We start from the raw sequence: 72,089 nt of genomic DNA on the forward strand, positions 1-72,089 counted from the left end.
TTTGGTTGATCTGATTCATCGCAAGTTGTGTGAAATAGTCCAATCAAGGATGGATATTCTAAAAACACTCGATGCGCTGGACTATCCAAAGAGATCCATCTGGTATCATTATCCTTGAGAAGCTTGTTCCAATCAGTTTTTCCATCAACAAAGTGTTGAAATTTCATAAATTGCTTGGGACTTCGACAGAAGTGTGAGTAGAGCTCTCTAATTAAAATTTCAATTTTTTTAACCGAAGGAAACTTGCTCACAATTCCAAAAGCTAGATTCATTCTGTGAGCTATGCAGTGAATTGTAGTAATCTATGGTGCAAATGAAGTTTCAATCTTTGTACAAAGACCATTCCTGTGACCTTGCATTACTGAAGTTCCATTTGCTCCAACACAAACTAATTTTTTGGCTACCATCATGTCATCCATACCTCCATATTCAATTAAACTTCTCTTTACTAGTTGAAATAAATTTTTCGTTGTCGCACTCTCCTTCATTTTAGCAACAGATAGTAGATGAGGTTGGCATGTATGATTTTCTACAGTATAAACATGCATGCATACCCATGAAGTATTGTCTACTACTGTAACTTTGTCTAAAGAAAATGCAATCAAGTTTGACTCTCTTATTTTTTCCTTTACATCTTCTTTTTCAACCTCAGCAAGACAACTTGCCCATTCCCATCCACTGTTTACTAACCAGTGTCTATTAGGATAGTTAGGAACTTTCAAAAAGTGTAATAAACCACTAATTGATGGGAAATCTGTCATAGCACGTCCTCTGCTCAAAATATAAAAAACTACACTTAACTGAACAACTTTTCCCTGTTGTTCTATTTGCATTGCTTTTCCAAAAATAGATTCATTAGAACCTTTAACTTCAGCAGGCTTCGTCTATATTTTCTCATGAAAATAATACTCTTCGGCATTCCTCACATGCTTACATTCCTCCTTTGTTTTCCATCTTATCACTAATTTTTCAACCCCGTCTATCATTTGTTTTTCATAAACTTTACCCATATGCTTTTCTATGGTGTCAAATTTTAGCTACAACCTAATTTCCTTGTTATGTTTCCAAGTGTGAATCTTACACCTGCATTCTATTGGAGGCTCACCTTCGATTGGATTCTCCACTGGTTCAATGAATGGATACTTTGATGCCCAATTAATTTGAAAATTCTTCGCTGACATATCCCACTCCCAATCCTTTTTTGATTGTGGTTCACCCTTTTTTGATATGGCTTTTCTTTCCCCTTCCGTGCATTATCATCAATGGCACTATCACCCAAGTTGATCATATCATTCTAGCTAACTTGGGTATCTACCAGATAATCTTCTTCAAGATCATCCTGATCTAAGATATCAGGTTCGCCGTCGTCTTCAACATGCGGTGCAGGTGGCAAATTTTGTACTTGTACTTGTGATGATGTACCTTCCTGATTTTCACCATAATCTTTTCCAATGCCAAAGTACGAAGACAACATTCTATTTTTTGTTGGCCTCTCCTGGCCTTCCCCACATTCAGGTTTCCTACCCCTCTTCATGTTCGACATCTCCAACGAAATAAAGGCTGCCAAAAAAATATCAATTTGTTGAAGAAGCAATAATAGACTATAATGTATAATATACTACTTCAAAAATATGATCGCTCACCTTTAGGTTTTAGGTCACTAGCAGTCGCCAATGCAGTCAACAACAATGATTTTCCTTGGTCTGAAACTTCGCTATTGATTAGAATTCAGAGCCTAGAACCCACTAGATTGTGTTGAGATAGATCTAATCTTTGCATGTATTTATACCAATCCTTATATGGCAAATTTCGCGGGAATTTTATATGGTATACAAATATTTGGTGAATCTCGCATAACTATAACATGACTTTTTTATTTTTTGAGGCGATTATAAGTCGTCCAAATATGACTTATGTAATTTTTGAGGCGATTATAGGTCATCCAAATAATAGGTGAATATAATATAGTTGGTGAAAGTTGGGGTGAATGGAGACACGCGTCAGCAAGATGTCGAGCGAATTGGGTCCCCCTAGCTAACAAATCTTCACATGCCTGTAGGCAAATTAAGGTCATCTATTAAGGCAAGCTCGGAGAGTGTAGGCGAAAAAATTAAATTTACCGTGTGTCCACCATATATTGTATTGGCGAAATCATCGCATAGAAACATTTAATTGCATAAAACATATGGTGATCGGGTCGTGACTTTGACAAAAATTGATAATGTTTTGGCGACATGGCCACCCCCAGTTGGTACAAAATATTCGCCATTTCCGACATGACCGATGTGAAAAATTCACCATTGGCGAATATTCACCACTGGCGAATATTCACCACTAAAGTAAACTCTGTTTAGTATCTAATGATACTATAAATTTTTCTTGGGCTTGAGATAAAAACAATTTAAAAAAAAGTTACAAATTGAATCTTATATTAGTTTGTAAATGAATTGAGATGACAATTGTATGTTTGCATTTTTCATATTGATGAACAAGAGAATAATTATATGTTGCATCTTCTTCTTTCAAAATTAAGGATAACATGTATTGTATTTCTAAGAGATAAGTGGCAAAAGAAAAGGAATGTAGAAGGATAGGTAAAAAATAACATATGCAACTAATAGAGAAAGGGCAAAATTGCATCCATAGTTAAGTTTTTACTGAATAGAACAAAGGGTATATGGTGTATGCATCATTTGCACACTCATTATAAATACCAATATACTATAGGTAGTACGCAATTCTCACTATCAAAGTATGACTTTTCTCTCTTAGAAGTTTTCTAGAATAATCATGTTTTTAATTTTTCTCTTCCTCTCTAGGCTAACTATTAGTTTTAAATTTTGTAGCATACTAAAAATTATTAGTTTTGTGATTTCTACATGCATAGAAACTTTGAGAAAATGTGGATCACATATTAGCTTATAAAACTATATGATGAAATAGGATCATACCCAATATCTAATCCAAAGTTAGTTTTCAAACACCAATCACTTGAATTTACTAATTTCTTTCTAAATTATAATTTTAGGAATAGATAAAAGAGTCGAACATTTTAGCCTAATTGTTCATTCCAATGCCCAATCTCATGGACACATAAAATAAATGTGATGAGGAGAGATACATTTTACAATTGTAGAACACTTTCATGGGATCTTCTTTGATTAAGCATAAAAGATATATCAAGGCATAGAAATTCAACATCCAAATCTTGTATCTATCATTGTAGATTTTTCTTTGATAACATTTTTATAATCCTTAAAGAAGAATTATTTTATAGAAAAAATTTTAAAAAGTGAAGGATGCTCCTTGGAACAAACACTAGACCTTTAGATGGTCCATCTAAAAACCATTGAAAATTGTTTAAAACTTATCATCTATAATTCTTCATTCAATTTTTTTTTTTGGGAAGCTTTGGATAAAGAATACCTCTCTATTTTCCCTTACCAACAATTAAAGTCCTTGCAATATTCCAAACTTCCCTACTAAAATAAAAACTAACCAATAAATAAGAAAGACATTCTTCATGATCTTTGTATGGATGAAAAATATTGGGACCAACCTAAGATTATTTTGTAGAAAATCCCAAGATAAAATGATTTTTTGATATAGCCAACCAAAAGAAAAATTTAGCCTTCAATGTTTTCATTAGTTTCCCTATTTTCTTTGATTGTAAATCATGTACCACTTCAATAGCTCTCATAATTCTTGCACCGTTATCTTTTACTTGTAGCATTTGTTGCATCACAAGTATGCTAGCTATTAGAGTTGATACATACGTAGAGATATCATAAATTGGAAATTTTCTAATTTAATATTTTGTAATATAATATCTTTTTTAATAAGGGAGTTGTGATGTGGATCAATCATAAAAATTATAATAAATATACAAAGACATGAAATTTTGTGTGAAATAGAGGAATTCAAAATTTGGAATCTTAACTAAAAAAGTATATTTAACATCTAGTGATTGTAGAAATTCCTTATAGATTGAAAGAATTATCTTATTATAAGAAAGCTATAGATAAAGGCCTATATTTGTTTATAAAAGATATAGGAAGATAATTATATATGTTGTGACTTTTCATATTGATGGATGAAAAAATAATTTTATATTTTATCTTTTTTTAGAAGTAAGGATAACAAGAATACCTTGTATTTATAACAAATGATGAAAGAAAACTAACTTGGAAGGATGGGAAAAAAGAGATATGTAGCTAGTGGAGAAAGAGGAAAATAACATCCAGAGCCAAGGTTTTACTAGATAGAACAAGGGGTAGATTATATGCAGATCATATGCATATCATTGTATATGTCAATACACTACATAATATAGGTAGAAGGAGATTCTCACTATTATAGCATGGTATTTCTCTATTCAAAGGTTCTCTAGAATTAATATGGTTGCCTTTAATCTTTCTCTTCTTCTCTTGACAATCTATTCATCTCTAATTAGGTAGCATAGTACAAATTCTTGGGTTTATGATTTCTACAAAAATAGGTTTTAAGGAATTACCTATCACATAGTTGAAGACGTGCAAATGTGAGAAGGGATAAAATGGTTAGATAAAACAAGAAACAAGCATAGCACATAAATTATCAAAACCAAGTATACCTTCTCAAGCTTGACACCTTCCTCAGATTGAGCCTTGGATGAAGTGAAGGTGTCCCTTTGATGCTCCACTTTATTTTCTCTTGGATTGTATGTGATTGGCTCTCCAAAATATGCACAAGATGGTTGAACGGAGGATGAAATGGATGGATAAATGGCTAAGTAGTGGATGAGCATGGATATGGCTATAGCTTGGATGCTTAGATGATGATTTGAACTCAAATGGGCAGCATGAACTTACTTGATTTGGAGATGGAAAATGAAGGAGTGGAGTCTCCAATTTATAGAAGAAGGAGAGAGGAAATGGAGGGCTAAGATTGATTGAAGATGGAGGGTCAAGATTGCATGTGATCCCACACATGGATCAAGAGGAGTTGACAAGACAAGTGTGGAGTCCAAGAGATATGTCATAAAGTCATTTCTTTTCTCCACACAACTCAAGGTTCATTGGGAAGGCTTCCCAATGCACCTTAGGAAGATAAATGGAATAAAAATATTCCTTGGGTGAAGGGATACCTAGAGGAATGTGAGATTTTGAAAATCTCACATTCACCTAGGAAAAGAGCATTTAAGGAAGGTGGGAAAGTGAGGGGACAAGGAGTTGACTTTGTGGCTAATCATGAGGATTAGCCACTAGCAACTCATTAGAGGAGAGATTATAAGAATGATTCGGTGATATTAGGGCAAGTGAGATTTGTAGGAGGATTTAAATAGGAGAGAGAATGAGTGGAGGCAATTAAAAATTAAGAAATAACGTTAAGTGGGATTAGGAGGACTTCTAGAAGAACTGATTAGGTTAATGATAGATTAGGAAAAGGTGATTTGTAGGAATCACCTGGGTTAATTAATTAAAGGGGAGATAAAGGAAAAATTAATTTTGGATACCTTAGAAGAATGGGGGAGAATTGATTTATTAAATAAATCAATATCGACAGATTAAATAATTCAGAATAAATTTAGAGATTTGTTTACCAGTGGTGAAGGTAATAGGAATAGCGTCCACCCACTTGGTGAAGTATTCAATGGCAGTGATGATGAATTAATGACCATTGTTAGATGCAATGACAGTCCCAAAGACACTAAGAGGGGGGGTGAATCAGTGTCTAACCAGTTAATGGAATATTTGAATTTATTTATAACTTTGCAACCCAAATTAATGTATCGGTAAACAAGTAATAATGTAGCAAAGAGAAATAATAGAGACAACATAAATGCACACCATAACACAAAATATTTGGCGAGGAAACCCAGTAAGGGAAAAACCTCGGTGAGATTTGTGACCCACAATATTTACTCACTGGCCAATATGAATAAATATTACTTACAATAGGGCCCTGCACATGCAGGAAGGCTAACAGCCTAGAGCTCACTGCTCAATGAAAGAGTCTCACTGACTACAAAATGGATAATTAAATCCAAGACAATGTACTATTCAAAATAGCATCTGCAATGCTTGATTCAGTACCAGTTTAAGCTCTATCAGAAACCTTAACCAAAAACCTGTCGGTGAATGATATTCACTCACATAGCCTATCTGCCTTGTTACAAAATCTTTTTGCTATCTTGTACATAATACCATTACATATTTTCCTCTCCATGCTATATCAAAAATGACCTATAAGATCTCATACATATATGAGTCTTTACAATACATCATGTTAGCTTGCAAATAATTATATTACAATAAAATAAACAAAACTTGTGTCATGTCGGCCTGGATGGCGGTATGCTTCGTTGCCAGTGTAAACTAGATGTTGGTGAATGAACTTGTTGTGCTTGTCGGTGCCGGTGAATGATGTATGTGTTGTCGATGAACTTGTAGAATCATGTTACCGGTTGGTTGTCATCAATGACAACATCAACCATTCTCATGTGAGTGTAGAATGCCAACAATCTCCCCCTTTGACATTGATGGCAACACTCATGAGAAAAATCCAAAAACTGTTGTCCAAAAAAAAAGTGTGCTCCCCCTGAGCAAGTGATTTCTTCTGTGCATTTTCTTCCATACATTTTTCATACAGTTTTCTCCATACTACTCCCTCTTTGACATCAATGACAAAGGATGTCAAAAAGAATCAAAGAATACAAAAATTCTACCTCATATCCTGTAACAGGTTGTTTACAATTTGAAAGATATCTACCAATATTAGATTTAGGCTCTGCATGAATTTATTACTATCAGAGATAATGGTTTTTGTTTGCTAGATCATGCCGGTCAGATAATGCATATGTTGCTTCGGTGATCATTCTCCTTGAATTAATGCTTTAGATAGCTCAACCCGTTGAGTTATAAGACTGTCCAATTTTGGACCAAGTTTTTTTTTCAGCTCCCGGGCCTTCAACCTTATCCTTGCTTTTTCCTGCTCCAATTTCTCTATCTTTTCTTCAAAACGGCCATTTTCTGATCAAGAACTGAGGTAAGTTTCGAAGAACCTATCACATTATCTGCTATGTTATCTATCTCCTTTTGTGTTTCCTTAATCTTTTCATCAATGTCTTCAGTCAGGTGGTGAGGCTTGCAGGCTTCCTTATATAATTCTTTGTATTCCAAAATTGTGGAATTAACTACCAGTAATAAGGAATCAATACGCTTACTATAGTCCTTGATAGTCTTCTCAAAGAATTCACCTTTTTCTTTATTTATCCTTCTCTTAATGGTTTTTTCATTGATCTTATCTATAGTTAGAACATTTGAAGCAATAAATTGGACAATGCATCCAATTTACTCAAAGAACCATCAATATGATCTAAACTACATGTCGGTGCAATCATTTTCAAAATAGACAATGTATCATCAATGGCCTTGTATGCTAAGGTGTTTCACTCAGTGATCCTCTTAATTGAATCCAAAAGAACATCTATTACATTTGTAGGTCTGAAATATGTAGTGGATGTGCTTGGTTCTGCAATAACTTTCTTTTCCATAGATACTTGACCAATTACCTTAACAATTGCTTCCTTGTTACCATCATTTGTTTCCTCTTTATTTATAGTTGTTGTCGGTTTCTCACTCTATGTTATTACCTCTGCTTCTGTTGTTTTCTCAGTGTGTGTATGAACCTCTGCATCTGTCGGTTTCTCAATGTCAAGCTTCTTAGCTTCTGTCGGTATTTCGATGTCCTGAGAGTCAGTAGTGTTAATCGGTGACTTAGAGATCTCAATATTTGTAGCATCAGTTGTCTTAACCTCTGCAGTCTCTTTATCCATAACAATATTAACATCTTGTGTATCTATATTCATAGTAAAGAGAATTTTAGAATCTGGATTAGTATCATCATGTGTTATTTCTTCAGCCTCCTTATCTGGTTGACTTTTGGTATGTATCAGTGTTCCTAAAGTTATTGGTGGGGTGTCCCGTGCTAGTGGAGAAAGGTTATCTATGACCTTTATAACAGATACACTACCAAATTTTATTTTACCTTTGTCCTTTTAATATACCTCCACAAAATATTTATCCAATTTTCATCTCTCCCTTTCCTCTTTCTTTTCTTTTTTCAACAAAAAATATGTCCCATTTGTTTGTAGTTTCATTAGCTATCTCTTTCACTCTTCCAGCCATTAGGCTGACCTGCCGGTGACCACTCATAAAAAATGACCGGTTGGCTTCAACAATCAGTTCATCAATCTCCTCCCTAGAATTAACAGGATGAACAGCCAACAATGCTTCAACCTTTAACTTTTTATCCAATTCTATCACTGACATATTTTTAGCCTCTAATTTTATGTATAAGTCGTTAGGCAGATCATCTACAATCTCAATCAAAACTTTCTTGTAGATGTCAAGATGCAAAATGATGCTCTCCTTTATTGTGTCCTTATCAGAATCCTTGAATGAATGATAAAGTTTATTTACATTGCAAAGTTTACCATCTTGAGTGATTTCATTTACCAGTTCCTCTGGTGTAAGGGTATCTGGTGCCTTAGGTTGTTTCTTCTTAGGACTTAATTTCTTCTTAGGCTCCCTTATAGCATGTTGCTTCTTCCTTAATGTCCTTGCCTTTTTAGGAGAAGGAGAAGGTACCGGTGAGGGTTTCCTCTTCCTCCTTTCAACTCTTTTGAACTCTGCTACCTTACCACTATCTGTATCAGAAGAAGTGACAACTGGTGAAACATGAGCTACCAGTTCTAGTCCTTCCAGTCCACTAGCAGAAATACCAATCAAGTTCATCACATTTTCCTTAACTTCTTTAGCCATTTTGGATGCATCTTTGATGAATTTTTCTCTTCTTTTTCTCTTCTTTTGCATCAAAACAACACTCTCAATAGTCTCAGCACTACCAAAAATTTCTTCTGAAGGTTCCCTTGGTGCATCAAGAAGTGTCTTAGCATAAGCCTCAAGAATATTTTGGTCAACTTCATATCCCATCTCTGTTATCCAAATAGTTCTAGGACTAACAGCTTCCATCCATGTTTCATCTCTTTTGATTACAAAACAAATTTGCTTATCATACTGATCCACAATGTTCCGCGGTATCCTTTCTCTAGCCTTCATTTTGGTTTGGAAGTTTTCAAAATAGGCTTTTACCATGTCACGACTATTAGCACCTATGCCGGTAATAGCTTCCATGATCTATCTTCCTATCAAAATGTCATATGCAAATTCCTTGTGACCAATGTCGGGTATCTCCTTTGTGATCTAAAGCATTAAACACACAAGTAGATTCCCAAAATGAAATGTCCCCTTCTTGTCACCCTTAATCTTCTTTAAGTTATCTAGCAATTCATCCTTAAGCCACTCACAAATATCAATATAAGCATTTTTCTTAACCATCTCATATGCACTATGAATACACAAACTAGAAACAAAATTTAACCTATTTGCATGTTTAACCCTGTATCCAAATACCATGCTCACATATTTCACATTTGCATCAATAATATCATTAACCCTAAGAGATTTGTTGTCAAATGTAGCTCTGGTTAGGTCCATAACACCCTTGTTTGGTATCTTCTTCTTTTTGTCGGGCCTAGTACCGGTTGAGGGTAAACCAGTAACTGCCTTAATTGCTTCCTTAGTGATTTTAAAAATAGAGTCTAGCCACATAAACTCCCCATGAACTCTGCTCAGTACAAGATGAACTATCTTATCTGGAAATTAAGGAATGTTCAGAATTTCAACAAATCCTAAATCCTTAACAATCTTATGCTCTGGTTTGACTAAACCTTGTTCATCAGTTATAACATTTATGTACATGTTCTTTAAGTCATCAGACCCTAAATTATTTATGTTGCAGTGAATATAAATCCTCGGGTCTTCGGCAAAAGAAACTCCCTTCGGAATCTTAGAAAAGGCTCCGATGGAATCATCTTGCTTAGAAATATTAGGGATGATTTTAAACATAGGTCTAGGGCACTTAATGTTTTCTACCACAGTAGGGTTTGCAATAAATTCAGGTGTAGAAGATGAAGATGCCATTTTGGAAGATAAATACCTTTTGAATTGTGAAATCCTTGAATGCCTGAAAAATCTTGCTGCTTCGCCTTAGGATGCCTTTGCTCTCTCTCTGTGCACTCTTTGAATGCTTGGATTCTTGGTGAATTGAAATGAGGGTTTTTTTGGTGTTTTATAACCAAAAGTTTCTTCAAAAACCGCATTAAATGCTTGTCGGTTAAGTGAAATATTAACATATATGTTGGTGAAAAAGAAATATAACTTCTTACCATCAACCGAGGGTACAATGCATGATTTTCAATTTTCTGCCATATCCTCTAAGGATTATTCCTTACTTAGATGAAGAATCTCCTATCGGTGGAGGGTTACTCTATTCTACCGGTATAGAGACAAATTCATCAACTCTCTAATCTCTCTTCTTAATCCATTGTTTTGAAAATTCTTGCTTTATTTCGTTTACTTTTTCCTTTCCTTTCTCATTAGATCCTTTATTGTTTGCCGGTATAGTCTTGCTTCTACAATTTTTTGCAATATGCCCAATGTTGTTACATGCATAACAAGTTACATTATTCCTCTGAATATCCTTGACCAGATTGTGTTTTGCATTGATTAGATAAATGTCCAAATCTACCATAAACATAACATTTCACATTCATTATGCAATTTTATGAGTTATGACCAACTTTATTGCATTTGGAACATTGACCAGTGGGTAAATTTGTATTCTGATTATTTCTAAATCTGCACTTATTTTCTCTATGACCAAATTTGTTGCAATTAAAACATTTCCCATTAAATTTATAAGCATTAGGTTGTCTTACCGGTTTGTTGTGATCTTGATTATTTGCAGTCTCAGAACTTTCTCCATGTTCAAATCCAAGTCCAATTGTATCTCCATCAGGTTTCTGTCTTTTCAACATGTCATCAAGCCTTTCTGAACTTTTCTTGAATTTGTCTTTGTGTTCATTTGTAGTGATCAACTCATTTTCCACAATGCCCATTTGTCTCCTAAGCTCCTCTTTATCATGTTGCATGTGAATCGGATCTATTTTTAGCATATCATTCTCATGACAAAGTCTCAGATTTTCATTTGCTCCATCATTAAGTCTCCTAGTCAAGTCTTCTTCATTCTTCTTCCTATCTTCAATATCCTAACATAGCCTCATGGTTAAATCTTGCATTTCATTCCTCATGTTAGTGTTCTCTTGCCTCAACTTATTTGCAATATCTCTAAGAGTTTCCTTTTCATCATCATGTTTCTGCATTTGCTCATGAAGTTCCTTCCTCTTGTTTTGTGCTATAACCAGGTTCTCTTGAAATCCTTTAATGAATTATTGGGCAGTCCTCAGATCATCTTCAGGTTTGATATTCTTCAATTTTTCTGCATCAAAATTAGTATGAGCTCCTTCCAACTATTTTCTCAAACTCTCCATTAGTACGAGTTTCAGAATCTTCCTCAAGTTGTTAGGCTTTTGCAAATAGAGGACCAAGCTCTGATACCAATTGTTAGATGCAATGACAGTCCCAAAGACACTGAGAGGGGGGGTGAATCAGTGTCTAACTGGTTAATGAAATATTTGAACTTATTTATAACTTTGCAACCCAAATTAATGTACCGGTAAACAAGTAATAATGCGGCAAAGAGAAATAATAGAGACATCATAAATGCACACCATAACACAAGATATTTGGTGAGGAAACCCAGTAAGGGAAAAACCTCGGTGGGATTTTTGACCCACAATATTTACTCACTGGCCAATATGAATAAATATTGCTTACAATAGGGGCCTGCACATGCAGGAATGCCAACAACCTAGAGCTCATTACTCAATGAAAGAGTCTCATTGACTACAAAATAGATAATTAAATCCAAGACAATGTACTACTCAAAATAGCATCTACAATGCTTGATTCAGTACCGGTTTAAGCTCTATCAGAAACCTTAACCAAAAACCTGTCGGTGAATGAAATTCACTCACATAACCTATCTGCCTTATTACAAAATCTTTTCGCTATCTTCTACATAATACTATTACATATTTTCCTCTCCATGCTATATCAAAAATGACCTATAAGATCTCATACATATATGAGTCTTTACAATACATCATGTCGGCTTACAAATAATTACATTACATTACGATAAACAAAACTTGTCTCATGTCGGCCTGGATGCTGGTATGCTTCTTTGTTGGTGTAAACTAGATGCTGGTGAATGAACTTGTTGTGCCTGTCGGTGCCGGTGAATGATGTGTGTGTTGTCGGTGAACCTATAGAATCCTGTTACCGGTTGGTTGACATCAATGACAACATCAACCATTCTCATGTGAGTGTAGAATGCCAACAACCACTGGAGGATGGAGGGTGAATTTTCCCAATGAGATCAAGCCCCCACTGTGAGAAGGTCCAGGGTGTAATAAAAGGCTGCAGATCTTGTGATGGAGTGTGGATATTGGCACCATGTTTCTAACAAGGGATACATTTCTTGACATAATTGTATGCATCCACTTCCATTGTAGGCTAGTAGTATCCCGTTCACAAGAGCTTCTTATCCAAAGTGAGACCACTTGAGTGTGCCCCACAGATATGTTCGTGCACTTCATGTAGTTCCCATTCAGCCTCTTGTTTGTCTAAACACCTTAGGAGGTAACCATTGAAATGCCTTTTGAATAGGGTGTCTCCAAGGATAGTATAACGAGCACATCATCAAACAAAGGTTTTTTGTTGGGTTTCGGTGAGGTGTGGGGGAATGGTGTTATCTCTTAGGTAAGTGAAGGTATCTTGATACCAGGGGGATTCAAGACCAACGAGTACGCACACAATTTCAGACTCTGGTAAATCATATGCCGGTATGAAGAGTTACTCAGCCAAAAATTTGCATTTTTTACTATGTGATGGCATCTGAAGGAGGGAACCAATAGTGGCCATTACATCTGCAACTCTATTGTTGGTACGTGGAATCTGATCAAACTTGATTGATGTGAAATTATGCTTGAGATCTTCAACCATACTGCGATAAGGAAGAATCTTGTTATCTTTTGTTTGATACTCATCATTGAGTTGTTTAATGACAACTTGGGAATCAGCATAGGCATGCAATTCCAATATCTTCCATTGGATAGCCAGGTGTAGGCCAATGATTAGTGTCTCATATTCTGCGATGTTGTTGGTGCATGCAAAGGCTATTTTGTATGATTTGGGGATGTAATCTCCCTGGGGTGTGATCAATAGTATTCCTACCCGCGATCCATTTTGGGTGCAAGAACCTTCAAAGTATAACTGCCATGTAGAGGATGCAGTGACAACTTCATTATGAATTCATCCAGAAATTCTGTGTGGATCGGGTGATCACATGGAAGTGGGGCATCAACCAGCTGATCTGCGATTACCTATCCTTTGATTGCTTTTCTATCCACATATTCGATGTCAAATTCACTTAACAACATGACCCATTTAGCAGTTCTGTCAGTGAGAGAAGCCTTTGACAAGAGGTACTTGAGAGGGTCGATCTTAGCAATCAATTTTATTTTATTGTTAAGCATCTAGTGTCGAAGCTTTTGTGTGCTAAAGACAAGTGCTAAGAATGCTCTTTTAATAGGGGTATAATTAAGCTCATACCCTACTAACGTGCATCTGATATATAGTATATATGCTCCTTTCCCTGATCATCTGTATGTGCCAATAATGCCCCCAAGGCCACTATAGTAGTAGATATGTACAAAAGAAGTGACTTCCCTGGAATAGGAGGCACAAGAAGCAGAGGTGATGCAAGATATTCTTTAAGTTTGTCAAAAGCCTTTTGACATAGGCAGTCCTATTTGAATTTGGTATCCTTGCGTAACAGGTGAGCAAATGGGTGATATTTGTCTACAAGTTGTGAGATGAAGCGTAATAGATTGGAACTTTCCTTGGAGACTGTGCAGTTGTCTAAGGGCCTTTGGGGGAGGCATTTCTATGATAGCTTTCACCTTTGTAGGATCAACCTCTATGCCTTTGTGTGAAACAATGAAGCCTAACCATTTCCCTGATGTGACACTAAAGATGCATTACTTGGGATTGAGGCGCAGTTTGTATTTTTCAAATCTCTCAAAGATTTTCCTTAGGATAGGGATGTGCCCATTTCTTGTCTTGGATTTTCCTAGAAGATCATCTATATAATCCTTCATGATTTTGTGCAAAAGGTCATAGAAAATTGTTGTCATTGCTTGTTGATATGTAGGTTCGACATTCTTGAGACCAAAAGGAATGAACCAGTAACAAAAGGCGCCCCATGGTGTTGTGAATGTTGTTTTGTGTTGGTCGTCCTCTATGATCTTGATCTGATTGTATCCAGAAAATTCATCCATAAGTGATAACATTTCATGTCTTGTTGTAAGGTCTTCAATCATGTCTATGTTCGGGAGCGAGAAATCATCCTTAGGGTAGGCTTTATTCAAATCCCAAAAATCTATGCAAATGCAGATGCCCCCAATAGCTTTGTCGATAGGTACAACATTGGATACCCACTCAGGATAGTCTATTGGTTTTATGAATCCAACATCCAACATCTTTTGAAGTTCTACTTTTACGAGGAGTGCAATGTGTGGATGCATCTTGCGTAACTTTTGCTTTACTAGTTTTGCATCTGCATGAACAACAAGATTGTGAACTACCAAGTTAGGATCTAGTCCTGACATATCAGCATATGACCAGGTGAAATTGATCTTTGTTTCTGTGTGAAAATGATAAAGTCTTGTCTCTCTTGATCCGTCAAGGACCTGGAAATGAGCACGTTCTTTGAAGTGTCTTTGGTGCCCATATTGATACTATTTGTTTCCTCTATCAGTAAAGTTGACCTGTCCTGCTAAGGAGGATCAATGGTAGGGAGGTCAAGTTCCTCATCTTCAAGTGGCTGATCCAGGTTTTCACTTTCGGATACGCCCTTTGTTTTTACTCTTTTCTCATCCAAAGGTGCCTCAGAGAGGTTTTCACCTAGGGAATCATGGTTTTTCTTTTTATTATCTTTTTTGCGACTAAGGGCACTAACCTGACTACCAAAGTATCCTTTTTCATGTAATTGAATCCCATGAACTCTGTTGCAGTCTTCTAAATTGTGCATAGTTAAGAGATTCATGAGAACATTGTCATCGGTGCAGATGTCTAAAGCAAGATTTTATCGTTGGTCCCAATCTATAAGCTCAGGGTGAACGAGTTGTAGTTCGTGCAGGGTGGAAGGGGTTATGGGGGTGATGTTGTTGACGTGGGTGTCAAAGAAGATGTTTGCTTCATATTAAAAAGGCATTTCATGGAACTCCTCTTCGTCAGAGTCTTCGACATCCAAAGAAGGATTTGAAGGGGCACCAGTGATAGTGATCTTAGGCATTGGAGTATAACCCAAGCCCTTGTTATACTTGTATGAGATGGGATTTATTGGTGCTTTGATTCCTTTCTCTTCCGGCCCTAAGTCATGTCCTTTATAACCCATCTTCTCCACTATGGCTGATGCTTTTGGATACATCTTCTTAGTTATTTTTCCTGGATCTTCATCTTCTTCCCAATAAAACCACGAAGAAACATTTGTCTCTAGACTTTCCTCATCAAGTGGACCCCATTATTTGAAGGTAGTGTCCTTGCATTGTACAACAGGTTCCTAATCTCTTTTAATTTCTTTGGGTTTACCAAATGATTTGGGAGACAAGGGGAGATTGCCTATTAATAAGACATCCTTGAGTTTGTATTCTCCATAGCCATTGTCCAGGATCTTGACTTTGGGCTTTGTTTGAGATGAGGTGGAGGAAACTTTAGATGCATTAGATGGGGAATTGGAGAGGGTCTATTTAATGGGAAATGATATGGATGTTTCCCCTCTAAGATCTTGTAATATTAAAAGGGTTGTGGATCACCTTTGATAGTGATCTCTCTACTGCATTGATGATAAGTGGAAGGAACGGCTTGAAGGGAATGAATCAACGGGCGTCTGAGGAGGATGTTATAAGGGAGATCAAGATCCAAGACTTGGCAAGGCGTCTCAATTGTAACAGGGCCCACTTGAAGAGGAAAAATGATCATTCCTTTATAAACCCTTTTTGTATCATCATAGGCTTTGATTGTGATTCTTCCTGACGTATCAACGAGGTCCTCAAAAAGCCCCGATTCCTTTATTAACTTGTATGTACAAACATTGAGCCCAGATCCAATATCTATTAAGATGTCTTTAACCTTGTGTTTCTGGATAAGGGCTTCAATATACAATGGTTTGTTATGGTCCTCATCTACGGGAGCGTCATTGGAAGTGAAAACAAGGTGTTGCTGGGCAGCGAGATTTCCAATGAGGGCTTGGAATTGGGAAGCATTGATGTTGTCGAGGAAACATGACTCAAAGAGGGCTTGTTCCAAAATCCCCTTGTGAACAGGGGAGGTCTTGAGGAGCTCTAGGATGGAGATCTATGCGAGGGTCTTCCCAAGACAATCAAGGAGATCATATCGGCGGGTGGATGACATAGGGGGTGGGTTCGGCGGAGGAGGGACTCCTTGGACAGTTACTCTCCCTTGACGGGTAGTTACATTGCAGTCATTCCGAAAGTGGGAAGCAGAAGGTGTGGTGCCTTTAATGACTATCTTGGTAGGGTTAGTCCTTCTTGCTAGTTGAGACGGGGCATGATCACCTTGGACAGTGATCCTAGGTCTTCTTTGGGAAGGGGGAGGGTTAGCTCCTTGGATAGTGATGACATTGACATGATTATCTGTAGGCTCAATGCGACCCACTAAAAAGTCAAAGCTCGTTATATGATTGGTCTAATCATAGTTCACGACATTAGATGTTGCACCCTTGCCTTTGTTGTGCTTCGAGAAAGGTTCTTGGTACATCTTGAGTTTGTCATTGTTATTACCAAGTTTTGTTGTCACTACTTCGATATCACTCTTATCAATGAGGTCTTGTATGTAGATCTTCAACTTCATACACTTTCATGTATCATGCCCATTGATACGATGATATTCACAATACTCATTCTCATTGTACCACCTAGGTTTGGGTTGATTAGGATCAAATGGGCGAGTTATTGGAAAAACCACCGCACCTGCTTGGACAAGCTTTTGGAACACAACCTCAATGGGCTTGGCAAGAGGATTATACTCTCTTGGAGTCCTATTGTTGGATCGGGGTGGTCTCCCCTGAACTGAAACATTGTTGGGAGGCCTTTGAGATTGATTTTGATTGTTTTGATTAGTATTGAATTGGTTATTGGTGGTGGTAGGCTTTGGAGGAGTAGCCACGGTTTGAACCCACTTTGCATCAGTAACACCATCATTGACTACGTTCTTATTCTTAGACCAAAATTTTGGTTTGTCATTGTGGTAAGAGGAGAAATTATGACTTGATTTTTGATAATGCTTTAGGGTACCATCCTCTAACAAGACATGTTCAAGGGGTAGGCCCTTATCAGTCAACTTCTGGAAAGACTTTATGCATTGAGATGTCAAGGCTTTTTATAGTTTGGGTACCATAATTTTGTGAAATAATTCAATTTGATGTTGTTTTGGCATATCCCACTGGAATTTACTGATAAGGTGTTGCCACCTTTGTAAGAAGTTAGCGAAATTTTCTCCAAGCCTTTGTTTCATGTTACAAAGATCCATCATAGAAACATCATTGACAATGTTATAAGCATAGTAGGCCACGAAATTTTCTACTAAGTCTGGGAAGGACGTGATAGAACCTTGAGGCAAGGACGATAACCATGCAAGAGAATCTCTCGTGAGGCTCTTAGGGAAGAGCCTACGAAGATATAAATTGCTATAGGAGACCTCTTGACATAAGATATGAAACTAACAGACATCTAGTCTCGGGGGTCCCCTTGGCCCTCATACTTTGTGAACTTAGGCATCTCAAACCATGATGGGTAAGGTGTGATGGATATCGACGGGTCATAATGTAGTACCCCTGCCCTAATCAATTTCTAATCTTGGTTAGTTTATCTTAATACAATGATTATAGTCAGATGTTTGATTTAATGCATAGCTGTTGATGTGGTTTTCACACTAGTTGTATGCAAGTTGTTTAGTGTTCCTATTTCATGGTATTAATATCGGGCTAACGCTTTCATTAAGTTTATATATATATGCATGTATGACTCTTGGTTGCAGGAGATTTCAGGTACAATGCCGCATGAGTGCGAGGTTCGTCTTCACCTGGATTTGCAGGTTTGAGTGTACCTCTTTAATCCTTAGAGTTGGATTAGGTGGTCGTAAGACCCTAGTTGACCTTAGTCGTGCTCAAGTGAGCATCGTCAGTCATTGTCGGTAATCCCTTTTTGTTCAGGTTTGCAAGTCGTCTGTTTGATTGACCTTCTCGATTTGCGTGCTTGGTGTGTATGGTTAAATTGATTAATTAGTCCTTAGTAATTATTTTGATTAAATATGTATTTGTGCATTAGAGATTAATGGACTAGATTAATCAAGATTTCGTTATGCGATTTTCGTTTATATTGGATTGCTCGTTTTAAATTGGGAGCAAGTTCAATTAAATAGCTGATTTTGAATATTAAATGCATTTTGTATATGCTGTTGGAAAAGAAAGTTTTGTATTTAATTGCAGTAGATTTAATTGTATTCTGTTGGCTTTTGAAATTAGAAAGGTTAAATTGAATTAAATGAGGAAATCAATTTGGAATTGAAAAGCAAGTCAATTTTCTGAGATAGTTAGAAAAGAATTAATTTTGAGAATTATTTTTAAATAAAAATTTTAATTCCAAAAAAATGGAATTTTGGTCAACTCTTCCTTATAACCTAAAATTTTGGGAAATGTTGAGGATGGATATTTTTGGAAAACATTTGGTGGGAAAGGGATTTTTGGGGGATGAAATTTGGGGATTCTGGAAGGAGGAGGAATTCTTGAGCTTGCAGGTTGGGGCTCTTCAGTAAATCTCTACCAGGATTGCGTATGAAGGTAGGATTCTAAATTGTTTTCTTGTTGCCAAAAGAATTTACTGTTCTGGTTGAAAGAAATGAAATTGTTATTGAAAAAAATCGGTTTGATTGATTAATAGAGTAGAATGGAAATAAGATCTTGATTTATCCCTCCTTGATTTCATTCTTTGTTTTCAAATCAATTTCTGGTTTGCTAAGAATGATTTAAAATAAATAAAATTGAAATTTAGTTGGGGGTTTGGCAGATTAGATGTTAAATTTGTGAAGATCAATCTTATTTGGCCAATATGCTGTTGGTTTTGGAGAAATTTTTCCCCTTTCCTGACCTGGGTATTTTACAATTGCTTATGAAAGAATAAAAACCAAAAAAAAAAATTATTTATTTCAGTCTCTGTGAGACTGTTTTTTTTTTCTTGCTGTGTATGAATTTTCTTTTAACAGCAAATTTAAAAAAAATATATATATAAAATTAAGCGAAATTTTAACGCGTTGCGTTGTTTTGGTTATGGCGGATTTGGGGTTACGGCAGGTGCCAAGGCCCTCGACCCATGTTTGGGGACAACCAAGGCTTCCCTAAACTTGGGGAGAGGCCTGCGGGAGGCCATGTCGTGCTCTCCACGCAGCCTAGGCTGGGTGGAGACCACGTCATGGTCTCCCCAGCCCTTCCTGTGGGGAAAGGGAGGCCTGCATGGGAGAAGCCCACGTGGCCCCCACGTGGGTCTGCCCTTGGAGTTTTTTAAATAAGTTTTTCATGTTTTTTTTATTATTTTTTTTTATAAAAAAATAAAAATAAATAAATTTGTTATATTAAAAGTTTTTTTTTAAATAAAGTTTTCAATTATTTATTAATGATTATTATATATATTATTAATGGAAATTAATATATATATATATAAACTAATCGATATTTAATTTGAAATTTGTGCAATGCATTAATTATTAGTAAGATATATTTTATTAATAAAGATTAATAATTATATATTAACTAATAATTAACTGGGTTATTGTGCACTTTTAGTCGTTAATTGTGTATATTTTATTTATCGTGGAATAATAAATATACTCTTTAATTAACAGTTAATTTTGGATTCCCTTATATATTTATATTTCCGTGATCCGTATAGAGCAACTGGGCTTGGAAATATGATGCTGTAGAGGTTGGTTTTGAACCAGTATGTCAATGATGTTTTAATTGGAGATTAAATATCTTATTTAATTGATTAATGGTTGTCTGAGTTTTATTAATATGAATTTGGTTTAAGAACTCATTATGGCTTAATATGTTTGTTCGATGCTTTGAACCTTAGAGAGTTAGAAAACCAAGAACAATCTATTCCTAGATGAGGTAGATAACTGTAATCTGATATAGATCTTGTAGAAAACTTGATCGACTTTTAATGTTTAGATCAATTCGGAAAGATTGTATCTGTTGAATATTACCTATGCGAGTTTAATTTTTGTATTCGCTTTTGCTTATGTAATGGCAAGTCATGCTTTGTTTGTTAGGACCCTGTCGTATGGAATGATTTGGGGTACCTGTATCAGTCCTCGGTCCCAAGTTGACTGTTGTTTTGTGGTGGTGTCGTATTTGGTCATATCCTTTGTGTAGGTGTCGAATGATGATTCGTGTTTGACCAAATGAGGGATGTTTCCTTCTTGAACTTCGTTCGTCTGACCATGTCTATTCCTTGGGTTTTGAGTTCGTCTGAGTGTAGTCTAGTGTCGTATGGGAAAGTGGCTTTCGATTGGGGGCCGCACCCAAAGTGGCTGCTGGGTAACCCATCGAAAGTGAGTCTAATAAGTGATAACCTAATAGTAGATTAGAATGTAATCTCTAAGTAAGATAATGTGCCTCACACATAGGACGAGTGCTAACACAGACCTGACATGCTGTGAGAAGGCCTGAAATGGCAAACCATCATCCTTGTCTTCACGAGAGGATGTGTGGGTCCACATGAGGCTTGGATGGGCTGGAAGCTCAGATTAGGTTGCCAGGGTAACCCAGTGTATGGGGTCGGGACCTATGAAGACTTGCCATGGTAACCATACCAGGTTGTGTGATGACACTTGTCCCTACGTTCGCTAGTGTGTTGTCGTTTTGTCCTGTTAGGAGTACCTTTGTGGGTCGTCCTTTTTGTCTCTGCCCTTGTGAGTATCATTTTCATGTTAGACCTTGGGTGGTGAAGACTCAGTCTTATGGATGCTCTTCTGGACCTTTGTTTTAGCTTTGATTAAGTTCTGCTGGATCCTTTTCTTTTCAGGGATCGTTTATGTATTAATTGACCGATGCGGTCGCTTGTATATTGTTATATTTCGCCTTGATGGCCGGATTGTAATGGTGTAACCTCATGTATTCTTAACTTTATTAATTATCAGAGGGGTCTTGCAATTGAGCAGACCCGGAGATGTAGCCCTTTAGGGGTGAACTCCGAGATCATTTTGGTGTTATGTGATGTTATTCTCTTATGTTTCCTTTATTCAGTCCTTTCTTGAATGCCATTTTGATCAAATGCATAAGTGGTTTAGATGAGATTTATCGTAGATGCATGTATGCAATCATCTTTTAAATGCAATAAATTGGAATATGAAGGAATATAACTTAGAGTAATGGAATATATTCAGTTGTTGTTAAAGAAATTAAGTATGCTTGAAAAGATCTCATATGTTTATGATGAAATTCTAGTGTGTTAGAATATTAGATGTATGGCTTGTATTTCTTATGAAAAGCTTGAATGAAGATTATGAATAGATCTTAATGGATGAATCTTTGCTTGTGATTTATATTTCCATCTTCTGAAAGAAATTATCCTGATTAAGAATTATCTCGTTATTAAGATAATCAGCTTATTGGATTAATTGTGTAAGTTAAGTGAATTGCGAAATTTAAGTAATCTCGTTGGGAAACTCTTTAGGTGTTAGTTGATGTCTTCCACTTTGTAATCTGAATCTTTGATATCTTGTTGTATCTTATGTGGTGCTTTTTAAAAATAAAAAAAAATAAAAATTATTGCACTCTATTCTTGTGTTTTGGCTTATCCCTTCGGGGTTTCCTGGCGGGGCATTACACATAAGGACAAAGACAAAATTCCTCAAGCGAATAAGCTTTTCTCTTGTTAGTGCCTTCCTTCATGTTCTTGATGATGTTTTTCATGTCCTAGATTTTCTTGATGATATGTTGTTGCGGATTTTGGACCTGATGGATCGTTCTTGCCCCTAATATCAGGTGATTCATGGAAGGTGCACCACCACCACTAATCTATTGATATGATGAAGAAGAGGGGATGTGAGATGTGATGATCGATGTCACGAGGACTTGAGTAACAATTGGTTGCGACCCATGAATTGTTGTGATAGGAGGAAGCGAAGCATGGATGAAATTAGTGGCATTGTTGAGAGGAATGAAGGATTGTGGAAGAGACATATGGTTGGGTAGAAGAAGATGACATAGAAGCATGTTGGATAATAGATGAGATTGGATTAGATATTGGCATGGATGATAGAAAGGAAGAAGGTGGGATGGAGACCATAGGGACGGATACCGTGGGTGCTATTGATTGGGATTGAATGATAGGTGGGGTGTGATTGGTGGAGCTTGAATAATAGGTGTGACGATGTGAGAAGGAACAAGGTCTCCTTGTGGTTGTTGATCAAGAATGGATCTATCAAAATCAGGGGGAAGGCGAGCTCCATTTTCAATAAGAGTCTTTAGGAGACCACTAGGATTATGTCAAATGAATTTCTCCATCATTTCTTGATTGTAAGAGTCTTCTAGGAATGTTTGCACTTCCAGAGATAGGTCATCTTGATCAACCATGTTAGGGTCCCCTTGTGGTTGGGTATCTTGGATATCAAGTTGCACACTTTGTGTAGGATCTTGGGCAGAGTCTTGATAAAGGACACTAATGTCTGCCATGCCATATTGTTGTTTGGCCATCTTTTTCTTTTGGGATCGAGTTATAACCATATAAGAATAACCTTAGAAATATTGATTCGAAGAAAAAGACTTGATAAAAGGACTTAGCGAAAACTTTGGATTTTGGATTTGATTTGGATTTGATGAAATCAAATAGATTGATTGATGGGGTCCTTGGATTAGGACACAAGTTTGCTCAGGATCGCACCTTAGTCCTTGGATTAGAATTTTAGGTGGGAGATGTTGATGAAACCATAAGAAAGGTAATGACCAAGTTGGGTAAAATTTAGACCTTAGGTTAATGATCAATGTCTCTTTTCTACTAAGGATTGACCAATGACCCAAAGCAAAATAAAGACATAGGATAAGAGTCTTGATCGACTCAAAGGACGAGGCAACGATACTTAGGGGGGATTCTTTCCCAAGTACAAAGGCCAAATGATTAATTGATTAAGGATGAGGTCTAAATAGAACTTCACAAGGCATAAAACCTTAGCATGAGGTTGATTTGATTGAAGGATGATTGATTAAGGCAATTGATTGAGGATTGATTTGATCAAAGATGATTGATTAAAGATTGATTGGTGTGTTAAGTCCTTAGAAAAGGTTGGTGATGAAAGATCAAAGAAATGTGATAGTGATGATTAGAAGAATTTGATGACTAGATTATCCTTGATATGGAAGTGACTCAATACTTAATAGATTCGGATGGCTAATTGTATGAAGGTATGCAACCTCCCTGATTTTGATGATAGTTGGTATTGAAAGACAAGTCAGATTCTTGGTGTAAAGCTCAGACTCTTAGTTCATGACTAGCATCAAACTCATTGCTATGACCATGGGTATAATCGTGATATCGGTGCAAAAAGGTCCTATGCTTGAGCAAGAGTTTGCGGTTGGTATACAAAAACTTTCAACGTCTAACGAGTTGTGCTTGTGTGCTTCTTCTTCTTGATTGGACGATGGATTGACTTATAAGGATGTTGGTACAACTTCGGCTTATGAAACATGAGGCGGGCGAAGTTCCGACATAGTTTGACTTGTTGGAAAATTTGGACTTAAAGTGTGACTTGAACTTGATTAAGTTTGGTTCACAATTTTGGACTAGGATATGACTGAGACCAAACTAGGACATGACTTGAGTATGACTAGGACATGATGTGGGGATGACTAGGGACTATGACTTGGACTAGACTTGACTTGGATTATGATGCGATAAAAGGTTGACTTGGGCTTGGACTATGATGGTTAGGATATTGACTTGAATACACTAATTCTACTCTTGGCAAGAAGACATAGCAAACACTAATTCTAGTCTATTGATATTGAATACACTAATTCTACTCTATCATTTGTTTTTCATAAACTTTACCCATATGCTTTTCTATAGTGTCAAATTTTAGCTCCAACCTAATTTCCTTTTTATGTTTCCAAGTGCAAATCTTACACCTGCATTCTATTGGAGGCTCGCCTTCGATTGGATTCTTCACTGGTTCAATGAATGGATACTTTAATTCCCAATTAATTTGAAAATTCCTTACTGACATATCCCACTCCCGACCCTTTTTTGATTGTGGTTCACCCTTTTTTGATATGGCTTTTCTTTTCCCCTTTCGTGCATTATCATCAATGGCATTATCACCCAAGTCGATTACATCATTCTGGCTAACTTGGGTATCTACCAGATAATCTTCTTCAAGATCATCCTGATCTGGGATATCAGGTTCACCACCGTCTTCAACATGCCATGCAGGTGGCGAATTTTGTACTTGTACTTGTGATGATGTACCTTCCTGATTTTCACCACAACATTTTTCCAATGCCAAAGTACGAAGACAACGTTCTACTTTTTGTTGGCCTCTCCTGGCCTTCCCCACATTCAAGTTTCCTACCCCTCTTCCTGTTCGACATCTACAACGAAATAAAGGCTGCCAAAAAAATATCAATTTGTTGAAGAAGCAATAATAGACTATAATGTATAATATACCACTTCAAAAATATGATCGCTCACCTTTAGGCTTTAGGTCACTAGTAGTCACCAATGCAATCAACAACAATGATTTTCCTTGGTCTGAAACTTCGCTATTGATTAGAATTCAGAGCCTAGAACCCACTAGATTGTGTAGAGATAGATCTAATCTTTGCATGTATTTATACCAATCCTTATATGGCGAATTCCATGGGAATTTTATATGGTATACAAATATTTGGTGAATCCCGCGTAACTATAACACAACTTATGTAATTTTCGAGGCAATTATAGGTCGTCCAAATACGACATGTAATTTTCGAGGTGATTATAGGTCATCCAAATAATAGGCGAATACAATATAGTTGGTGAAAGTTGGGGTGAATGGAGACATGCGTTAGCAAGATGTGGGGGGAATTGGGTCCCCCTGGCTAACAAATCTTCACATGCCTATACGCGAATTAAGGTCATCTATTAAGGCAACCTCGGAGAGTGTAGGCAAAAAAATTAAATTTACCGTGTGTCGACCATATATTGTATTGGCGAAATCATCACATCGAAACATTTAATTGCATAAAACATATGGCGATCAAGCCGTGACTTTGACGAAAATTGATAATGTTCTAGCGACATGGCCACCCCTAGTCGGTACAAAATATTTGCCATTTCCAACATGGCCGACATGAAAAATTCGCCATTGGCGAATATTCACCACTAAAGTAAACTCTGATTGACACCAAATGGACAATCACCACTACTACTCCTTGCACCAACAAGTGTTGCAACATTCAACGTACAAGCATCAATAATTCATTCTGCCCTTCAAATTCCAATCAAAGAAATGGTCCCTCTTCAAGGACAAACATTGGCAAACTTCCAAGAAAGCATGTACTTGATTCATTATATTCTAATAGATGAAATGAGCTTCATTGGTCGAAGGTTGATACAATACATTGATATGAGGTTACGTGAGGCATTCCCTACCCATAACCAAATCCCATTTGGAGGACACTAAATCATACTATTTGGTGACTTGAGCCAACTACCACCTGTGAAGGACATTCCAATGTATGCTCCAACTTCTTATGGAGGAACACTATGGCGTAGCTTCACAACAATTATAACATTAGATAAAATATTTCGTAAATTGGAGAGCAACCTGCACAAATTGCTTTTCATGCACTCCTCTCAAATTTCTGGAATGTAGACTGGCAACTTCTAATGTCTCGGTCAAGTTCATCACTCACCTCTGTAGAACAATCTATTTTCTTACCATCAAACACATCTATTTGCAACAAATGAAATGGTGTCGTTGCATAATAAACACATGTTATTGTCTTTAGAAAAGCCTATTGCCCTATTTACTACAGAACAATTGAAGGGATTGACATGCTCAAATTCAGATGATGAACAACTATAATCTAAGATTTTCCTATGTATTGGCCAAGAGGTTATGTTGTCTACAAATCTATGGGTGGAAACAAGACTTGTCAATGGTACACTTAGACAAGTCAAAGAAATTGTATACAATGATGGTGAAAACCCATCTCAACTGCCCTTATTTGTTGTTGTTCAATTGCAAAATTACACAGGCCCGCCTTGGGATCACCACAACCCAACAAATATCCCTATAGCACCAATAAGTCATGGTTTTCGACGTCAGATACCACTAAAAATGCCATGGGTCTTAACAATACACAAATCACAAGGACTCACACTTCAAAGATGAACAATTGACATTGGTAACATTGATCGCCGAGGGTTGACATTCACAACTATTTCAAGAGTTCGTGAACTTACAAGTCTTCGCATTCACCCTGCCTTCACATTCCAAAGGTATGCACACATGCAACAAAGTCCACACGTTACTCGACTCAAAGAAGAGGAGGCACAATTGAAAACATTATCAGATGCACAAAAAATGAAGCAATCTACTATCAATCCAATCATATGAGCTTTGTTCCTTCTATTCTTAGTTCAATACTTATATTATGCTTACTATTCAAACTTACCACATTGCTCAAATTAAACTACTCTATTTGACAAATTTCAGGTGTTTTCTAAAAGTGTCAGACATGTTCAAAACAATGGTTCTAATTTTGATCTCTACATGGTAAATTATTAAACTCATTCAACTTATACAAATTCAAATTGACAATTTTTGTTTTGCACAATATTCTTCTATATACTTTGATTCAATTAAACTACTCTATTTGACAAATTTCAGGTGTTTTCTAAAAGTGTGAAACATGTGCAAAACAATGGTTTTGATTTTCACCTCTATACGATAAATTATTAAACACATTCAACTCATACAAATTCAAATTGTCAATTATTGTCTTGCCCACTATTCTTCTATATAATTTGATATCAACTATGGAACTATGTATCCTATTATAGGGATTGTAATACAATTAAACCTATAAATCAAGAAGTTATGCAAATATTTTTAGGAAATCCTCTTTCAACATTTAAAGTGTGTTTTCTTTACACGTTCCAACTAATTTTCAAATGTAAATCATATGTTCAATTCCATAATATTTCAAATTAAATTCTCCACTTTGAAAATATTTTTTCAAAACCCTATTAATCAATTCTAAAATTATTTTGTATATAATACAAAAACTAACATTTTAGTATTCCGTTCCTTCACTCCAATTATCTGATTTTACTACTAGAAAAATTATTTCTATATGATAAATTGTTCAACTTCTAAAACTTATAAACAAAACAGAAATACTCAATCTACCACCTAAATCCCCTCTTTATTATTTTTTCCAATATTTTCCTATTCTGCCTATCCATTGAACACCAAAGTGCAATTGCTAGTTGTATATTATTTTTTCCAATATTTTCCTATTCTGCCTATCCATTGAACACCAAAGTGCAATTGCTAGTTGTATAACATAAAGTTAAACCTAGGGGTTGCAAGAGGAATTCTGCATCCTTGGTCACTGTATAAATCGCGGGATGCCGATGAAAATGGCGTGGAGTTAAATTGGTGGGCAATAGAGATTGTAGAGAGGAAGAATGGCATTGGCAAGGAAGGTGGTGGAGAAGTTAATATGGAGGAGCAACGTATCGTATCGCCAATGTTCAAGCTCTGCATCATCATATTGGGGAACCTGGGAGCCCACAAACAATCCTCGCGTTGCCCAGGCCAGATTGGTAAAGATTCGAAAGGATTATAAAATGCAGGTGAGCGAACTGCGCAAGCAATATTACAATGAATTACAGGCCCAGAAATTGGAGGAAGATGCCATGGCCAAGCTCCGAAGATCCCGTGTTTTGGCTGCCAAGGAGAAAAGGAATGCGGCCAAGAAGGAACAGGCACGACTCTCTGCACTTGAGCGCCTACAACAACAAGCAGAGTTTACACAACTGCTGGTAAGCATTTATATTCTTTTTCATATTTGTAGGGTGTAAAATTGTCTAAAACCCTAAATCGTAATGTCCAAAAGCTATATGTTTAAATTCTCAGACCCTAAATCCTAACGGTCAAATCCCAATTTTTAACAACTATGCCCAAGTGACTTAATGCTTAATTTTTTAATTGTTAATATTGGTTTAATAATTTTAAAGGGGACATTTTTTGTCCTGTTAACAATAGCAATAGTGACTGAACCGTAATCTCTTCAAATGACGGTTTGGAACAATAAAAATATTGGAGCAAATGAGTGCAGATTAAACTCACGCTGGAGTTAAGTGTTAAAATGCATTATTACATCCGAGGGAGCGATACACAATATGTACTCCTTGTTAATGAAGAATGCGAACAAACAACGTGCAGAAAATAATAGAAATCAGAAGACAAATAAGAAACGCATAACACAGATTTTAACGTGGTTAACCATGATAGGCTACATCCACTATGAAGCAGGGGAATTCTCATATTGATCTCTGTTTATCAGTCATACATATTACATCAGAATATATCCATCAACAATATTACATTGATATTACATTGACGGAAATTGATAATGTTCTGGCGATATGGCCACCCCCAGTCGGTACAAAATATTTGCCATTTCGGTACAAATTATCATAGAATATTCCCAAGGTATTTTGTATGATCAATAATCGGAACCTCTTCTTCAAATCCTTTTGAGATTGTTATGCCTTATCTTAACTTGCAGCACTCAGTATGTGCTCTGTCTACAGTTAGAGCTAGAAGACTAATTCTATCAGCAGTTAGAATAAAGCTAGTTAGGACTAGAGTTACTTTCAGTCAGGATCAGTTAAATAAGGGAGTGAACTTGCCTGTTAAATGCCATTGATTGAGGGAGCGACTTGTTAGTTAACTGCCATAGATTGAGAAATAATTGCCTACAATTGATGAAGCATGAATATAAGTGGATGCTGGGAGGGAATAGCAGACACTTTAGAAAATTGAAAACAAAATCATTTCTTTGACATTGTATTTCAGCAGCCATGGGTTGGAGATATAAACCTGTGGGTACAGAGATCAGGCTTTTTGAGTATGAAAACCCTTAAGCAGCAGATTGGCATTCAGACTGACATCTGGAATACCAGTAATGCCCACTTCTGTATGTGGACATGTCTAATAAGTTGTATTAGTTTGATGAAATTAAATTTGCTTGTACTGTTTGAAGAAATATAAAAAAAATACTTAAATATCTGTTAGTTAGAATTGTTCAGGGTTTGTCCCTTGGCTGCAATTGTTTTTGTTATTTTCTGTATGTTATTAGTAGAGGTCATCATAGAAATCTGCTTGTGCAGGGGGCCTTCTACTCAGCTTTCTCCGTCTTTACACTGTCACTTTTTACATTCTTTTTGAGTTCTTATTTGGTCTCTTTTACTGTGCCTCACCTGTTTTATTTGGTCAGTTTCCCAACTTGTGGGAGGGTGTCCTTTAGCTTAGATGCCATGACCAAGGGATAATATGTCTTCTGTTACGTAGGATGTGCACTTTCCTTTGTCCTTTGGGGCAAGTGACACCCAGAATTTGATGTGGTTGTTTACTTGATTCAACATTTAACATCTGTATATTTAAAGCATGTAACATGTCTACTGGGAATTCAAACATGGTTCTTTGTAATGAAAGCCTCAATGATTCACAACTTGAGCTCATTTCATTTGACAACTGTTCCTCTTCTTATGCTGGTCATGTTTGGCTTCTTTAAGACCTATTACAAACATAAGAAATAATTCTTTTTTGAAGGACTGAAAGGGGGTGTGAAGAACTTTATGGTAGCATGTGAAACTTGCCAAATGAATTAGAGAAAAAGCTGTTGAAAGTCTGGGTCTGTTGCAGGCGCAGCCCATGCTCATAACCAACCAAAAATTAGAATCCATATGCATGGTGTTCATTGAAGCCTTTCCACAGGTGGAAGGATAAAACACAAAAAAGTTGCTGGTTGTTAATGGAACATCTCAACAGGTTGCATGGTATTTCAATTGAGATTTAACATGTACTAGTAATTTTTGGAATGAATTGTTGAAATGTGTTGGGATTACATTTCAACAATTCTGTTTTTTCAAGTACCTTAATAGATATTTGAGAACAAATATCTATAAAGGTACTTGAAAAAATTTGTTGCATATCAGCAAGCCAAAATGGACGCATCATTGAATTGGTATAGTACAATTTATCATGCAGCTATAAAATATTTCTATTGAAGGATTTGTACGTTTATGACCCTCATGTCATGATTAAATGGCTAATTAAAATGCTCAAATGTCAATGGTCATCGTCTTCCTTGAAAACAATTGTCAAATTTTTGAAAAAATTAAAGAAGACTTTTAAAGTGGGCCCAATATAGGATGAAATGTCAGCAATGCCAGCCTTAGAGAAAGAATTTGAGGTTAGTGTTTGGGTTTAGATGAAGTCATAACCTTGATAACTAGAACTCTCATGGAGGAAATGAACAAGGAAACTCGATCCTTACAAGATATTAGCATAAGTGGGGAAGGTTGCATATGCACTTGATTTGCCAAGATGAAATCAAATGCACATTACATTCCATGTCTCATGCTTGAAGAAGGTAGTATAGATAAATGCTATAACTTAGGATGCCTTGTCAACTCTAAATGATGAGAGCTATATTATCATGATCTCTACATGATGATAGTCATATTATCACGATTCTAGAAAACATGGAATAAGGTATTATTAGAGTACGTCCTCCAATGGCAGAATCTCTCTGTGCACAGTTCCAGCAGGTGGAAAAATTTGTGATAGTCAAACTTATGGATCAATGTTATGGTGCTACTTTGGTACAAGAATGTGATTTACAAAGATTTTTTTTTTTCCATTCATGGCTTAGTAGGAATCTGGCTAAACATTTTTTTAACGATCCTTCCCTCCATCTTCTATTGTTCCTCCGGGTTCAGTGTTATAGAAATTTATATATTGGACAAACTCTGCAAGATGCATCATAAACTAATTGTTTCTGTTTGTATATGCATCAATTCATGGAAACATGTTTTTCTGGATTTCTATGCCTTGGGCACCGTAAGTTTTGATAACTACTGTATTAAAATTGCTGATTAAACAGCAGCAGCAGCAACAACAATAACAATGGGTTGACTGTAATATCAGAAGGATGGAGAGTACCAAACTAGTATGACAAGGTTTGAAAGGAGGGCAAGGAAGATGATTTAGATGGGCACAAAAAGGAAAATCTAGAAGATTTGACAACATTTGACATTATTTTGATGCAGAGGTTGGAAACTATAACACCGTGGTTCATGCAGGTTTTTCCTAAACAACCATAGCTTCATGGTTCATGTAAACCTTCATGAAGGATTTCCTAGAGTTGGCAACATTGTTGCAATTAAGATGATAAGAAGTCCTTGATACTGGATGTAGGGAGATAATGCTGACCTCAATTGGAGGTGATCTTTGTTGGAAAAGAAGTAGTACTTAACAACTTTTTGGAAGTTTTTGGAAGTTGTTGAACAATAGACAGAGATAGGAAAAGAGGGGCAGATGCTGAAATGCATTATTATGATCCAACAATGTAGTGATTGAGGGGTCAAGCATGAGGTATGCTTGCCTCCCTTGACTAAGGGAAACAAGAAATTTTGGAGGACACAAACCTTTGTATCACGGTGCACCATTTTTAGTGAAGATCATCAATGTTTATGATCAAAATCACTCTTGGAGTAAAGAGAATTTAGGCTTTTTGCCTTTTGAACTTATTAACAATTATCAAGAGGTGAAATTTCTTTTGTGGGGAAATTTCAATGCAATCCGCTTCTTGTTGGAGGAGAGGAGATACTAAAACTAAAGAATCTCAATCATACAAGTGCTTGATGGATTTCGTTTCTCAAAACAATCTTTGAGACTATTGCTTCAAAAGACGGAAAATATAGTTGGACTTGTTCTTGGATAGATTGCTCGTGTTTGAGCTTTGTCTTGAGGAAGATTGGATCTTACAATCACGGTCCTCAAAGTGTGAGCTTTAGAATATATGCAATCCAGCTAGAGTTGATAGCTGACCAAGCCCCTATTAGTTCATTCAAATTCAAATAAATGGAGCTCAAGTACCTTGATATCGAGGAAAGCTTGTGGAACTAGTCAAATCAATGCTTCTTGATTGTTCATTTCCATTTAGAATTTGAAATACGTCAATAGTTGTTTGAAAGAATAGAATATCTCCTAATTTAAGAAAATCTCTAATATTTTCTAGGAGAAAGAAGCTTTAGATGGGATTTGGAGAAAATCAATGATAAGAATTAGAGAACACGATTGATTGATGAAATCTTTAGAAATGAATAGAAACTATGGTGACATCTGAAGAGATTTATGATTGAGAAGAGCTGTTTTGGAAACATAAATTAAGAGTCATGTCTACATGATGGTGACAAAACATTCTTTCAATGTGCTACTATGGCCCATAAATAGTCTAATAGAATTTGCATAATCGGAGAATTCTATTGAACTTTGGTTAAGTTGTTGGTTCTTGTATGCAGGTATGATATGGGGTTTTGGTACACTGGTATGAGAAGTATTTTCCTTGGTTATGGTATGTCTAGGTACGGCTATAATATGCTAGATATATATTTTAAGATATAATATTATATAATGTATCAAATGTATTTGCAATTTTGTATACTTTTTGAATTTTTTGGGCACACATAAATTGCAAATACATTTGATATATCATATAATATCATATTTCATAATAATAATGACATTTGAATCTTTGATTGTATGATACTTCAGTATTGATCAATGATATTATGATAGCTAATAAGATAATTGTCTAAGTTGACAAGTTTGGTCTCCACTCTTAGACCTCATTGTAATCAATTTTCTTACGTGACTAGAGATCCCAATAAGTAGTGGGGAGTTGGAAGTGGAGACCCTAGTGGGGTTGAGGGGTGACACTCCTCATTGGGGTCCCCCTAACAAGTTCATGGGGTAGCACCCCTTCTGGGGTTTGGGGCTAGGGAAACCACAAAACCCTTCTCGGCGCATGCCATTTTCATACTTTTATCACCTAATGATGAAATTAGGTATTTGGCACTTTTTTGTTTATATATATATTTTTTTATAAAAATGATTTTTATTTTTAATTTTTTGTTTGGGTAGCCCTTGGATTTGCCAAAGAGTATCTTGAGTTTGCCTATGGTCTCGCTTAGGCACCCTATGCTCGATGTGGGACTTGTACTCACACTTGATTGGTATGAGGCTGAGAGCCTAGAGGGGTATACCCAATAAATTAAATCTTGTCACAATTGGATAGAATTGGTTGATACAAACCTATGATGCATTTGCTATTTGTTGTGGGGGGTACTTAGCCATTGCAACAAATGCCCATTTTTTTGGATTGGCACTCTAGTTGTTGTGGTGATTTCCATCTCCAAAAACTAGTAACAAGAGGCAAGAGGCAACCAAAAAGCCACAAATGGTTTCTAAAATCATGGGCTTAAATGATGAGCCCCAATCTGTGGGTCCAATTGACCTAAATGGACTCACATGCCCGGCCTCATGAATGCATATCCTAGAGATGATCTTGATCCCTACAATCAATGGGGACAACTAGTCAACCCAAGCGCTCCATTTCACAACACTGGTTGCTCTTATACACTTTTACACATGACCATATTTAATTGGAACAAGATGCCCCACCTATTCTTGTTGTAACTCCTAATATCAATGCTCTCTTACACTCATCATACAAGAAATCTTCAGATTTGTTTATGGTGGCACCCCATTCCATGAGGGGCCAATTTACATGACATTAGATTTACACAATTTTGCAAGGTGTGCAACACATCTAGTCTAACAACTTCCATTATGGCTTCTCAAGGTTCTTTAGGGAGTTTTGCGCTCCAATAAGGGTTGTCATCAAAAGGGCAAAATAATGTCATAGTGATTATTTTTATGGTGGTGAGTTTTGAGAGGCATATGTGGCTATTTTGAAATAATAAGGCTTTCCTTTGTTAGCACCATAATTATATAGAATGGTGTTGCTCTCCGGTCTCCCTTCTCACAATTTCTCCCACTCCTCAGCATTTCTTTTTTGAGTGTTGGTGGTTGCCCTTTTCAATCTGTTTCCTTTATGGCTTTTGAGGGCTTTTTTCTAGGTGTTGTGCTCCACAAGGAGGTCTCTTTGGTGGCCTTGTTTCAAACTGGCAGCTCAAAATTTTGTTTCCAGTAATTGGGTGCAGTAGTTGGTCACTATTAAGAATATTCTTGGTCTTGAGAGTATGGATGATTGTCTAGGAGTGAAATACATTAATTTAGGAGGGGTTGATGACCTCTCAAGGAAACTAGTGGCCATGTTCTTTGATTCAACTGTGTATTGCTAGTTAGAAGATTGTTTTTGTCAAGAAGGCTTTTCTCCTAAGAGGGAGTTGAAGCTCCTTTGGGATGTTAACTGCAATATTGATCCTCCCTTTATTCTCCATTTCGAGTTTCAGTCTTTAGAACGTAGATTTGAATCCTTATGCTTCCACTATCCTGAATTCCTCAAGTTTGATGCTAGCAGGAAAGTTGTGGTGGATGAGGGAGGTCGCCTGATAAGTGACTTCTTTCACCATCTTCTGCCAGCTCTGTTCTTTAAAGGCCTCCCTTGGGAAGTGGAATATTGTTAGTGCTAGAGGAGAAGGAAGTAGGCAGATTTCCCACAAATGTGCAGGAACTTCTAAATGGCACATACAAGCCCCTCAATAAATGTATAAGGACCCTGAAGGAAGGATGGCTGCCAAAAAAAATTATGCTTTATTTGACTGAACAGACTTGACCTAGTGGAACAAATGAATGGTGATGCTTTTAGCTTCAAAATCAGTGAGGCAGGTTTCTATGGTGTTGCTTTCTTCCGTAGGAGCTCATGAACATGGGATTTGTGGTCAGGGATGAGGTTAACGCAGAACTAGACCTGGTGCCTCTGTTGGCCGTAACCTGGATTTAGGTGCAATGGTTGGGTATTACCATGTAATGGTTGGATATTACTATGCAATTGATGTAGTTGGCTCTTTTAACCATCATTCTGGTTGCCTATGGTTATGATGCTGTGTTAATTCTTGGGTTCTTTTCTTCTTGTTGGGTTGTAGAATAAGGTGCTTTTCTTGTAGTTAAGATCTTTTAGTCATGTTGCAACTTTTTGCTGCGGTCAATGATTTGGTCCATAGGGACATTGCGTAAACCTTTTTCTTATTTCAGGTGGGGCTGTCTGATAAAATCATTCAGTTTATCTGTCATTTTTGTTTTGCCATTTAAGCTAAATAAATAGACTGAAATCCCATCTTTTGGAGCTGTGGATTGCTTTTAGCTGTTCTTTAGTTCTATTGTTGTACCTCTTGAAGTTCTCCAAAATCCAAATGAATAGATTCAAAACCTCCTTGGAATTTATTGCCTCTAGGGGGAGTCTTAACCATCCATCTTTAAAGCATATTTGAAGTTGCTACTAAGAGCTGAGATCAATACTTGTGCCTCTTTCTTTAGCTTGTTTGCTGGGGGTCTACCTCTAAGCTTGATGTAAGTATCTAGCTGTGATTTTCTTGCCTCATTGATGCTAAAGTATTTTTGTCTTTTTGGGCCTGAAAATCTCGATACTGAAGTTAATGAATGCCCCTTCTGGATCTCATCATTTTTATGGAACTTCACAGTGGGTTTTTTCCAGATAATCGACTCAAAATCCTTTTGTGTTGTTTGAAGAATCCTTCGGAACTTTGGCAAAGTTGGGCCAAAAAGAGGAAGTGGGTTCTCTTCAGATTCGTTTTTGAGGATATTTTTAATATTTTCTAAGCATCTGCCAGAAACAAGATCCTTGGAATTTTTCCCATTTCCAGCCGTATGAAGGAGAGTGGTGTTAGTCTCTGTTTTTAAATTCTCAATTTGGTGGACATAATATTGTCCTTTTTGAATCCCTCATCACTCTTGAGGTGGTTTATGGTTTTAAACCACAATGGATATTTAGTACATTGCTTCTTCAAATGACTGGTGAGGTGGAAAGCATGACACTTAGACAATAAGCCATCACAATCAATCTTTATAAAATTATAATCAATAGTCTTTCTGCAAATCTAAATCTAAAATTTCCAATAATAGGTTCTTGAGATCTACTTTATGAAAAATCCTTGCATGTGTACCCAGATTTGCCTAGACTTAACAGAATCTCCTAAGTAGGTGCCCTTACTTTTCAGCATATAATAATTGCAAAATTTGTCTTGGAGGTTGTCCAGTCTAATCAATAATAGAATAGATAAAATAGACTCAGTTTTAGGATTGAACAATGGACTCCAGGGACACAGACAGAGACCTGACTTATAAACAAAGATACAGGATTCTTCTGTTTTAGCCCAGGTCCTGGTACGGGTACGGTTTGGGTACAGCTTGGGTTCTTCCTGGGTGCTTGGGTTCTCTGTGGGTTCTTATGTGAAGGACCCACAAAGAACCCAAGCACCCAGGATGTACCAAGGGCCGTACCCAAGCTTAATTTCATAAATTAAAACCTTAGTTTAACTCTCATAACTTTGTGACAGCATTTTTATCAGAATATGCCAGCAAGCAAGCAATTAAATATCATTTTAGTTGCATTTGTGAGCTATATCTGTGAACACGGGGTTAGGAAACTTTATATCAGCATTACTGACATTGATTTCATTTGATTTACATTATGCATTTGTAGCAGCTGTTTGCTTATGTTTTGTGAAATCACTTTCCTTACGTTGTTAATGATTTGGCATTTTGTCAAATGTTTGAAAAATGAAATTGAACCAGCTTCTACACTTGGCACAGCTAGTAGTAATGGCAATCCAATTGATTGTGATTGACCTTGATGCTTCTGCTGAAGAAAATGAATATTAAAATTGATAATAATTTGAATTTGCATTGTGTAATGACATTTTGAGACTTGAGTATTTTCATTTTTGCAAATTATGAATGAGCTATCGAAATATTCTATTTATTGGCAATTATGGATTTATGAGTATCACTCTTCTTATAGTTCTACAGTGATACAGTTTATACTTTTTAATTTTGATGTTTGAACACACACACATATATACGGACGTACCTGTACCCGTACCCATACCCGAATCAGTAACTTAGGTTATAAAAGACCTAGGGTTTCTTTATGTAGATTCTACCCTTTCTTCTAAGGTACAAAAGATAAAAATAAATGAAACTTTAGCTCTTTAAAGTGAAGCACCATTTCACCTTGGACCTTCCATTTTGTCTTGATCTACATATACACAGATTCATAAAGGCAAGCTTCCCTATGTGATTTGATGTGGGATCATGTTGAAAACTGTTCACAAAATAAATGCTTTTACTTTTTGGATCCACTTTTTGATTGTGTAAACAACCGCCTTTTTTTTTTTCTAATTTGGTAAATGGGACTTACAAGGTAACGACAACTTTGATGACACAATCCATTAACATCTCTTCCGTCAAAGTAAATTTGTCCGTTGGGGTATGTCATGCCTAACAAGTTGGATGGAATATTTTATCTTGCATCGATAATTTTCATGTTTCTTGGGGATTTGAACCATGGTTTCCCCAATAAAAGCTCCAGAGTTATTACTGCTTGAGGCCATACCATTGGACAAATTTGTTTTGTTTATTATACGTTCTGATAGTAGAATTGTGTTCTTATAGTCATCTCAGAGAGGTGTTATCCTCAATATAAAAGGGATAGATGCCTAATAAGATTGAGATAATGCAAGTAACATTACATAGAAACTGCTCAAATGAGAGTATGAACTGAGGATTTTTATTTTAAATAGAAAGCTGCTTCTAAATATTTTGTTTGCATGTGACTTTGGGAATCTAGTTTTTTGCGTTATCGTCTTGTTATTCGAATTGGAAAATTCAGTGTTGCAATTTTTTTAATTCTTTTCTTTCCTGGTTTGGGTTGGCATCAACATACGTGAAGTTTCTATGAAATTGATATCTGCTCTTCTATCCTCTTTTCCTGAAAGATGTAGCCCTGGAATGCTGTAATTTTTTGTACTTTGTAGCATCTAAAATATATTGTTCGACATATAGAGGTTGATAATGCGATTGAAGGGCATGTTTTCCAATTACTACGGATTAAAATGGGAAAAACTATGGAAAAATAATTTTTTTTAAAAAAATAGATTACATTAAAAATTAGAAATTTCAGAAACTCGGATTTCGTTATTCTTATCCATTTTTAAATTATGCACTGCTTAAAATACGTCTTTTATTAACTGCTAGTTTGTCTTTTATTGTTTTTGAATTTTTAACGGCCATCCTATTTAGCATGTCTAAATGGCATGAGAAACATCGCGACTACATGTTATAACACATATTTTGTTGCTATAGTCCAAATGGAATCCGATGAATTCATGGTTAACTTATTTTTCCTCAAGGACATGCAAATGCAGATATATTTTTTTATAAAGTATGGTCTTTCAGGTTTATGTCCCAACAGGCTAGAGTGAATCTCCTTGTTTACTTGTGCTTTATAATGAATGTATCTCTAATGTGTCTGAAAATTAAATCTGGTCAAAAGAGTGTAAGATAAAACTTACACACATAATGCAGGATATTGCTTTTTAGAAACAATCAGTGTGTAACTGTTCCTGTTATACATATTTGCTTATCGAGGAGGTTAAATGGACTTTGTTCAGACTTTTCTAGCTGAGAGGAACTGTGTAAAATATGCTTTTTATTAACTGCTCGTTTGTCTTTTATTGTTTTTGAATTTTTGACGGCCATCCTATTTAGCATTTCTAAATGGCTTGAGAAAAATGACGAGTACATGTTATATCACATATTTTGCTGCTATGGTACGAATGGATTTCATTAATGGTTAAATTATTTTTTCTCAAGGACATGCAAATGCAGATATAATTTTTTGTGTAAGTATACTCTTTCAGTTTTATGTCCCAACAGATTAGAGTGAATCTCCTTGTTTACTCGTGCTTTACTAATGGCTGAATCTTTAATGTATCTGAAAAATAAATTTGGTCAAAAGACTAAGATAAAACTTAGACCCTTAATGCAGGATATTGCTTTTTAGAAACAATCACCGTGTACCTATTCCTGTTATACATATTTGCTTATCAAGTAGGTGAAATGGACTTTGTTCACACTTTTCTAGCTGGGGAGGATCATAGGGGCTAACCAGGACTTTGATCATGTGAGAATTTCATCGATGGGTATTATGTTTTGATGTCATTTATGGACAGTTGATGTTTTACTTTCTTTGTACTCTTGCAGCTCAAAGAGAAAGCTGAGAAGGCTGAAAGGCAGATGAGGAAATTACGGCAGATTGAGAAAAGGAGAGATAAGGACAAGGAACTTATACGGCAGAAAAGTTCTCAATGGATTGACGAGAAAGAGCTGGATAGGAGAATAGTTGAAGCTTTTGTGGATACCACTCAACTGTAGAGTTGATCTGCTTTATCATTAGTATGCAATGAGTTGCATAGAACATGGTATTTTTGTTTCGTGGTTTCTTATAGATCTATCGTGATTCTTAGGTGGACTATTAGGACAATTCTGCATCTGTCACGAAAATTGTAACTCATAGTTGTGTAATCTTGTGTTTTTGATACGTGAAAGAGATTTTGAAGAACCTGGATTGAGATGGTTTGTACTAAATTTGGAATAACTTGTGAAGATTGCGTTGCAAAGTATTTTGTACCCCATACAGTTAAAACGAAAAAGAGATTATTAAGAAAATTTCTGTGTAAAACGAAATGTTAAGATCGATCCTTGGGGTATACTTATGTCTGTCTCATTGCTTAACCCGTCAACTCTAACACACGCATTGGAGGAGCACAAATATCAACGAAGAAAGAAGATTTAAAGACTTATAAAGAGAATGTCACGACCTTTACAAATTTAGTTGCTTAACCTATAAACTCGTAGCACATTAAATTCATTGGAATAGAAATGTTAGACAAGAAGGGTTACAAAGAATATATGCCATGGCACGCCTCATCTTTAAACGTTTCTTCTTCTTCTTCCCCTTTTCTTTCTTTCTTCTTTTCTGTTTTTTTAGGAATATATTTTTTCCCCTTTTCTTTCTTCTTCTTTTCTGTTTTTTTGAGGAATATATTTTTTCATGTACTATAAGTATATGTATAACTATATCAGCATCATCACCTGTTGTCCCCCTCCTCCTCCATCCCCTGCCGTCCCCAAATTTAGGCCCTTTGTCCTTTCGTCCCAGTGGCCATGAAACACTGAATGAAACGAGTCAATTGAACAAGTGTGATCTTTTTGGAAAAAAACAATTTAGAAGAAAAAAATAAAAATTGAAAGACAACCTTAAAGAATAATGGATTTGATGCATTTAAGCATTTTGTTTCTAGTTTTACTTTATGTACAATGGTGAATTTTTCATACTCGTACCATTTTTATTTAGTATTGGACCCATTTTTTTAATGTGTCTTTTTACATATGATGTAATTGTATGTAAGTTTCCATGTTCCACACTATTTACCTTTCCATTACGCATATTCTCATACCACTTTCTTAATTCATGTTTTTAACACATCACAATGCATTTGCCTTAATATCTTAATTTTTGTTTTTAACACATCGCAATACATTTGTCCTATTTGCTCTTTTACTACACTTGTATTTTCATACGTGTAACCACTTTGGTTGTGCCCCTTTAGGACAATTTCATAGTCATAGGGATGTCTCTAATGTCCATGACATTTATTTAAATTGTTTTTTTAGGTATAAAAAATAAATAAAATATTCACACGATGATTTAATATTAATTAATTTAATTAATAATAAAATATTATTATAAGATCATTTTATATAATTAAGTTTTCTAGATGTTTTTTTCCGAGGGCTTTATAAGGAGGTCCTAGGGTTGTAGCAAGTGCATGCTCTTGATTTGACAAATGACTTATGATTTCTGGAAACAAAAACTTTTAAGAGATGACATAAGGGTTGAATGGAAATCTAACTCTTCATGGGAGTGGATTCACAATAGAATTCATAACTGGGCCAAATTTGTGAAGTCTTATTTAGAGACAATTTGTAGCAATAAGATATTTGTAGATATTAAGTCATTAACGGAAATCTGACTCTTCTCGGGAGTGGATTCACAATATAATTCATAACTGGGCCAAATTTGTGAAGTCTCATTTAGAGACAATTTGTAGCAATAAGATATTTGTAGATATTAAGTCATTATTGTTTTATGATGAATTTCTTTCATCTTAAATAAAGGGATAGTTTAATATTATTGAGAGCGGGTTGTGTGTGCTTGACCAATTTATAAACTCAATATTAGTCTGTCGTTTCTTTAATATTATTGTGGGAGCCTTGGAAGTGATTGTCTTCAAAGAAATAATTGGATTCTTCATTGAAATCCGATTTATTGACATCGTGACTAAGCGGGTTGGCTTAAACATCACACACTAAGCTCTGACTGAGCTTAGGTGGCTGTGGGCCCAATACTTTCATCTAACCATACATTTTCGTCAATTCCGTCCAAATGAACAACGTCTTTAACATTCGAATTTGAATTGTTCTCGCGCACAAGTCTTATCATATGGAGCCAATGGGTTTCCATCCACATCGATGTTTATTTTCAATGTACTCCCTGCTTGTGCCAAAATGGGAGCTTTTGGACAAGGTAATCCAGGAAACCATAACAGAAGGGCTTATCATAGTTGAACATGCTCTGGGAAAGTTTATTATAGTCGGAAATGCTCTAATAGACATTTATGTGAAATGTGGAAGCATCGATGAGGTACGCAAACTGTTTGAATGAATGCCTCCAATCAATGTTGGCTTATGGAATGCTATGATTGCAGGATATGCACAAAATGAGTTTAATAAAAAGCGTTCAGATGCTTTCAACCAAACGCGATTAGCAACTATAAAGCTCTGTCAACATCCTCCAACTAGTAAGAAAATGGGAGCTTTGGAATAGGGTGTGGACGTCCATCACAAGATCAGTTGGTGTAGCTGCAATGGCCTTGGTAGACATGTATGCAAAATGTGTATACAAGGCACGTGAACTGTTTGAGATAATGCCTTAGAGAAATATGCTCCCACAGAACGCATGATTACAGGATATGTACAAAATGGGTTTGTGCTAAAGGTTTTAGAGACTTTCAATCAAATGCAATTGTCAGGTCTAAAGCTTTGCCAACATCCTCCCAGCTTGTGCTAAATTGGAAGTTTTGGAAAAAAGTATGAACATCTATCATAGGATAAATAATAGAGGAATTTTGTCACATGTAGCTACAACTGCCATGGTACACATTTTTAATAAGTTTTATATCATAAGTAATTGTAGTTAAAATTCACTGTGCCAATTATTGAAGAATATCTGAGATGAAGAAGGTTTATTAAGATGATGAAATGTGCTTAGGTTGAAATTGATGAAATTTTTATTTTGTCAATGAGATTTGTGATATTATTAAAATGCAATGATTTATGTTCAAGCTAAAGTTATCATTTTAAAGTTAGATAATTTTTACTCATTTAAATACTATAATGTTTTCTTATATCATTCCTCTTGTCATCTTATGACAACTCTTCATTTATAGAATGATTTTCCTTCTACTACCATTCCATTCCCTCTTACTTCTCACCCTCTTTAAACATCCTCTATTCTTCCCATGCTTCTCATATCACATCCAAACCTTCAATACACTAATGAAGTAGTTTGATCAGCTTAAGAAAAAACAGGATACTATGTTTGTAGCTCTAATTCTATTATATTAAACATATGTTTCTTATGGACATAGAGATTGAATTTATTAATTAAACTAAAATAATATATGGCAAAGAACCAATAAAAAATTTATTTAAAAAAAAAAAAAGAATAGGTGAAACCCTCTCCATTGCCTCATGATGCTCTTAAGTGCAAAAACCCAACTTCTAACTCTTGTTATCTATCAATAATGTAAGAGAGAGGATTTTCCCTCCATATATATGAAATCAAGGAATTTTTCATCTTTATGCTCCAAAAATGATTAAAAGAGCAACTTTCAAGAATCCTAATGCCATCATATTTGAAGATAACTTACTTTCACATGGGTTGCAAAGAAAAATCAAAATATTTTTGAGTTGAGGTATTAGAAATAGTTAATTAATCTTGGTCTAGTAAAATAGTGTTGTAATAACATATTACATATTAAAGAATCTTCCTACATTTATGTAATATGCATGGGTACATTGTTGAATTCACATAATGTGGTGGTTTTTGACTATTCTATCTTATTATTGGTAATAACCTATGACATGGTATTTTGGTGCAATTTATATTTTTATTCTTTGGGTGGTATATAGTGTAATAATCACCATGACAATCAAGCATCATTATTAGAAGGGATCTCTTAAGAATAAATCAACTCATGGATACAAGATTGATTTAAACCTTCACTTCTAATGAAATAGTTGCCTTGATGTTCGTTAAGTTAGTTTTGGGTAATTTAGTAGTTTTGTTAATCATGTCCCCTACATTAGAAGGCCTACATACAAGATGATTTCATATTGATTCCAGTAGTATATATCCCTAGTGTAGCTTAGAGTGTAGAGATTATATGTTTTTTATATCCTACACATCTAAAGATGTGCATATATTAAAGTTTAAGGAAGAAGTGGTGATAAATATGGAAGAAAATTATTAGTGATGATGTGAAGAGAATTCATTCAAATCCTTTAGGATTTTTAACTATAAACAATGAATAATTGAAAGTAGTGCATTGTAAGTTGCTATCTCTTCATAATTTTTGTGTAGATGTATGGTAGGTGTTGACAACTTTCATGGTGATTCATAGTAAGTGGCAAGTAGATGTCTCTAGCATCTTCACAATTCTATTATTTTTTAGATATAAGATCCATAGAGCTTCGCATATAGGAAGGATTTATTTCATGAAATAGATTCCATTACTTGATCCCATAGTTGGTAGTGTCTTGACAAATGTAATGTAGAACCCTAATGCAATAGAGGTTGAATACCTAGTGGATTGTAATGTGGTATAGTGAATTAGAGATTTTGGCATTATTGAGTTTTTTCTATCCCTTGCTATTTATGATTTTGTTGGTTATGTTTGTGGTGTTTGTAGGGAGACATTCATAAATTTATATCAATTTTCACTATTTTTTGGTTTATTGGTTTGTAATGGTAATCTAATGTTCCTTCATATTTTTGTATAGATACTTTATAATAGACTATTATGGTGATTTTTTCTCTTATGGATGTAATCTTTATATCATATTCATTTCATGGGAAATGCTCCTAATAGAATCCCTAATTAATTAATCTAGAGAAAGATAATACTAAAGAAAGAAATATAATCATTTCCTCTATTTTTAATTGAAAAAATTGAGATAAAAGAACAATTAGGGAGAATTAAGACATGAGATTTTATCATGCAATGTAGGATATATTAATGATAGCAAATAACAACTAAGCTAGTTTGAGATCTTGAATAAATGTTCTAATTAGGAGGTTCTTATCTTCAAACCCATCACTATATGAAAAAACTAATAAAGGATTTATGATTAGGTAAAATTCTATATTTCTATCACACTTTATAATAGGTTTTTAAAAAAATGTAAAATTATTCATCATTGTAACACATTGTTTATGTGACTTAACTACTTCCAACCAAAAAGGTCACACTAGAATGTTTTAAATTAGTCTAAAGACTAGGTAAATCAAGAGAGGATCCAAACCCTTATATAACAACCAACTAGGCAGAAAGAGGATCTCACAAGCAATGAGACAACCAAAACCAAAAAAGGGAAAACCCTTTTTTGAAAGAGATGCTTTTGATAGGAGCATCAAACCGTCAGGAAAAAGCTTATGGAACCTACATTAGATTAAGATTTTCTGGATCGAAGGGTTTTAGGTAAGAACCCCGAACCAAATTAAAAAAAAAAAAAATTAAGCTAAGACAAAAGCAGCTAAGGGAATAGACAACAACCAATGGGTTTTGAAAGGCTCCCTAAAACCTTTTCCCTATAGGACCACCTTGAACAAATAATCTCTCATATAAGAAAAGGGACCACCAAGATTTAAAAACAAAATGGGTTTGGAATGCACCTAGAATCCTTGAAACAATACAATCACCTAGCCATTCCTAGAAAACAAGCAAAATGAAAAGTGTAGTCAAGGAATGAACTAGAACATGAATGACGAAAGGATTTTGAAAGGCACCCCTAAACCTATTACTAGCATGAACCCCTGCAAACACAACAATTGGGTACATAGGAGCAAGGAAAACCCCACAACCCACCCAAATAGGACCAGGATCACCATAATTGGTAGAAGCCACCACAATAGGATCTACAAAACTAGCCTCAATAACAGGAACCAAAAGCCTTGTAGGAGAAAACACAAGGGAGGATGCCCCCTCTAGTAATCTAGATCTTAAAAAACCCCCTCCCGATCAACATTGAAAGGGAAACCCACAAACCAAGAAGAAAAAGATTGTAGCAATGAAACCCACAACCTAGGCAATCACAAGGAAGAAGTCAAACTAGAATGTTATTGGAAATAATTTTAAAACTTTCAAGACACGTTCTAAGTACACATAATAAATTATGCAATAAATTGAACCAAAATTTTTCTATCTAAAACAGATATAGCCAAAACATTTTGGAAAGAGCTACTAATAAAAATGTGTAGTAGTGCTTGATGACAAGTTATAAACTTTAAGAAATTATTTGAAAATGTAGAATTATCTCCACTTTAATTCATATTAATAAAAAAATTAAGAAGCAAAGAATAAACTTTAATAGATCTAAAAGCAAAGTTTCTAAAAATATCAAGTTTTATTTTTTTAATTAATCTTGGTAAGGAGGTTTCTGGAATCAGATTGTGTGCGGGTTTTTTTATCAATGTTTCAGATCACACTTCGTGATCCATCATCATTTTTTCTTCTTGTCCTCTCAATCATCCCGATGATGGATCACAAAGTGTGATCCAAAACATTGATCAAAAAACTCGCACACAATCTAATTCCTAAAACCAGCTTACCAAGACTACTATGGATTGTGGAAATCTTATTTCATTATTTTAATTAATGTTAATATTTTTTTATTTCTCTACAAGTGACTCATTAGTGCCCAAACACAAGGTTGATTTCTTTCTCAAATAGAAATAATATTTTTGTTTCATATACACAATAAGGATGAATTATAGATAAGCAAATCAAGCTACCCATATAATGCAAATATGAGAATCAACCAAATTGAAAATACTATGGTCTATGACTCGTCTTCAAACATACAGTATAAAGATTTAAAAATAGAATTTCCATAATGATCATAATGTTGTTTTCATGTATCCTTTCATTAATTGTTAAAGTTTGTGCCCCGTTTGAGTATTTTCAAATGAATGACTCATTTACTCACTCTACAACTCCACATGGTAAACAATTATGGGAAGCTAGCTTTTTAATCTATTTTTTATCAGAAGTTATTATAATTAGGATTTGATTAACTCTATATTATTACTACAACTTATCTCTAAATCAATATTTAATGTGAATGACATTTATTTTTTTACTCACCTCATTTGGTTGATCACTGACACATTTTTACTTATGGTCTCTTACTATTTAAATTGTCATCTTACTCCTCTTCTTCTCTAAATACTATTAGAATGGGCGAGATGGAAATAAATATAAGGATTTACATATGATTCCACAAAAATTATAACCACTTATTTTAGGTCAAATTGACTCAACCTTACTAGCATACAATTTCTCCATGTATTGGCCCCTTGTTCAAAGGGCATTTCAAAGTTATTTTAGATGATGTTATATTGTTATTCAAGGTGACACCAATACACTTTAATGATTTAATATCATCTTTGATTTCCACTCTAATTATATGAACTCAGTGTATGATATAGACTCTCAAAATATAATTTCTTATGGGTATATTAAAGATTTTTCACTATCATCAATTGCCTATAACCAAGTTATCATTTCCTATGATCTCTCTCTCTCTCTCTCTCTCTCTCTCTCACACACACACACACACACACACACACACACACACGGTTGTCTACCTACTACATTTAACTATAAATTCTTATTTTCTACTTTTAGTATTATATATTTATTATTGATGATCTCTCACTTATTATTTTTAAATTGTATTGAAAAATGTGATGCCCTAATGAGAGAACATTTATTGAGATAGTATCATTTTTTGAACATTTTTCAATGATTTCAAAAAATAGCCTAATATTTTATATTTGAAATTCAAATAAAAATATAAAACACATTAAAAATTCTATATTTGGTTTTAACACCATTTCAATATTTAAAATATATATGCCACTTTCACACCATAGTCTAACATGACTCATTTCCTTTATTATAGTGTGTCATGGTACTCAAATTTCACTTAAGAGAATGTCTTTGATTTTAAATAATTTTTTAGTTCATATAACTCTAGGAAACTAGAATGGGAGACTTGTCCAAACCCCTATAAAATATAATTGAACTAGAATCTAATCTAGGAAACTAAATTAATTGATAAAAATTGAGGTTGATCCAATCTTTTGTAAGCATTATAAATTAGAAAGCCATTATGCACACAAAAATATCGATAGAATATCCCACAAATTATTAGGAAATGAATTTGAAAAGCATTAGTTGAGCCTAAGAAATTCTGAAAGAAAAAACCACTACAACGTAAAATATTATAGGAAATGAGGAGATTATAACTACCATACCAAAATTAGTTGACCCATTTCCTTCAAGATGACTTGCTCTTCTAGTTTGGTGGAAATTAAGGAAATTCCTCTTGAACTATAAATTAGATCATTAGAAAAAATTATAGATGTTATTTATATTTAGTTTGGAACAAAGAAAGGTATGTGAAGAGTTAAGGGAAGAAGTTGAGAGGTAGAATGGAAGTAGCGTGAGATTGTGAGGTCTTAAATAAAATTTGTGAGCAGAGAACAAGGACTATGAAGTGGAGTGCAATCTAAAGGGATATAATAATGTAACCTAGTGGAGGTAATTAGACTAATGTATAATTAAGAATTTATATTATAATATAATCTATGTTTGAATTGTCATAATAAGCGTAATTAAATGACTATGAACTAGCATATAAGAGAGCATATTGAAAAAAGAGAGAAGTTTTAATCATTATTATAATCATGTAAGCTTAAATAAAAAAAAATGTATTATTTTTTTGAGGTCTTTGTGTTGTGTGTATTAATCATTGAACTATAATCATAATCATGTAAACTTAAATAAACAAATCAATTATGTTCATTTCTTGTAATCAAGCGTTCTTGAGACCATATTTCTGCAAGACATTCTGTCAAACAGTTTACGTGCCTTGTCTAGGCTTACAATACATTTCTAACAGGGCGATTGCAACTACACCAACTAACAAAATTCCTCCTATGTTTTTCTTGTGATGCTCCCATTTTCGCACAGGCTGGAGGATGTTGACAGACCATTTGGTTGAAAGCATATGAACCTTTTCATTATACTCATTTTGTGCATATGAATCATAGCATTCCACGAGCCGACATTTCTTGGAGGCATTCGGTCAAACAGTTCACGTACCTCATCGATGCTTCCATATTTTGCATAAATGTCTATCAGAGCATTTCTGACTATAGTAAGAACTCCCGGAGCATTTCTGACTGTAATATAAACTCCTAGAGCATTTTTGACTGTAATATGCCCTTCTGTTATGCTTTGATGAATGTCTACCCTGTTCAGAAGCTCCCATTTTGGCATAGGCATGTTCACCATCCGAAAACGGGTAATCCTATCTGTATTGAGTCTGTCTGTATTGTGTCTGGTCCATCAAATTAGTTTTTTCAGTATTTTTGGGTTTATAACAACTCTGTATGAGGGATTAGTGAGACATGTCTGCAACTGGCCATATATACATTGGGTGATAAAATTTGGAGAGATATTTTCAATCCTTTCAAATCATGGTGTGCTTGTTTAAGTATTGTTCAAGGATTGGGTATTTTACAATGGTATTAGGGTTGATCACAGAAATGGAAGAAAGGGATAATGAAATTGCGGTCTCTAAAATTGTTGGATGGTATAATCAATATCATAAATTTAAGAATCTATTAGTATTTCAAGAATATCCAAGTCTGACAGGAAATATTGAGGAGATTATTAGAGTGTTCGATGAATCCAAGGATGTCAAACCAACCAAATCTTTTGATAGGTACTACATAAGAAAAAGGAAAGAAGAAATGGACATTGAATCAAAATCTCAACCAAAAATGAATGGACGTCAAAATGTGTCTAGTCGAGAGGGAATTGATGTTTGTGCAGACGGAGAGGTTGAAAGGCTTAAGGAGTTTGCTAATGACATAGGTTCCAAGTATGATGAATTAGAGCATTGCCTTAAAGACAGGTTAGATGGAGGTTGAAATGAATGAGAAGAGTGAAGAGCCTGAAGAAATATTTAAGGAAGAAGAAAACTCAAAAGTTACTATTTGTGACTCGCAACATACTTACATGTCTTGAAGTTTGGACTTTGTGAGATTATGCTTGAAGCAATCAAGATCAAAGAGATCAAAAGATAGCACAATTAAGAGAGAATAAAATATGACAAGAATAATCTGTATTCCTATCAAGATGCAAAGGAGATCAACTGGATCATCAAGAATTACATACAATGTAGATGGGGTTGCTTATAAAGGCAAGGCTAATAGACAAGAGAGCACACAATGATGACATGTGGCTCAATGAGATGCAAGGGTAGGTAGGGGTAGGTAGGAGAAATAGTAAAATATTCCACATGAGGTGGATCACCCACCGAAGGTGGAATTATCATCCCACAATAAGTGGATATGATAAAGTAACAACAAGATCACACCATAAAAGGTGAAAATTTTCCTACATACATATTTCCAATGTATGCACATCTCCCTAAGTGTCTCATATGTAAACTACAATGTTACACATGTATCTAAGTAAACTTAAGTAAAGTGTAATTATATCCAAGATGAATAAATAATTACACCAACACCCCCCCTTAAGTGCAACTAAGGGGAATGCACTTAAGTCTACAATGCAACTAAGCAATGCAAGATGGGTTCCGGCTACAAGGCCATGTTAGGTATCCATGTACAAATGCAAATGCATTACTCCATGCATCAATTTTTCAAGAGGCATAATTATGTGGAGTTAAGAGAGGAAACTTAGGAGAACCCATAACAACAAAATGAAAGAACACAAGAGACACCTCCCCAAATTCACTCAATCAAAGTACCCCCCCCCCCCCAACAATGATGATTTTGACACTTTATATGTTGTGCGTGTACAATAGGCCACTTGCAAACAATGACAAAGTTGACTTCTAATTTTGTTTCACAACTTCCCCAATAGGATTAGAACTACAATGCAAAAGACCAAAAAGATAGATGTATGCAATACAAGTGCCAAATTGGTCAAAAAAGACCATATGCTAAAATACAACTTCCACTCAAAATCACCACAAAATGATAGCTGATTATGAAAGTAGACGAAAAATCATGCACTTTAGAAAAAAAGGGCACCCAAAAAGGAGTTCGTATGAGTCCGAATAGAGTCCTGGAAGTTGCAGAAACGAGGATTGGATAGGTACAGTCACCAAAAACTGAATTTTTTGAAAAATTTGTCCACTCGAATCAAAAAATAAGACCACCACGTGAAAGTACACGAAAAATCAGCCCATTTCAAAAAACATTGCACTAAAAAGAGAGCCAAAACGAGCAAGATATGGGCCTTCAAAGTTGGGCCAAAAATCAAAACTGCTCAATGGAGAGGGGCATGAATTTTTTTGAAAAAATGATGTCGTCAGCAAACTACGAGCTTCAATTTTACGGCCGTCTAGCCTTCAAAAAAACTTCGTCTCTCTGCCTGTGTGGCGTCTATACAGTATAGACGTGCTAACGTGGTGCTTTCTAGTTGGATTCATACAGTACGACTTTGCTAACTGGGCGTTGACGTGGTAGCCAATTGGATTGTTGACTAAGTGTACGATCTGAATATGTGGCAGTACGAAAATATCTACGTGGCACTGTACGACGAATGAGTGGACTGCTGACTGGGTAATGACATGGTAGCCAACTGTGCACTGCGTCAGATGTTTGGCTGGCTATTATCGACAAATCAAATGATGTCGTGTGGCATACGTTCTGCCAGCATGGCGATGATGTGTATCCCACGTGCCCGAATCAAACGAATCATGGAAAGTCGCGTGGTGGCGATGTGGAAGGGGCTTGACGACTAAAGAGGCGCCGCATGGTAGAATCCACGAACAGGTGTGTGTCACGTGGCGCGCAAGTGGCCAAAAGGTAGAACAGGTGGTCGATGGGGAGGAACAAGTTGGAGGGGTGAAGACACCGACCGGTGGGAGACGAAACGGTCGGTGATCGGCGGTGGAAATTGTCGATGTAGCAAATAAACGGCTGACGAGGAGCTATAGAGGTCGGCGGGGGGCAGTGTTCATTGGAGCCAAGGAAGACATGAGTCACCGAGAAATAGATACGACGGTGAAAAATCTGGAGAAGCCATCGGAAGCAAGGATGTCGGAAGCAAGGTGCTCGATGAGTAGCGGGGCAATGGTGTCAGGAACACGAAATGTTGGCGACGTCAACGTTGGAAAGTGTTGGCGGGAGGCGCAAAGAAGTACGGGTGGTGAGGCCGCCAAAAAAAGGCTCTTTGTAGAAAATAAAATGTGCATGGATATGGTGTCGAGTGGGGGTAAACCCCCCCTTGAAAAAATATAATTTTTTGATTTTTTTAAATTTTTCAATAAATCTTTTTCAAAAAAAACTTTTTACATTTAAATAAAAAACTACGAATAAAATATGAAATTTAAAATTTTCGCAGAAAAAATAAAAAATATATTTTTTAATCTTTTTTTAACAAATTCATACCGTATCGCTCAAATTGGGCAAAATTTTTCCTCCAAGCTTGAAATTGCACTTTCGCCAAATATAGGCGAATTTATACTCAAAATTTATGGAAACGGCCATCCAGACACAATGGTTAGATTGGATCTAGTCTATGGTGTCTCTTTAAAATGCTGCTCCTCAGATCTGCCTCTTGACCTCCTTAAAGACACAATCAAATATCTCCAAAGGCTCTGCAATGGTGCTCCAACTGCTCTGATACCATGTGAGATTATGCTTGAAGCAATCGAGATCAAAGAAACCAAAAGATAACATAATTAAGAGAATATTGTTGGCTTGATGATGATTGTATTGTATTCATCACTTGTTGTCATTGATGAAACACTCTCACACACACATGATTTCATTGACTACCAGTGTAACTTCAATTGGTTTACACTGTCAACTGGTATGTTTAAGGTTTATCTCTAACCGGTACTTTGTGTCAACCGATATGTGCTTAAGAGATAACCTGTGGCTACACTAAGTCGGCATGAAAATGAAGATGGAGATCAAGGGGAAGTTTCCAGGACAACGATTCACATGTTTTGTTCCAACCGGTTTTGATTGTTCTAACCGGTATCTGATTTTGTGATGAGTTACCAGCACTGACTTCTTGACGGTCATTTTTGTGACAAGTTATGATCACTTGTCTAGATACACTGCACCTAGAAAATTGTGTTTTGATTTCCTAAGGCCGACATAAGATTTGAATGTCTATTTAAGACATCTTAGTGAATCATTTGAAACTGATAGAGAATGATGTTATGCGAATATTGATATGCATTTATAGTGAAATCTTTTGATGAAGAGTGATAAGTGTGAAGATGAAGAGCAGTGTTGAATGTACTTAGAAGGATCTGATCAAGCAAATATTGTGCTACTCAGAACATATCAAACTATTCTTGTTGTTTTCTAATCATTATAACAGAATCAAATCCCCTAACCGGGTAAGCTTTAACAAGCTTCATTGTACAAATCCTCTAACAAGGTGATCCATTAGTTTGGATTCTCAAATCCTCCAACGAGGTTACTCCTAATAGGGTGGTACTCTTAACTGGGTATAAGCTTCTAATCAAGCTTTGGGATCTCTAACAAGATTCGCTCCTAGCAGAGCACTTTGTAAGACCTTAACCGGTCAGTTATCTATTACTGCAGATAGTTAACTTGTGAGTTCCATCTCATTGTGGTTTTTACCTATTTGGGTTTTCTACGTATAAACACTTGTGTTATGGTGGATGCTTTACTTTTTGTGGATGTTGTTATATCATTTTGGATAGCATGTATTTTGTTTAAATGCTTGCTTAGTTCATCTACCGGTTTGTGTTTGAAGTAGTGTTTTATTTGTGTCACTGATTCACCCCCCCCTCTCAGTGCTTTTCAAGTCCATCAAATACAATATGACAAGAATAAACTGTATTTCTATCAAGATGAAAAAGAGATCAACTGGTTCATCAAGAATTACATACAATGTAGATGATCTTGCTTATAAAGGCAAGGCTAAGAGACTAGAAAGCACACAATGATGACATGTGGCTCAATAAGATGCAAGGGTAGGTAGGGGTAGGTAGGAGAAATAGTAAAATATTTCACATGAGGTGGATCACCCACCGAAGGTGGAATTATCATCCCACAATAAGTGGATATGATAAAGTAACAAGATCACACCATAAAAGGTGAAAATTCTCCTACATACACACTCCCAATGTATGCACATCTCCCGAAGTTTCTCATATGAAAACTACAATGTTATGCATGCACCTAAGTAAACATAAGTAAAGTGTAATTATATCCAAGATGAATAAATAATTACACCAACAGACTCTTAGCCAGACATGTGGTAGACCCAAGGAGCATGAAGCCATACTCACAAGTTCACTTCAACCTTATGTGGGTATGCACAAGCAAGAATCAATCCAATGTCAAGATTCCAACTACATGCAAGGTATGATAGCCTATAGTGAAATTTAGTTCCCTTGTTTCATACACATGATTACATTGGAGAAATACTTGTTAAGATCATATGAGGCATATTGTCTTAGAGAGATAATTGTAGAGATTGCCTAATAAGGTCCTACAATTTGATAATGTTTGGTTTGCCATGGATACTTCACCATGGAATTGGTTGGAGACAAAAAACGTCATAGCTAAGAAGGTGTAGGTATGGATTAGTTTAATGATAGTTAAGGCAACTAGAAGAACATATGTATTTTAGCTGGACACACCTCATAGACTAGCTCTAACGAGGAAGCAACTTACCGTGGATGAAGATGCAATAAAGGACAACAAAGACAACTTGAAGAGGCATGAACATTATTTTGATTTTCTGAGTTTGACCAGCAATACTTTGTCCTCACACGAGCCTTGCATTGAGGGCACTCAAGATTGGATTGATAGGTATGAGGTAAATGATTCTACTCATTGTTATATCAGTAATCCTTTGATTGAGCATAATGTTGGCCTAACTTCAAAACATGAGTTTTGTGGGAAAGATATTGTGAAGGGAGCTGTTCTTGAATGGCATGAACATTTGTTTGAAGATGATAGACCTTAGGAGTCACATCCCTTGGGAGGTCAATTGAGGTATGCAAGAAAGGTAGAAATTAAGCAAATAGTAGAGAGGGGATGGAGTATCTTCATAGAGGAGGATTTAGTTTGCAACTGAGAAGACGATACATGTAATTTTTTAATTAGATGTTTCTCTTAGACCAAAGTTTATTGAGAAGCAACCTCTGAGTGAAGATGTTGCAATGAAGGCTCAAACTATGATCAAGGGAGAAAAGTTTTTTTATACTCCTTTTGAGCAATGAAGGGACAATAGTGGTGCAATTGGGGAAGAATTTAGCCTTGATTCAACATGGAATATATCTCCTTGTGTTTTGACATCTCATCGTGAAGAGGGTGATTTCTCAATTGGACATGACACTACCCTAAATTTAGAAAATTCTGATTTTTTGATTGTTGACAATATTATTTTAGTTGGGATGGATGACAACCTTGAGGAGGATGGTTTTGATGAATACTAAGAGCAGGGGGGGGGGGGGGGTGTGGGGGGGTGGGGGTGTGAATTAGTATACCAAAAAACACTGAACTCAAACTTCTAAACAATTTAGCAGATAACCGGTATGACAGATTCACTAATAAACCAGTTAAGATAAATGCAAACCAAAGAGCAAACAAAGCATTCACCCACAAGAGCACAATCACCATAACACAAGATGTTTTGACGTGGAAACCCAAATGGGAAAGACCACGATGAGCATAAACTCACAAGTAACTATCTGCAGAATAGAAACCAGGCCGGTTAAGGTCATACAATGTTCTTCACCAGAATAGATCCTGTTAGGAATCTAGATCTCTGTTAGGAGATAAGTCCTGTTAAAGACTACCTTGTGAGAGGATTTCAGATTCACAGTTGTGAACCACCTTGTTAGATGATTTACAAAGGCTTTGCTAGGCCTACCCGGTTAAGGGTTTCAGACTTGTCAAAGATATGAGTAATCAACAAGTGAGTGATCTAGATACTAGCACAATATGCTTGGTTAGATCCTTGATAGCTCATTGTTAATGCATTTCAACATTAATTTAGTCTTCAATATCTCCACACTCCTACTCTTCACACAGACCTAATATTCTCTTCTATGATCGCACATACAAACCCTCATCATCATCTAAAACCCTAGACATGATGTCCTTATAAAGGAGTCTGATTTCATGTCGGTATAATAGGATTAAATTACAATTTCCTAGGTTCAGTGCATCTAGACACATTTGGTAACATGACACAAAATCATCGCCAAGTGTCAGTGGATGATAACTCATCACAGAAATACTGGTTGGTAACTCATCACAGATTAATACCGGCTCATACAATTTACCGATTACCGGTTGTAAAAAATGAAGGCTGGAAAAATGTTAACTACCGCTTTGTTCCTTCGTACCGCTTGAGATCCTTGGACCGCTTGAGGTCTTCATACCGCTTTGGGTCTTCAGTCAGTTTGTGACGGTAAACATCTTCTGCAAAAACACCGATAGTCTAAAGACTATAATACATAATACCGATTGGAACAAATACCGGTTGAGAATAACTCATACATCAAGAAAGTGTACACAAAGAAAGTGTGTGTCCATCAATGACAATCACAACATCATCAGAAAGCCAACAATCTCCCCCTTTGTCATTGATGGCAACACTTAGGAAAATTTTGACATCTAAGTGTTTTTACAACAAAAATATGTCATATGCATAATTACTCCCCCTAAGCATATACACTATTTCTTTTGCAGAAATTACAATGTATACTACTCCCTTAAAGTGGTAACATGAAAGTATACATAACATTCACGAAAATTTTAAATACTACTCCCCCTTTGCCAACAATGACAAAGTACTGCAAAATAACCCCTGTTTCTCATTATCATTAAAATTGAGTAAATGTTTATGACAATAAGGAATGAAACTTGTCAAAAACCGATTTAAAATCCTGCAAAAATGTCTTCATGTCTAATGACCATGACTCAAGTAATGAGGTAGCAACCTAGCTTTCGGTCTGCATTTGAGATACCTGTTCTTCCATGGCATCAATAATACTCATCTCTTGAGTTACCGTTAGGGCTTCTAGATTGAGAAAACACTTCTGAAGAATTTGCAATCTGGGAAATAAGACTTGTTGAAGCTCCTGCAAATCTCTTGATCGGTTGCTGATCTCTAACTCTATCCTGGCAGATTGAAGCTGAAAATGATGAACTGTTTTCTCATATGTAGTGAAGGAATCATATGGCGTCTTGAAGTTTCTTATGTATGCCTGCAAATCTGATTGGAGTTTCTCTTTTTGGGTGAGCACATCATTGCAAAATAGATGGGGTTGGCTGATTTTGCTCAATAGTAGTTTGCCCTCATCCATGGCAACACTTATATCCTTCTATTTTTTCTGAAGTTGAGACCGAAGCTCATTCAGTTTCTTGACTAAGGCAGTGTTGAGTGCCTTTTCATGCTTCTTCTTGGCATTTGCTTTAGCAACATCTTCCAAACATTGAACCTGGTCCTCTACAACAGTACATAAAAGTTTAAGCTTTGACAGAGAGGAATTGGTACTGGGAAGGTTAGTACCGAGATTCAAACTGGTGAGATTGTCAACCGTAGTTTGAATAACATCTTGTTCCTTCTTCCTCCTCAATGCTTCCAATCATTCCTGTGCAAGCTTTATGCTTTGGAGCAACTCCGATTCATCTGCAGATTGGAGATCAATAGGACTGGCGATGTCAACCAGTTTGGCTTGACCGCCGGTTACCTTGGGAGTCTCCGCTTGTTTGACTTGTTCTGCTTCCTTCTCCTCTGCTACTCTTTTCTTTTCTTCTTCTTTCTTCTTTTGTTCCTCTTCTTGCTTCTTCTTCAGTTCTTCCTTCTTCTTATCTTCTTCCTCCATTTTCTCCTCTTCTTTCTTCTTCTCCTGTTCTTTTCTCTTCTCCTATTCTTTCCTCTTCTCCTTTTCTTTTCTCTTCTCCTCTTCTTGTTTCCTCTTGTCTTCCGCTTTCTTTTTCTCCTCCTCTTTCTTTTTCTCTTCCGCTTTTCTTTTTCTCTTCCTCTTTCTTCGCTTTCTCCTTATCAACCTGTTCCTTGTCCAATTTCTCCTTTTCTGCTTTTTCCTTATCAACCTTTTCCTTCTCTATGTCTGGAGTGAAATCTTCACCATCCAATGCATCAACATCAATAGTGTCCACCTGTTCTATAACTCTTTCTCCTTCACCATCAAATACCTCATCCGGTTTGGCTGAGGATAGGTCAGGTTCTTGTTCGACCTTCTTGTTGGCCTCAGACACTTGATGTAATCGAACATCGGCTTTGGCATGTAGATGAGTGCCCTTCTCCACTTCAGAGGTTCTACCTTCTAGCAGACCGAGTCTTCTTCTTCTCATGAAGAAGAGACTTTTATTCTTGTCCATAATTTCAAATAATTCAAAATTGGAGGCATCAGGAAAGTACTGAGGAAATATTTCTCCCTTATTTCCTATTCTTTCTCAATGGCAATGTCCCATTTGTTGTCCAAAGAATTGTATAAGGAATTAGGTGTCACTGATCTAATTTCAGATGGCGACCGATCATTTACACACAGATATTTTATCATTTCCTGCTCTACTTCTTCCTTCTCATTATCAGAAAAATGACCAAAATATTCTTTTAGGTCATCAAACACCTTTCTCTTAATATTCTTGTACGTTAGGAAATAGGAAATCATCACAAGACAAGATAAACATAATAACTCAATCACAAAAGCATTCATTGCAATGAATCTATCCTAAGACACATTCAATAGAGACATGAAAACAAAGCATACAAAACTAATGATTGTGCAAACCAGATGATGATTTGAATGCTCCTTCCATGCGGCTCCATTGTTCTTCTTTCCTCTTCAAATGGTTGGATTGTGGATCTCACCTACAAGTGCACACACATCATTGAAAGCAAGATTGACATTGATTTATTGATCAAGAGTACTAGAAGCATAAATTCGATAGCCTGATTATCAATTACCAATTACCAATTAGCCTTGATTGATGAAGATCATCCAATTTATAGAAGAATTGGAGAGATGACAAGATTAGCATGATTCAATTCAAATGGAAATTGCAAATCAATTATGTCAATTATGACAAATTATGACAAATTATGCACTTTCTATGCAAAATTTGTTGATTGATAATTTATGACAAATTATGACAAACTTCTATGTCAAAATTGATTGATTGTCAATTATGACAAATTTATGACAAATTAACATGTCATTTCCATGAATTTAGGAGAGAAATAGGAGGAAATTGAAATTAGGAATTAGAAAATTAAGAAATTAGGAAATTGATGGAAATTAGGAATTTGAAATTAGGTAAATTAATTAATAATCTTTCATTTATTAATTAATTCACAAAGAGGAATAATTAGCCAATTAAATGAAGATTTAATTGTAATGAGAAGACTTAGGATAAATAAGTAATTTATTAATCCTAAAGGAAGAAAATGATAAGCAAGGTTAAATGACTAAATCACGAAACCCTAGAAGGTGAATTAGCAATGTGAGGATGACAATTAGGTCTTGATTGAAGATAATTAATGTTGATCATGATTTTGATTTAACAAAGGACCAATGTGATAAATGATTTGATTGATAAATGCGCCAATTGACGAGGAACAATGACAAATTGATCCAAATTGACATAATTGAGACAGACAATGATCGATAGCAAAATGACAAAATTGACAAGAGGACAAGGATTGATGACAAAATAGATTGCAAGATGACAAGATTGAAAATGACCACGATCGATGACAAATCGATCGCAAAATGACAAGATCGAACATGACAACGACCGATGACAAATCGATCACAAAATGACAAGATTGAAAATGATAAAGATTGATGACAAATCGATAAGAGGACAAAACCCTAATTAGGATTGACGATGTCCAAAATGATAAGATTGATGATAAGATTAATAAGAGGACAAAACCCTAATTAGGATTGACGATGTCCAAAATGATAACAAATTAGCACGCACATTGATGCGATAGGATAAAATCGATCAAAATCATGATTGGATAGTGTTGTCGACAAGACCAAATTTGAAAGCGAGACAGAATGAAGAATGTAGAAGAATGACTCGATGCTCGCAAATGATAAAAACCAAGTGCGTGACATAGGAGAAATGTTAATGCGACGCAAAAACCTAAAATGAGGCAATGCGCAAATGTTAAAGTATGACCTCGCAAGCATTGACCATTTTTAGGTGTCTACAATTCTTTATAGTCCTTTGACAATGTGTCAGAGGATTATAAGAAGAGATATCTATATTTATCGGTGTTGACGATGTAGGTGCATTACTGGTAGATTTAGCATTCTTGCTTGATTGCCTGGTTTTCTTAGGTTGTACTTCCGGTTCGGTGTCCTTTGACTCCGATGAGTTGTTTTTGGTCTTCCTCTTCCTCTCAAATACTTTAGCATGTGCAACTTCCGGTTTCTTCTTGGTAGGTGACCGCTTGGTCACTTTTGGGCTAGTTGAGGTAACTGGTGCTGATACCGATGGCATTGCCTTGCCCTTTTTCACTGAAGGATCTTCAACCGGTGTTACCCTTTCCAAGTAGGTGCCGGTTTTCTTTTTCTTTGCATCTAAAGGAGAGGAAATCAGGGTAGAGGCATACCCATCCAACATGTCATACATTACTTCATACCCCATAGGTTCTACTGCTTCTTTTCTTGACTCTACCACTTCCATTATGCATTCATCTACCTTTCTGATAAAGTAGATCTCATCTTCATATTTCTTTACAATATCTCCAAAAATCCTCATCCTTTGGCTCATTTTCTGTCTGAATTCATCAAAATATTTATTTAGAACCTCATGATATCTGGTTCCTACCGCTTGGAGACTTTCCCTAATTTGCTTAGTAACCGGTTGGTCAACAGACCATTGAATATCACCTACTCTAGGAAAATAGCCTTGAAAGTAGAAAAATAGATCAACCAAAAGTTGTCCGAACCTGAACCTTAAGGCATTATCCTGTTTAATGGACTTCAGGTTTAATAGCAGTTGCTTCCACAAACAGGTACACAAATCAAAAGAGGCATCTTCCTGAATTATTCTGTAGGTGACATTTATTGCAGCAACAGGGATAGAGTTTATTATGCTGGCATAAAACACTCGGTAGCCAATCACCATGCAAGCATACTTAACCAAGTCATCTTTGATGGGGTTGATAGTCATTCCCCGTTGGTCGCTCAGAGAATCGGTGAGCTTAGTCATTTTAGTCTTGATGACTTTCCTCAAAGCTGGCACCTCACCAATGTTACAGAAACCGGTGACGACATGAATTGCTTCTAGTGTGATATCATGCATCCGCTCAAGGTAAATTTTATCACCGTGTACTCTGCTCAAGATGATGCGAATGTGGTCTTTCATGAACTCTTCAAGAAAATAAACTACATTGTGTAGTTTCTTCCTCTCTAGGATGCTATATTCTGGTTTGATTTTCTTGTCATCCCCACATAATAGACCTAGCTGAGAGTGGATCACTAGGGATCCTAGGTCTTCCAATTTGCAATCAATATAAGCTGAATATCTTCCTAAACTATGACTCCAACGGGTATCTGGGATAGGGCATTGTATTTCATCTTCTTTTGAATAAAGTTCGCTGAGTCTATAGGTGTACTAGGATTGGAGTGCGATGGAGAAGCCATGATTAAATGATAGACAATTTTTTTGAGAAATACCTTCACACTTTGGAATTTAGGGTTTTGCAATGTCACTCACAACACACCACTTCGGTTGCTGGATTACCGCTTTGATGTTCTTCACCTAATTGATTGAAAATGATCTCTGGATTCTTCTGCAATATTTTGAATTCACTTTGAATCGCTTGATGAATTGCTCTTTATCGCTCTGCACTTGAAAATTATTTGCTTGAAAACAGATAAGTGAAAATGGCATCAAAAATCCCTTTTAAACGATCTTTCACCAACCATAATAAATGCTCTATCGCTAGGGTACAAACCCTAATTTTGCCTTTTACCACTTCAAAATCTTCTACCGATTGACAGGTAATGTATACCAGTTAAGGTCTTTACCGATATAGAATGGGGGTTCAAATATTTCATCGATATGCTCCCCCTAAGCTTTTCTAAAGCTCAGTTTGCCGGTTCAGAGACTTCCACACTAGGTGCAGAAACCGGTTCATCTTGTGACACTTCTTCAGGTTTCTTTTTCCTTGTTTTATTCATTCCCACTTGAATGGTTTCAACATCAATCTTCCCTTCTGGACTGATCGATATATCATCGATAGGTTCTTTCTCATTCTGTAGGTTCTGGCAGGGTGTCCCAGTTTGTTGCAATGATAACATACCATTCCAAGTGTTCTCCATGGTCCATTGTTCGTTCTACCATTCTTCTTTCTGCATGTTGCAATAGTGTGACTGCTACCATGACAGATCAAATAGGTTGCTCTCCAACCGGTTGCCGCTTGATAGCCACCACCACCTGACTGATGGTCATAGGCATTATATCGGTTTAAATTTCGGTTCACAGTGGGTTTCGGGATAACTCCTTGAGTCCTTGGAGGGTATCTCCCAGTGTTGTGCAAAATAGACCTGCATTCAAATTCTCTATGCCCAAACTTGTTGCATGCATAACAGTTTCCATTGAATCTATTGGATCTAGACTTATTGTTTAGAAAATAAGGAAAATTATTGTAGGCCTTATTTCTATACACATTAGCAGTATGTCCTTCCTTGAGACAATTAAAGCAAACGAGTTTAAACTTTTGCTTACCTTTATACTTTGATGTTGGTTTCTTCTTTGATGCTACATCTTTTGTTCTAGAGGTCTCACCTTCCTCATAACTGGAAAAACCAAGTCCAGTGGTATTCTTTACCGGTTTTGCTGATTCAAGCTTTTGCTCTAGCTTAGCAGTACTCTGATTAAATTTGGCAAGTATCTCCTTTGTCTCAGTGAGTTCTTTGGAAATAGAAGCATTGGATTCCTTCAAGGTTGCATTCTCAGAAATAGCCACGTTTAGTTCACCTTGCATTTCTTCTTTTTCCACTTTACTCTCTTGGAGATGAGTTGTAAGGGCACTGATTTCTTGCTTCAGCTTAGAGATCTCATGATCTTTGTCTTTTACCAGATCTTCAACTTTCCTTTGGTTCTCAAGCTATTGACACATTCTGATAGTCAGTCCTTCCAGTTCCCTTCTCAGGTTGGCATTGGATTCATTCAGCTTTTCAACTTTTTCAACTAGGGCATTCATGTCTCCTTCATTAGAAGAACTATTTTCAGTACGCTCCATTAGTTTCTCAGCATGCTCTCTTCTTTTTGCCAAATAGGCTTTATACTTGACTTTGAGTTCATCATAGGCTTTCTCAGTCTGAGTGAGATGATGATTAAGTTCCCTCACAGTGTATTCCCCCATATCTCCTTCCAAGTGGTTAGACTTATATAAAGGTAGGCTCTGATACCAATTGATGAATACTAAGAGGGGGGGTGAATTAGTATACCAAAAAACAATGAACTCAAACTTCTAAACAGTTTAGTAGATGATCGGTATGACTGTTTCACTAATAAACCAGTTAAGATAAATGCAAACCAAATAGAAAACAAAGCATTCACCCACAAGAGCACAATCACCATAACGCAAGATGTTTTGATGTGGAAACCCAAATGGGAAAAACCACGGTGAGCAGAAACTCACAAGTAACTATCTACAGAATAGAAACCAGACCGGTTAAGGTCATACAATGTTCACTAGAACAGATCCTGTTAGGAATCTAGATCTCTGTTAGGAGACAAGTCCTGTTAAAGACTACCTTCTGAGAGGATTTTAGATTCACAGTTGTGAACCACCTTGTTAGAGGATTTACAAAGGCTTTGCTAGGCCTACCCGGTTAAGGGTTTTAGACTTGTCGAAGATGTGAGTCATCGACAAGTGAGTGATCTAGATACTACAACAGTATGCTTGGTTAGATCCTTGATAGCTCATTGTCAATGCATTTTAGCATTACCTCAGTCTTCAATATCTCCACACTCTTACTCTTCACACATACCTAATCTTCTCTTCTATGATCGCACATACAAACCCTCATCATCATCTAAAACCCTAGACATGATGTCCTTATAAAGGAGTCTAATTTCATGTCGGTATAATAGGATTAAATTACAAGTTCCTAGGTTTAGTGCATCTAGACACATTTGGTAACACGACACAAAATCACCGCCAAAGTGTCAGTGGATGATAACTCATCACAAAAATACCAGTTTGTAACTCATTACAGAGTAATACTAGTTCATACAATTTACCGATTACCGGTTGTCAAAAATGAAGACTGGAAAAATGTTAACTACCGCTTTGTTCCTTCGTACCGCTTGAGATCCTCGAACCGCTTGAGGTCTTCATATTGCTTTGGGTCTTCAGTCAGTTTGTGACCGGTAAACATCTTCTACAAAAACACCGATAGTCTAAAGACTATAATACATAATACCGGTTGGAACAAATACCGATTGAGCATAACTCATACATCAAGAAAGTGTACACAAAGCAAGTGTGTGTCCATCAATGACAATCACAACATCATCAAAATGCCAACAGGTTTTTGGTGTGGTACACACTTTAGGATAACTAAAATCAATGGCACACATATGAACATGTCAACTAAGAGGATGGAGGCTCAAATCAAGCTTGCAGCATGTGATTTTCAGTTAGAGACATCTCTTGGAGTAGCACTTGATGAAGAAACTTCAACAAAGAAGAAAGGAGTGTTTGAGGCTCTTGAGGACAATGCAAAAAAGTATGACTGCCATTTTGCTTTTTTGCTTGGCAACAGTAGTCCCTCACCTTTGCATAATCATGAGATAACAACCACTTCACATGAGGATGATGGTATTGAGGAGTCTCCCAACATGCACACTCAAATTTTGTTTGAGGAATGTATTAAGATTCAAGCCACAAAGGTTTCAATTTTGTACATCATACCTTGGAGGATGTAAAGAAGTCACAAAGTACATGTGATGGATGGCTACTGTAATGGTGAAAAAACTAGGGTTCTACCAATTAAGATAGTAAGGCCACTAATTTTCCTTTTGGATCACTACATTGAAAGAGGGGTGGACCTAATAGATCTAACCACAATCCAAATATGGAAAGGGCTGAAATTCTATTTTGATTCATTGGTTGTGTGTTTGCCCCCTCTTTCTAGTTGAAGATTCATTGGTTGTGTGTTTTCCCCCTCTTTCTAGTTGAAGAGTGGATATGAATTGTGAAATTAGAAAATTAGGGTAAAATAATGAATAGTTGAAGTTGATTGTGGAAAAAAAACTGCTACAAATATCCCACAGAGCCACAAACTAAGATTTGGGCAAAACGAGATATAATTTAGAACTTGTTCTCAGAAGTTTGGCTTGATTTTTCTGGACCAAGTAGAATAGATTTTCCTTGGTCCTCCAAAACTCACTCTATTGAAAGTTGATCCTATTCATCATTGTCAACTTTGTTGGAATTATTGAGTACAACTCATAAGCCTGTTCCTTGCACACACAAAAGAGAGAGAGATGTTGGGGATAAGGGTTTGCCTTTGGTCAAACCTCGGTTAAGGAATTAACCTTGAATTGAATAATGTAAATACTATAGACACCTAAAATTGTCATGTCTAATTAAATAAATATCTTTATTTATTTAATTATTTTAAGCCTAATTCTTCTATTAATTGAATAAATCCTTATTTATTTAATTAATTCATTTATCCTCTTCTACCCTTATTTCTCATTTAAATAAATACATTTATTTATTTAAATTCCCCTTTTCCTGAATTAAATAAATATTTTATTTATTTAATTGATCCCACTTCTTCTATTAATTAAATAAATATTTATTTATTTAATTAATTCATTAGCCTTTTCCACATATGACACATGTCATTCATCTCTTAATTCCTACACTACCTACCCTTTTATTATTTTATTATTTCCTCTACCTACCCTCTAATCATAGCCGACCTCTTTTTACACCTCTCAATCTTATCCCTCCATTTCATATAGTGTCTTCTATATAAGGAGATGCTTCCTTCATTATCAAACTCTAATCAATCTATGCATCCTGGCTAACTCAATTATGCACTTGACTTCACTACACTTTGCACTTTCATATGTGATCCTACTTGCAACTACATTTCCGTTCTTTGTTGAGCTCTTGTGCACATAAAATCTGAGAGCAAATATATCAAGCAAGATCAATGGAGATAGGAAGAATGGAGATCCAAACCCTATTGGACATGTGATGGTATAATCTTTGTGATTTCATTTGATTTGCACTGTCTTAGGTAATCTTCATATGTTATGGTGGATCTTTGTTGTTGTTAGGCTAGGGTTTTGTGGTTGAATTCATTTAGTCTTTCATCATTGTTGTTATTCATTTTCATCGTATACATTTTGGCACGCCCAGTGGGACTCTTGTCCCTTTTACATTTAACATCCTTGTTGCAGATTTTGTGTTTTTGAAGTTGCAGATCTGACATTTTTCGACAGCATTTTGATATTTTCGCGTCTGCATACTTTCGGATCGCATTTTTGGTTTTCTGTCACATCTGAGACATCTGGGATCGCGTCTGCATCCTCGGCAATATTTTTTATTTTTTTTTATAGATTCCAGAAGTCGCGCCTATGTTCCCGAGGCGCGTTTGTGGGGTTTGTAGGCGCCTCTATGTCTAGGAGCCGTGTCTGCATTCTGGATCCATGTCTATGTCTCATCTAAGCGCGTCTACATCCAGAAGTCGCATTTGTGTTTCTGATAACCATGTATGTGTGCACTTGTTTCATTTTGGGTTTCATTGATTCAGTTTTTAGTCATTCGGGTTTTCAGATCTGGTTTATTTTGAGCTAACATTTTCAAATCTAGCTAATAGAATTGGTGCAGCTTGTCTTGGAAGCAAAATCATTTTGTTGAAGGCTCCTATTTCACAAAGTCTTTTGGGTTTAAAATTTACCTAACTCGTGTGCTTGCAGGAAGGGGTGATCATTTGAAACAATCTAAACTACTAATAGATCTTTGTTGCAGATCCTTGGCAAGGTTTTTTGGATTTTTATTATGTGCCTTGTTTTCATAGACTAGCAAACACTTCAATTGGTGCACTAAAATTGAATCATTGTCTTTTGTGTCTTGAGCAATAGGCTCTTTTTGTTTAATCTTTAGAGGGTCTGTCTCCTCGTGTGGTCATTAGGACTACTAGTGAGGAGAGAACAACCCAAGTGGTAGCAAAAGAAAAGCCATCTTCTTCCAAACCACTATAAATAACTGTCCATGGTGAAAACTATGGATAATGTGTGCTGATTAGTTCATACCGACACTATGTCTCCCCATAAACCTGTTTGATCAAATTTATTTGATCATTTGTAGGGTGTAACCCCTACCGGCTGGGAGCCTTTTGTATTTACAGAGCTGAAAGTGCCGCATGTATGGCCACATGAGCGGATGCCCTTACTAGCACCTTTTTGTTTTAGAAGCCAAAATCCTTCTAGTTGTTGAGATAGGAGGTCGGACCTCTGGTAGCGGCCCATACACATACGGTTCTTAGTAGAGATACAAAGTTCACCACGAGGAGTTTTCATGGGGACTGATGCTTGGCTGCCCCGAGAAGTGAGTGCTGAGGGTGGAGCCAGTGGGGTCAAGCATCTAAGTATCCTCTTTGAATAGCGTAGCCTCGGGGGAAACTCCATGTGGGATCAACAACTATTGTCTTGGCCAACCATAAGAATTGTGCTTGACTTATTTTGAACAATCAAACATTCAAGACCAAACAACAAACATTGTGTCTTTTGTGTCTTCAAGTGTATGCAAAACATTTTTACATCAAACAACACACTTGTCTTTGAGTCATTTTGGAGTCAAAACACTTGCAAACATTGAGTCTTCAACAATATTATGTCCTCTTATCACGAAAAACTGTCAAACATTCAGATTTGGTCACAACAAGCAACTTCATAGATTGGAAAAATTGCACAAATTTTGCAAAAATGCGTTTGTGTCTGACAGATTCACGTCTGTGTCATATAACCGCACCTGTGAAGGGCAGAAATGCGTCTGTGTTTTTTAGTAACTTTGCATTTACAACATCTCAAAAACACGTCTGTGTCTATCAGAATAGCGTCTGTGTCCTTTAAGTGCACCTGTGAAGTATACAGGCACGTCTGTGTTCAAGATTGAAAACTTTCATAATTTAGCAAACAAGAACAGTCAGTTTCAGACTTATTGAGCTTCATAAGTTATCTCTTCAAGTTTCCATCTAGCATTCAACCTATCTTTGGGTCTCACAAAGTCCATCATTGCTTTACATCTTGCTTTACATACACATTTGTCTAAACTTGAGTCAAAAGGTCACTTGCTTGTCACCATCATACTTTGTCAACATACTGCATACAACAACATTTTGCTAAGTGGTCCCTCATCAAGGTTTATCACCTTTGGGTCTCATTTGGTTTTACTTAGAGTCAAGGTCAACTTAACCCATCAAGAGAAACTATCATCTCTTTGGAAGCCACACCTACTCTACTACATACATACTTGGTCTTACACTTTGGACATTGCAAGTAAACCTCGGGTTCATTTACATTCCATTCAACTCTTGGTCTTCCATACTCTTTCCATTTTCATCTAGTCTCACACATCTTGATAAATACCTAGTTGATGGTTGAAACCTGTTCCCAAAAATCTAGGAGAGAAACTAAAGAGGCTCAAGAGTCCGCAAACATGAGTTCTTATGAATATGACAATGATATATTTTTCAATTCTGATCATACTAAATTACCTGACATGGATGCTTATAGAAACATTCCAAATGTTGAGGACATGGACACAACAAACAACAATGATACACACAATGAAAATATGGACAACTTCTCTGTACATTCAGCAGAAGTGAAAGACACCATTATGAATCCCCATTTCAATCGATTGGTTGAGGAAATAATGAGGAGAGATAGACAATACTTTCTACAAGTGATGGCACAAAGTGGAGCCAAGATCCCTCATGATTTTGACATGTCTCAAATAATGGAAAATCGACCTTTGCAACAACCTCACTCCAACATGGATCAAAGGAGACCTAATAGTGGAGGCAATAGAGGACCACATATGGTGCTTGAATCACCATCATCTTTGTTTTAAAAACCAGAGGTCCCACATACACATGGTCAAGCATATGATACTCACCTTCGCAGACCATTATGGAAGTCTTATGTAGAAAAATATGCTCAATCACATACCAATGCTAAGGATCAACCACCAAAGCAATTGGATATTCAAAGGCATGCTCAAAATTTGGACACAAGGAAACCTCACGTCAAATTTGGGGGCAACACACTAGAAAAAACTCATGACATGCCCATAGAGTATGGTATACATGGACAAAGCAGATATTCCATTCCTCATCATGACTCTATACCAAGTGGTCCTTATACGCAACATCATTATAGACCTCCTCCATATGAACATGTGTATGATCAATATCATCCATATATGCAACATGCTCCTCCTCCAATTGGTGCCTCAAGCATGAGGTATGGTCCAAGAAGTCGATCTCCACCTAAGAACAATTTGGAATAGCAAATCAGGGACTTACAAAAGAAAATGGAGGACATAAATACACCGAAGCCAACTTACACAATGAGAGACATATGTCCTTATCCATTTGACAAGAGCATTCCAATGCCTCCTTTTCCTACACATTTTGTGACGCTTAAGTTTGATAAGTATAGAGGAAAAGGGGATCCTAAGGCACATATAAGACAATTTTTCACAGCTTGCATTGAGGTAGCAACAGAAGAGACATATTTGATGAGATTATTCCCACAAAGCTTAGGTGATCAAGCTATGGAATGGTTCTCCCAACTTTCACCTGGAATTAAGTCATGGGGTGACTTAGCTGAGGCGTTTATACAACATTTCTCATACAACATAGAGACAGACATATTAGTCACTACCTTGTGCAACACCAAGCCAAAAGAGGGAGAGTCTTTTGCATCATTTTTACAAAGATGGAGGAATCTAGCCAGCAGATGCTCTTGTGAAATTCCACAAAAACAAATGGTAGAAATGTTCACTCAGAATGTTAACAAAGACATTGGCTATGATCTAAGGAAAGCTTGTTTGTCCACCTTCAAGGACGTCATTGAAAAAGGCTTAGTGACAGAAAAGGTCCTAATCGAACAAGGAGTCATTAAGATATTCAAGGAAAACAAAGATGACTTTAAAGGAAAAGACAAGCCAAGATTTTGGAATAAAAACAAAAACACGGTCAATGATGGTGTTGTGGATGCCAATACAGTACGTCCCAAAATCATTTTTTTGGGATCAAGCTCTACAAACGATCAAGTGAATACTCAAACAACTTCAAAGTCATGAAGGAAGTACACCCCATTGGGAGAACCACTTGAGTCTGTTTTCAAAAAGCTAGTGGCAAACAAAGTAATCACAATTCTAGATTTTCCTCCATATGAGCTAAAGATCAAACCAAATTGGTGGAATGATGATGAATATTGTGAATTTCATAAGAGCAAGGGTCATAAGACAGGAAATTGTCATCAACTGAAGAACAACATACAAGATCTCATTGATAGAGGTGACATTGAGATTGAAGGACACTAATCCAATCAAGAACATGAGATGTTTAAGGAACCATTCCCAAAGCACGACAAGGGAAAAGCTACAACCATAGATGACCAAACCAACTATACCAGAGCATCTTATAACTATGATTCAACTATCAATCACATTTCAATGGATAATTATGTCTCTACCATTATCATCAAGGACAAAATGCCGGAGAATTCTACCCAAAGACCCAAGATTATCCTAAAAGGCATTGGATCTTCTTCCGAACCTACCTCTGAATGTCATGTTACAACCCGTCGAGGTAAATTCACTTTGCAAGGTGCTCCAGCTAAAATCATAGCTTCCTCATCAACCAAGCCTGAGTATGACCTTGTAGAACAGTTAGGGAAGACACCCGCGCTAATCTCCATCCTTGAACTCTTACGTATATCCCCCACACATAAAGCTATTCTTGACAAAATCTTGAGAGACACTGCTGTCCCTACTGATTTGAACATGGACCAGTTTCAAGCCATGGTGGGATACCTTTCCATTCCACACTTCCTTACATTCACAGAAGTTGATGACACCTTCGTAAGTTAGCCACATAATGCACCTTTACCATTGAAGCCTTCATACACAAACATCGAATAAAATGAGTCCTGATAGATGGAGGAGCAAGTCTAAACATTTGTACATTGAGCACTATTAAACAATTCGGATATTCTGATAAAGCTGTGAATTCTACAAACAAAATTACCATCAAGGCATATGATGATGAAGAGCATTCATCCAAAGGCACAGTCACCTTACCTCTCAGAGTTGGGCCAGTTACAAAGGATGTGGTTTGTCAAGTCCTAGACCTAGATCTCACATATAATATATTAATAGGACGTCCTTGGATTCATGAAATGAGGGCAGTCCCATCTACATATCACCAATGCATTAAGTTTCCTCACAATAGAGTTGAAATAATAGTTAATGGGGATCCTAATCCATTCATATACTGCAATAACTTGAGACCGAAAACTGAGACAATCATTCCAAGTAATAGGGAAGTTGTTCCTTCTTCTGCATATATTGATCCCGAGTCATTAAAACCTTTGACATCAAAACAAGGTGAACTTAAAGGGAAATTCTAGGACAAGGGCATGGGTGAATACACTTTGAATCAAACCATGTACTTACAACAAGTCATGATTTCATCAAAAGAATATGGAAGACCACATCCTAATAAGCAGGTATCTATCATTATACTCAAATGGGACGCTACTATCTTTCAAAGATGGGGTGAACTGGAAGAGGAAGACCTATACAAAATGCTTTACAAAGACCTTGAAAATGATACACAAGATCACATCAGCATACCATGTGAGAATAATGGCAAAGGGTTCAAGATTCTACAAAAAATTGGGTATGATGGCAAAAGCCCTCTTGGCTTAAGAAAGGAAGGCATCATTGAATGTTTACAACCTGAATTGACATTAAAAAAGGAACGCTCAAAGGGACTTGGTTTCGTGACTTCCAAGGTCCACACTCAAAGGACAGAAGAAGCATTACAAATCAAAGCTACCAAAATGCAACAAGAAAATCGCTATTCCACAGGCTCCAACGAATGGGAATGGGGTTTAGACAAATCCTCCAGTGACTACAAGCTCACCGAGACATTCAGAGAGCTAGATGAACCCACAAAAGAAGAGGAATTTTATGAAAAATTCAAAGTTGGTCAAGAAACAACCCCAGAGGATGTCGTACAGTCCTTGCCTCTAGGTCCTAGGTTGAAATCACATAGAATGAGAACACCTATCCTAGAATGCGCTACTAGTGATGATAATTTGGATTCGTTCACGATCGAGACTGA

General features: G+C 36.1%; 1 protein-coding gene across 1 annotated transcript; it reads left to right on the forward strand.

The window, feature by feature from the left end:
* Positions 1–27,666: 27,666 nt before the first annotated feature.
* On the forward strand, positions 27,667–39,920 carry LOC131039432 (uncharacterized). The gene is made up of 2 exons (XM_057972202.2): positions 27,667–28,177; positions 39,456–39,920. Exons 1-2 carry the CDS (start codon positions 27,821–27,823, stop codon positions 39,624–39,626), a joined length of 528 nt encoding a protein of 175 aa, XP_057828185.2. The 5' UTR covers positions 27,667–27,820; the 3' UTR covers positions 39,627–39,920.
* Positions 39,921–72,089: the final 32,169 nt, after the last annotated feature.

Source organism: Cryptomeria japonica, chromosome 10, assembly GCF_030272615.1.
Source record: "Cryptomeria japonica chromosome 10, Sugi_1.0, whole genome shotgun sequence".
NCBI lineage: Eukaryota > Viridiplantae > Streptophyta > Pinopsida > Cupressales > Cupressaceae > Cryptomeria > Cryptomeria japonica.

Excerpts from the sequence above, each read along its gene's own strand:
- LOC131039432 (XM_057972202.2), top strand. The coding sequence starts at position 27,821 with ATGGCATTGGCAAGGAAGGTGGTGGAGAAGTTAATATGGAGGAGCAAC. Across the intron at positions 28,178-39,455 it reads CAGAGTTTACACAACTGCTG|CTCAAAGAGAAAGCTGAGAA; the intron begins GTAAGCATTTAT and ends GTACTCTTGCAG.